The sequence below is a fragment of the Rhinolophus hipposideros genome, assembly GCF_964194185.1.
Source record: "Rhinolophus hipposideros genome assembly, chromosome: 11".
Lineage (NCBI taxonomy): Eukaryota > Metazoa > Chordata > Mammalia > Chiroptera > Rhinolophidae > Rhinolophus > Rhinolophus hipposideros.
Genome location: NC_138057.1, coordinates 34,516,027 through 34,583,192, shown reverse-complemented (window position 1 = coordinate 34,583,192; position 67,166 = coordinate 34,516,027). Strand labels below are relative to the sequence as shown.

Sequence of the window (67,166 nt, the reverse complement as noted above, 5' to 3'; positions counted from 1 at the left end):
TCTTCGGCTCGGCTCAAGATGCATTTTTGAGTAAAATTCTCTGAGTACAGAGGAGTCCAATGGGTTTATAGTTCCAGACCCAGGGCTGAGGTAAGCTCTCTGCTAAAGGAACTAATTCCAGGCCCTGCAGTGCAACAACAATCCCAATCCCAACCTTTTAAGGGAGTTATTAACTACTGTGTATTTTGGAGGAAGTCCCTCAAGTTGCTTAGAAAAGCAGGCTACAGGAAATTTAGTTTCTAGATTCTAGAACCTAGAGCACTTCTGCCACCTGTGCCTCTGTCCCCAGTTCACTGGCATCAAGCCAGGTGCTCAAATGATGGGTATTTTACTGGAGTGATTTATTACAAGGCTGTGAATTCGAGAAAGTATAAGATCTGAGGCTCAAGAAATTCCATCCAATTGGTATAATTAAATCTTACCATCTCAGTCAGTGGAGCTGCAGCTTTAATTGACAGAAACTCAGTGGACTTCTGAAGCATTCTTTTGAGAAGGGAGGGCAAAAAGAATGGCCCATGACAACTGTTAAATCTGGCTAATGGACATACAGATATTATATATCCATGTGGACATATGGATAGCATGGATATTATACTAGTGAGTTAGAATGATGGATATTATACTATTTGGCCTATTTTTGTATATTGTTAAAAGTTTCCATTAATAAAAGTATAAGTAAAAGAAAAGGAAAGAAAACAGTGCAGCTAGAAAGCGGTCTTAGCTGAGATAATAGAGTTGAAGATGAACCTATTCTTTCCTGCACAATAACACAAAGTTTCTTTCGAAGAGAAATTAGTTTGAGTCAACCTGTTTATTTAGCAAAGTTTTCTTTCTTTCTTTGTTTTCTTTCTTTCTTTGTTTTCTTTCTTTCTTTGTTTTCTTTCTTTCTTTCTTTCTTTCTTTCTTTCTTTCTTTCTTTCTTTCTTTCTTTCTTTCTTTCTTTCTTTCTTTCTTTCTTTTTTCCTTCCTTCCTTCCTTCCTTCCTTCCTTCCTTCCTTCCTTCCTTCCTTCCTTCCTTCCTTCCTTCCTTCCTTCTTCTTTCTTTTACCTTTCTGTATACCTCCTGCTTTTCAAAGTGAGAATAATATTTCCTTTCCAACTTTCACAGGGATAAAGAAATCTATGTAATAATTTCCATAGTTTTTGTTCCTTGGTGGCCACAAGGGAGGTAAGGCATGGGTTTTTTTATTTGGCTGATGAAGGAATATACTGACAGCTTCATTTGAGAGACAGGCATTGCTTGAGCCATCATTAATAAAATAGAACCTGTATTTCCCTCTGTGGCCTTTCACAGACATCATCTTTTTTGATCTTATCAACATGCTACACAGGGCATGAAAGTGAACAAGACAAGGGGAACCTCATTAATAATTTATCGTCAAAATGCTTCATGATTTTCAAAGAATTCCATTTTTTTTCATTGAACATAGGAAACTATTGATACAGGCAAGGGAAATATTTACTATCCCTTTTTATAAATGAGAGGTTAAGTGACTTGTCCAAAACTTCTCAAGCAACCCAGAAATGACTTCAGTTCTCCTATGCTTTCAGAGCCCAGTCTGGTCTCCACAGCTTCCTGTAATCTTTGCATTGTATGGATTTGTCTTGGATCATTTCCTACCACCAAATTTTAGACTTCTTATAAAATGAAATTCTGAAAATCTGTTCCTCACTGAAAACGTCCTCTGCTCCGCAGGGCACTTTCTGCACGGAGAGATTTGCCAAGTTGAAGTATGGGTGAGGAAATGGGCTGAGTACAAGAATACGATGTGGAATAGGGGCAGCTCTGAGATAAGAGCCTGCCCAAGTTGTGTTCAGGGAGATCAAGCTGGCTTCTTCTGGAAGAAAGACCTGGAGGCTTGGGAGGGCCTCGGATTGGTTTCCTGCAGCGCAGGTTGGGGAGCCCGCAGTTCGGTTCCTTCCTGTTCATTACTGCTGCTCTAGCTAACTCCTGGTGGGAAGTGTGCTGGAATGGTGTGGCTTCAAATTCAGATCTGGGTTCTGTCCTTTCCTAGGCCAATGACCCTCCAAATCAATCAGTGTTCCCTACCAATCCCTCATGCCTCCTGGAGATGGGGGCAGGAGGTGGCAAGGATTAAACGCTGCGGGTGCGCGGGTGCTGCTTGGTTCCGGAGACTGCACGACCCTGGGTGGGCTGCTGGGTCTCAGACGCTACTGCTCTACTGAGCACAGGTTGGGGAGCCCGCCCCACAGCGCCCCCACGTGGCCTCTTGCTGCAGGGAGGACGCACCAGCCACTGGTTTCAGGGAAGCTGGGTCCTCCAGCAGCGACCCCACCAGGTTTGGCAATGCCATCGGCTGGGGACCACTAGACGCTGGGGGAGGATCAAAGCATTCTTGAGGGGCCAAAGCGCCCAGGGTTGCAGTTTTGTTAGCCTGGCCTCACCTCATCAATAAATTTTCTGCCAAAGAAGGGGCATGAATGGAGGGCTAAGCGGTGCTTGGTGGCCAGGAGGAGGGGACGGGAGTTTCGTGCACCTGCGCTCCCTCGGGAGTTAAATCAGTATGAAGCAAGTGACATCTCCCCTTGTCTGCCACCTTCGACTTGCTCATCTCCCTCCTTTAGAACACCCACCTGCTCTCAGGGGCCAACGTTTTCAAAGAGAATATATTTCCTCTGGGCTCTTCAAGTTTATGTAGCACTGTTATAATCCGCGGCCCCTGAAGCTGGGCTTTCTTTCTCCCTGTCTCCTCTCTCCTCCCCACACATCCCCTTGGAGAAACCTTCACAGGAGCCTTTTCCATTGTCTCACCCCACATAGACATATTTTTTAAAATAGGGGGAAGAACATTAGAGGTGATTTGGTTTGACTTCAAGTCTTTCATTTTGCAGAGTAGCCAATGGAAGCCTAAAGGAGTGATGGTGAGCAAAGTGGCCTAAGATCAAGGGTTACTTTAGCTGGCAACACCGGGAATACAACAGGAGAATCCCTAGAGTCTTACTACTTTTTTTTCATCACTTATTTCATAGACGGAAAGAATCCCAGAACTCAGTCTTAGGAAGGTCAAGTACTTTTAGAGGTGTCTGTTTTTTTGCCAGTTGGCTGCTAGACATGGGATCACACTTCAGTTACTTGGATATATGGACAATTGCTTGCTATCCATATGAAAGCAAAGACTGAGCCAAGTACAGTTTGATCCTCTCTTATCTACTCCTTCCCGACCCCCATCCATCAGGATTGGAGCATGTGTGCTGTGCAAGTTGCTCTGTTGGAGTCTCCCCGAGGCTAGGGTAAAGCTTGAGCATATAGAGATGCTTCTGCTAGAATTTGGGAGGAATCCCTCCTGTCAGCAAGGACGCTTTTCAGAGAGACAGCAAAGGAAATGTTTTGGCTCTTCCCAGAGCTCAAACTCAGATCTCAGAGGGAACATATCACACAGGACAGGGGTAGGGAGGCCTGTTGAAGAAGGCTGGTAATTTTTTTTGCTTAAAATCCAGCCAGAATGGACCTAATCAGAAGCCACAGGATCAATGGACCTTTGTGACTTGTGGGAACCCTCTTTGTCACCGGAGTGAATCATCACTGGGCCTGGGCTCTAGGTCACTGCATCTTTTGTGCAATTTCCATTGATAGATGGAAACGTGATAGATTTTTTGATAGAATTTGATAGATTTCTTTTTTGGTTTTGTTTTCATATTATTGATTAGGATTTTGACTAGACTGGATCGATCACAGAAGTATAGAGAAGCAGATGTCACCCTTTCTTCATGCCGTTGATCTTGTTACTTAAGCCATGAGTCCATCAAATAAGAGTTAAAATTTGTTCTAGTTTTTAATGTGTGTGAGAGAACTTAGAGATCACTGAATTTTACTCCTCACTTTATCATCAGGGAATCTGAGGCCCTGGAAGGTGAAAAGATTTGCCCAATGGCTTCTACATATGGGTGAAATGAGTAATTTTTACCATAGTGCCTGCCCCATCAACACTTGGTTTCCCCCTCCTTCTCTTGATTCCTCTCTACTCGATAGTTGGACTGTTGGGAAAATATGAAGCGTGATTTAAGTGTGGATAAAATGTTAAACCCTGACATGGGATGGGAGTATGGGTGGACAGTTCTCAGGGTTAAGGTTTACTGTTGCAGTTAGTGCGGTTCCCTAGGGGTTGCAGGGAGGCCTAGAGCAGGAGCCCTATGTGTGTGTGTGCCTGGCCTGATGTGGCAACAAGCCACATGCCCATTGATGGCTGCCTTCCATAGCAAGGACACCACCCCTGGTGTGGAACCCAGGCCCCGTTACAACCCTGAGTCTCTCTCTCCCCTGACAACCATTTGGAATGGGTACTGAGAAGTCAAGGAGGCCTGCAGTTGCCTCATCTCCTAGCTGCTACATGACCCCCAAGTGAATTGAGCCATGTTTCCCGGCGTGGAGGATGGAAGCTGCCTTGGGGTTGGGGTGGGTGGGCCGATAGATCCTTCCATATGTGCGGCATGATTGCTTCACACAGCCCCGGCATCTGACTCCAGATCCCACTGCAAAGGGCACTTTATTATTTTTTTTTAATTCTGTGAAGGCATCGATCTGGAGGGGGAGTTACCGTGGCCCCTTTGGTCCTGCGCAGGGACTATTTAACTGTGCCTCTTCCTAGCAAGTCCCATGAACTTCTCTAAGCCTCAATTTCCCTCTCCATTTGTGAACTGAGGGGCGTGTGCTAAGTGCATCCCTTTTGGTGTTAAAAGCCTGTTATTTAAACCCTGCTTCCCACGGAGGAGGGATGAGAGCTCAGATCGCATTGTCTTTTTCTGCTGCTTTTTTTGGACACGCAGAGCAGTGAAAGAGAGAATTCTAATAGCTTCGCAGAGAACAGTTATCTCTAGCAAGCCCCCGCCCCCCAAACCCCCATTGCTTGTGACAGGTCGTATATTTGATTACGCAAAGCAAATTGGGAAATCATATCTCTGCAATTCCATCTGGGATTATTTATTTCGCCGCGTCCAGAATCCGTCAAAATTGTGAGGCGATACAATGTTAAGAGCAGCTTTCTGTGAGCGGAGGTGGATTCGAGGTCATCTCTGGAGAAACCAGAGACTTAATCGGACAGAGCAAAGCCCTTTTACAGAATTGCCTAGATGTTCCCAAAAGTCATTCAACACCCCAGGCGACTCCGTCTGGTGGTGGAGGGCAGTGTTCCAACCGGCTCAGCCTCATCTCGAAGCCTAGGAAACTGGTAATCGCGCCTCGCATTTCTCCCAGCCTCGGGATCTCTGCAGGCTAGTTCTCGGAGTGAAAATGATGACAGCAAAACGTATACAGTAACAGCTCCCAAGTATACCGAATGTTCATGTACAGGCAGTCACCCTTCCAGGGTTTTAGGGCGTCATCTCTTTTAAGGTTGACTCCACTTTGCAGTTGAGGGAAGTAAGTCTCAGAGAGAGGGTAAGGGTCCTCCTCTCTAAACTTCAACCAACGAGTAGCAGATCCCGCATTTTAGCTCTGTCTGTCAGTTCCGAAACCCAGGCGCTCAACCTCCAATTCGGATTGCCTGCATAGAGCCAGGGTCTGGAGAACCGCCAGGGCCGCTCAACTCAGGGGCCAAGGGCTCAGTGAACCTGGTGAGAGGTGGTGGGGCCAAACTGTAGAGGTCACCCTGGAGTGGGACCCCAGACCGAAGTGGTGCTACGGAAGGGAGGCAGCGCCTGCAGGGGTGATGAGGTGGGGGGACGGGCCAGGTGGGATTCACAGTAAGGAACTGGATGGGCCAGCAGGGGCCAAGGCCTGAGACCTTGAGATTTGAAACACAGGACCGCTTTTCTTTCTTTCTTTCTTTCTTTCTTTCTTTCTTTCTTTCTTTCTTTCTTTCTTTCTTTCTTTCTTTCTTTCTTTCTTTCTTCCTTCCTTCCTTCCTTCCTTCCTTCCTTCCTTCCTTCCTTCCTTCCTTCCTTCCTTCCTTCCTTCCTTCTTCTCTCTCTCTCTCTCTCTCTCTCTCTCTCTCTCAGGAATATTTGTAAGAAACAAAGTCACCCTCATTAACAAGGAGAAGAAAAAAAAACTCCCTTCCCTTTCCTCCTTTATTGTTTAGGTTCCCTAGCTTGACTCGCTAAAGGCAGGCTTTGCAAAGGCTGGGTCTGAGCTGCAAGGACGGGAAGAGGTATTGGTAAGAATGATTTTGGGGAAAGGGAGAGGGAAGTAGAGGGAGAGGAGGGGAGTCAGCGCTGGGCCCGCTCTGCCCCTACAGGCCTAACCATCATAGTCAACAGCTGCCTGGCTGCTTGGTCATTTACAAGAGGGACTCCGAATTGCACTTTGTAATTTGGTGTCAGTTTACAAGCCAAAAGCACTTCTGTTTCCTCACGGAGCAGATCCTCAGCCACATCCTGACCCCTTTTAATAGAGGAACTTGGAGAAAAGAGCTGGATTCCCTGCGCTCTCGCTTATGTCTAGCTTGTGAGACACCCAGAAACTGAACCCTCCCGGAACTGCGCACGCTGCCACCTGTGGGATAAACAAATGTTTATTAAGCTTCTACTATGTGATGACTCTCTAACCTTATTACTGAGTCTTCACAATGACCCACCGAGAAGGCCTCTCATACTGTTTTGCACCTGTGGCGACTAAGTCGCAGAAAAGATCATTGACCAAGGTCACGTCAGTGGAACAACCAGCCTGGAGCTCAGGCTCTCTGACTCCTATTGCTTTTGAATATTTCATTTAGTAACCAGTTTGTGCAACTTTCGCTTCCTTTTTAATTTTCCAGGAAAATGCAGGTAATCTCTCATTTAGTATCGGCGTTCCTCAGACTTATAAGCTCCTCCCATGATAAAAACCTCCCTCTCTCCAGCCCCCTTCCACACCACCTCACCTCTCCACAATTGGGGTCGCAATTCTCTGGGGGCATTCAGGTCCAGGAAGAGAGTGTAATTCATCTGGATCACGATTATAGCGACATGTCCCCAAGTACAGCTGATGGGGTCCTGGGAGGGTGGGGAGAGGGGGCACGTGGAAACGGGCAGGTTAGTCTAAAGGAAGTAGTGGGGCTGTTGTGCAGATTTTTGCTAGGGGTGGGGGGAGCGTGCCCGGGAGTGAACAGTCCTGGGCCCACCCATCCAGAAACCAGCGGGCGGGCCGAGTCTTTCTGTGAAGCGCTCTCGGAAGCCGCTTTCTCCAGGTCTGGCTGGATGTTGGGGGAGGAGGGAGCCGTCCAGCTCTGACCCACGTTCTGAGGGCCTTGCGCTCTCGGTGTGTTCCCAGGAGCCGGCTCCGAGGTCCTCGGGTGCACCCCCCCATCTCCCTTTTTGGCATCAGCCCGTGTGGTTTACTATACACAAATTCCAATTGTTTCCTTCTTACATAGCAGCTTTTACAACTCAAACCAGTTCAAGAACTGCCTGTCTTGTTTATTTTCTGTTTAGTAAACAGCCGCTCATGCCCCCTTCCCCTCCTGTTCCCTTCCGGTCCCCCTTCTCCCCAATCTAGTTACTGCAAATTAACAAACCTACTTTCTTGATTTTGTTAATGTTCATAATAACTGGCGAAGAGCTAAAGATTTCAGGTCCTTCCCCACCCGCCAAGCAATAAATAAAGTAAAAGCTCAGCCTGCCAGCACGCATACACAGCAGGCGTGGGGGTACCGGTGGGGGTACCGGTGGAAGTGGTGTAGGTTTCGTGCATGTTGTGGAGCCTGTTTGCAAATGCAGAAATGTAGCTAGCGGAGGGAGACAGAAAACACCAGAATGAGTTGATAAAAACGTACTGTATCCTATTACAGGAGGTCTGCTCATAGCGCTAGGCACTAAAATTAGAAGAGGTAGAGAGGAACAAAATAAAAACCGGGAACCCATGGTGAGCTTTTACTGGCTGGGAGCTAAGGGCTCCTGGAAGCTTTTGAGACTTCAGAGCAGAGGTCAACATAGACCAAGGTGCTCACCAGTCTGTCGCCTTCTCTGAGACCACTGTGTGACCCGGCGCTCTTTGAACCTGTTTCGTCATTGGAAAACGGGGAAAATAGTTCGGCTGCAGTCAACCCAAACTCTCTCTAACGTTCACCTCTCTAACGTAGGTGAACAAATGCACTATAATGAGGATAAGCGCTACGCAAAAGGTAAAACTCACTGGTGATATTACGTACGTGGTGCCAAGCGAGAAGCACGAACGGTATGATTCTGTCCCCTGTGTGAGCGCGCACAGCTCCGAAGTCACCCTCGGTGACGCTCAGAGTGACTGAGCTGCCCACAGGAATAAGTAGGACTGTTTCTCTATGTTCTTCACTGGTCATCGCCAGCGGCTCTGGGGAGAAGGACCCGCACTAAGGAAAACCTCAGTGCTTGGTCACCAGGGAAGAACTTCACAACTTCACCAAAAGTCCAGGAATATCTGTGTGTCTTGTGGATCGGGTTAGTTTCATAGCAATTCCTAAGCAGCCTTGTTCCAACCTCTACGAGCTTGGTTAACTCAGCTTTCTGACGGGTAACATAGATTCAGTCCAGCGATTTCCTTTCTTTAACAAATATTTATTGCGGGCCTACTATGTGCGCAGTGCAGTTACACTCAGTTTCCTAATCTGTCTCTTAAACCGATCCCGAGAGGTATTAATTATTTAATGGCATAACTGGAAAAGCATCTAAGTGATTTTAAATTTAGTTGAGGAAATAGAATGCAGCATTGTATTAGGGGACTATTTCCTTTCAACGTGGAAATGTTAACTGTTACTAAACATTTATGTGAGGGTTTTTGAGGGAGTCAATACAAAATATTTTTTTCTTTAGAAATACATTCATTCACCTTAAAAACTAATCTTTTTATAAAAGAGCTTCGTTTATAAACATGCTTAGAGTGACTATATTGTACCTAAATCTCTTAATGGCATGTATGTCCGTTCTCCCCCAAATCAAACAAAATAGTAATTGCCATAGGAGAAAAATGTGACACAGGTGATTTGGCGATTTGCCTGCCTCACGGCCAGGATGAAGGTTAACGAGAAACTACTTTGTGTTTCGAAGATGAGAGGCTCTAGATACAAAAGTATCTACAGGTTATTTGTCCGTTGACCCGGCGCTGTGGTGCAAGATTACTATTGATTTAGTCTTGCAGGAGAAAGTAGGATGCCGCCACCGTTCACCCGATTAGAGAGGCCTCATTTCTGCGCCCAACTCAGGGTTAATGATTGAGTCACAGAAATACTGGTGATGCTGATAACGTAGAGACCGACAGTAGCCTTTCTGTTTCTGCCTTGTCGTCTATTACCTTTTCTTGTGGACAACGCGATTCCTAAGAGCGTGTGTCTGCTTGTTTCCTAGTCCATGAGATAAATGGCGACTTCACCTTGGTAGGCGCCGTCATGCTTCGGGTTTAATGTCGGGACAGGCTACCCGGCTGCACCGAAGGCGGCGCGGGAGTATTCTGCCCGAGCGCAGAGAGGAGGAGCGTGGTGGCTGCCTGGAGGGGGAGAGCGCCGGGTCGGCACGCCTCGGCCAATCAGCGTGCACACCGTCTGACAACTGGCCAATCAGCGGGCGCAAAGCTCGGGGGCCCGAGCGGATATTACTGCGAAAGGGAGCGGCGGCTGGAGACTGCTGTGAGGGGCGCTGCGCCGCGCGCAGCTGCGTGCGCCCGCCCTCCCCGAGAGCCTGCAGTCTGAGCTAGGCCAGGGTGGCCCAACCTTTCTCTCCCAGTTTGGGGCAGAGGAAGCCGAACGTAGCTTCAGCGAGGTGAAGCGCCCGGGGCTGGCAGAGGGCTGATCAGAACTTTGCAGAGATCGGGATGTGTGGGGCGAGGCCGTAAGGGCTTGACTCACCTTCTCCATCCCCTTTTCTCCCCCACTTCCCATCCAGTGGGCTCCGTGCCTCCAGCTGTCAGCCCCCGATTTCCTGGCAGGGTGTGGCGACCCCGATTTCTGTTTGCAAGCACAGCCAGGAGTCCAAGAGCCAGGTCCCAAGGCTGGATATCTTTTGCCTCGGCTGCTAGCCCGGGCCTCAGAGTCTTGGTGAGTGCTGTGATGTTGCTGGGGTGTCAGGGAGGGCAAAGGGTGCGAACCACCTTTCCTTATCTTTTCAATTTACTTGGAAGTTTTGCAGTTAAGGTGCAAACCATGCCCGATGTACATAGAGCCCGTGAGGCTCTCAGTCCGGCTCAGCCCTGCGCGGCCCAAGCCCTGGTGATGCTGGAAGAGCATCTGCAGAGCTCTGTGCCCAGCATCCTTGTGGGGCCGTAATGACAGCAGAACACTTCCGTTAGTAGTTATTTCTCGGGGAGGTGTCGGTGGATGAGAGACCTTTGGGAGGCGTTTGGGTGGGACCGCTCTGTGTTCCATGCGCCCCTTTTGATCCAAAGAAAAATAATTTTTCCAGCGACATTTTTATATTCATCTCGGTCATACTGGTTGGGTATGGGGAAGCCTGACAAGTGGCCTAGGCTGGCCTAGTTGGACACAGTCATTACCAGGGACTGTCCCCAAAGTGGGTGTACAGCCAGAGGGGGCTGCGGTTAAAGGTCAGGTGCTCACAGAGCATTTAGAATTAATAGATAAAAACTTTGTTGGGATGGGGATTCCCGGGGGGATTCTTTAGACACAAGACAGGTCCGTGTGGCCTGGATGCGAGGGACAGGTGGAGAGCAGGGCTCCTTAAGGGGCCAGAGGCAGGCAGACCAGGGGGTCTGGTCCCAGGGCCTGGTGACGGTGCCTCATGTAGGCCGGTGGGTTTGGGGATCTTCTCGTGTCTCCCAGAGTGCAGGCGACTGAGCGTGGGCCCGAGGGAGGTGCCGCACACCATGGCTGAGCGGCAGGCGGGCCCGGCGGCCGGGGACTGGGAGATCGACGTGGAGAGCCTGGAGATGGAGGAGGACGGCCGCGCGCCGCCGCGAACGCCGCCAGGGCCCACCCAGCCGCCGGCAGACGGGGACGGCGAGGACGAGGACGACGAGGACGAGGAGGACGACGACGGGGAGTTCGAGGGCGAAGGCGAGGAGGCGGGCGCGTCCCCAGGGGCGCCCGGCAGGCCGGAGAATCCGGGGAGCCTGCCGCCCAGGCCGCCTCCCACGTCGCAGGCCTCGCAGGCCCTCGCGGGGCACGCAGAGCGCGGCGCGAACGCGGGAGGCTGCGCGGAGCCACGGAAGCTGAGCCGCACGCCCAAGTGCGCGCGCTGCCGCAACCACGGCGTGGTGTCCTGCCTCAAGGGCCACAAGCGCTTCTGCCGCTGGCGCGACTGCCAGTGCGCCAACTGCCTGCTGGTGGTGGAGCGGCAGCGCGTCATGGCCGCCCAGGTGGCGCTCCGGAGGCAGCAGGCCACCGAGGTGCGTACCCGCCGGGCCCGGGGCACGCCTCGCGGGGGCGTCAGGGGCCTCTGGGGGGGACGGGGAGTGGGAGGGGACACATGGCTGCTCCCCACGCAGGACTTCGGGGCGCCCGGCACTTCCTCGGAAGTGTGGCGACAACACCTCTCCCCACGCTGGCCTGCAGGGTCGGGAGGGAGGATGCCTGGAGCGTCGCTGGGGAACTTGGTAGAAAAGATGTTGTGTTCAACAGTCGCAAAGGGCTCGGAAATGGTTAGGCCAGCTCGAGACGACACGGGAAGGGCGTTTAAAAAATCGTTTAAAATTTATTTTGGTGGTGTTGGCAAGAGGAGGATTAGAACGGTTGACGCAGTGCATGGTGTCCATAGTGGTGATGCGCGCCGGACTCGCGCTGAGCACAAAAAAGAACGCAGCACGCGAGGCCCCGGGTGCTTCTGCTGTCACGGGTCATATGGGATAGGCCGAACGTGCTAACGCTTTTACGCGAGATCAAAAGTAGCAAAAGTAGGGAAGTTAGGTGCCTGCAGCCCAAGGTCATGCAGCCAGAAGCTTCTGAACCCGATTGCTACCTGCCAGCGGGTGGAGGGCTGTCTGCGGTCTCCCACCGTAGGGCTCCGGCTGTGAGGAGCGCCTGGGTTCTCTTTCAGAGGAACGTACTTCTTGAACCTTGGACTTGATGTTTCTGTGTTCCTGTACCTGGAGAGCTCAGAGCAACTCAGGGCAGGGAGAGGATTTTTGATTTTACTTTTTACCGAGGAGGGCCTGGGGAGTGGATCAACGTATTCACCAAAGGCAGTGACTCTAATAGAAAGCCTCCCAAGGGCCCTGGAGAGTGCACTGGAAACCCAAGGTGGCCCTGGCCCGGACTCTGCCTCCTCCCGCATCCAGCGTGTTTCACTGCGGACCCTGAGTTCCCACCGCCTGCTGGGCTGGATGGTCCAGGATCCCACCACCAGGAGGGGACAGCGGGTGCAAGGGCATGTGTCCCCTTGTCCTACGTCTCTGGCGGCCTCCGTGGGTTTTGTGTTCGCCTTCTTGCGTCCCAGTCACCCAGTGAACAATCTGGGGTTTTCGGCCAGACCAGGGGACTATCAGAGATAGGGACCATCCTATCTCTCCGTCAACACCCTGCACCCGTCCCACCAGTCCTAAAGTGAGGGGAAACCAGCTCCAATTCACTGTCCAGTGGCAGGCCCTGGGCATGTTCAGCCCTACCACTGGGTACCACGCGGCCCGTGTAGTAGCTGTCTTTTAGGGCCGGGCTCCCACCATCTCCTCCGCTGTAGATTTCACCTTCCTCAGAGATGTCCCACCATTTTTGGCTGTGGGGAGACTTTGCATGACTCTAACAAAGCAGCCACAGGGAAAACTGGAGCCCTGCTTGCCAGTAGACAGCTTCGGACAGAGCTAAGTTGTTGCCCAGGAATTAAGGAGTGCTAATAATATTAATTTATTTGGAATCATTTAAACATGGGATAGGAAAAGAAACACATTTAGACAGGGGAGAGTTGCTGACACCGTTCCTTCTTGCTTTCCCAAGTTTCCTTTCAGAGCATTATTGATTATGGTTTTTGTGTATGTGTGTTTACAGGACAAGAAGGGGCTTTCCGGGAAACAGAATAACTTCGATCGCAAAGCTGTGTATCAGAGGCAAGTCAGGGCACCCAGTTTGCTGGCCAAAAGTATTTTAGAAGGTAAAGCAATGCAAAATTATTCCTTTAGCCTTTTAAACCAAATTCTGAGTGAAATTCTCATCATTCTGGCACCATGTCATTTTTATTAACCGGTGAAGGAGCAATCTGAGGGGAAGATACTTTTTATTAGAAAGTTTTCCCTAAGAAGGAAATCAGGACAAGGAAAAATGAGTCTCACATACCTCCTGAGGTTTTTGTTACTGATAATTTTGTTGTCTAATAGATACTAGATTAACATGGAGTGCATATGGAATCTGTCCTAGTGTGAAGGCTGTACAAAGATACAGTGCCAAGTGATCCCGGAACAGATGTCCTGGAAGGAAATAAATTTAAAAACATTCTTTAGTTGTAGTTGGAGCAAAATAGAGTAAGTCAGGTGAGGAGTTTAACAGCGACCCACGCCACCAAAGACCCCGAGTCTGGACAATTCAACCTCTAATCCCATTCTTTTCCATTTTACCATTTTCCTTCCTGGATTCTCTATAATTGTGGTTATTCCACATATCACTTTATCATTTTGACAGTCGAGACTGTGGACTCAAATAAGAGACATGGAGGTTGAATTTGAACAGATTAAGTGTATAACTCTTTCCACGTTCTCACTTTCTGTAAAGCCTGGGGATACACTGGTTTATCTGAGAATGTTGCTGAGTTTTCAAAGCATCTCTTCAGATATGGAATATATTTATTGACCTCATAAATAATATGCTGATTGCCTTTCGCCATTTCAGGACAAGAAAGGCTTGCATTAATTTGCACTAATTACTACTTCATAAGGTTCAGGTTGCAAAGAGGATTACAAAATAGATATTTGAGTTCTGTTTTTTCTTATGTGGCTTCTGAATTGGGTTGTTCTGGACAAGTTTTAAAGTTTGTTCGTGTCTTACCCTGTGCTGTATCCTTCTGGCCTCAGAATGGTTTCTCGTGTTTAAGAAGTCAATTTGATTACAAACTAGGTAAACAGATTTATAACCATAGGGACCACACTGATAAATTGAAATTGTGCCAAAGCACTTTGAGAAGTGGGAGGACTACATGGAATAGTAAATGCAAGTAAATAACTTCCTGGCAAAAACTTACTATGGAAAAGGAAACATTAATTTTCAAATTTTATTTTATTTGCAAATGAGTCTGATGGGTTTGTTACACAAATGTTACAGTGGATCCTTTGTACAAATTTGATAGTGGTGAGTGTTGGGGATGATGAAAGTATTTTATGCCACCAGCAATTCTATTCATGCTGTTATACTGATCTTTGTTTTTGACTTCATAAAGTATGGAATGACTTAAGCTATGTTCAACCATTTGGGTATTTGGCTAACATGATTAGTGCTTGGGAAAAATGTTTTAGAGCAAGTTATTTTCAATATAGCCTGGATCTCCACGCTTTGCTCCCACTTTTTGTTTGTTTGCGCTGGCCGTCAGGGGTAGGGGCCTAGTTTGGTGTTCACTACAGAATCTGTTTGACTAGTCAACAGCTCTTTTCAATTTTCTATGTTTCGCTGTTTCCTTAAGTCTTTTCTGTTTTTCTTCTCACTAATCTGCTTTAACTTTCTCTTTTTTCCTAGTTCTCCTTGGATTATTCTCCAACTGTAACAATGTGTACATAATGAGCCATCTTTAGAAAATAAAAGTGACATCAGCTCTAGGTATAGCTATCTTTCTTTATAATGGAAAAAGATAACATGGATAGTAATAAATCGTTGATTGAAGTGAGATCAACAGCCTTGTATAGGAGCCTGGGAAGAATGTTAAAATTTCAGCCAGGGAAGTATTTTTGTGAAAGTAAACAAACCTATAACTACAAAAACAAAAATAACAAAACATTATTGTATCCTTTCCTCCAAAGGGAACAATGTAAAATTGAACTAATACTTTTGCTTTCTGTATAAATATATTAGTGATATAAAACTGTAAACACTTGTTCTGCCAATTTGTAGTATTTCGGTTGCCTCTGGATGTCCAGATTTTTCTTCCCTAGATGTTAATCTCTTTTGTGTGCAATGCTTGCTTATTTTAGGCTACCGCCCCATTCCAGCAGAGACTTATGTGGGAGGGAGCTTACCTCTACCTCCCCCCGTAAGTGACCGGATGAGAAAAAGGCGGGCCTTTGCTGATAAAGAGTTGGAGAACATTATGCTGGAGAGAGAATATAAAGAGAGGGAGATGTTGGAAGCTTCCCAAGCTGCTGCCTTGTTTCTGCCCAACCGCATGGTGCATGGACCTGAATACAATTCCTACAAAGGTGCCTACAACCCCACCCCAGTGGAACCGCCAAGCAAAGACTTCTGTAATTTTTTGCCCACTTGCCTTGATCTAACCATGCAGTATTCAGGGTCTGGGAATATGGAACTAATTTCTTCCAATGTCAGTGTGGCTACAACTTACAGACAGTATCCCTTGTCCTCAAGATTTTTAGTTTGGCCCAAGTGTGGCCCAATTAGTGACACTCTCCTCTACCAGCAATGCCTGCTAAATGCTACCACCTCAGTTCAAGCCCTGAAACCTGGGGCCAGCTGGGACTTGAAGGGAATACAAGTCCAGGATGGGCTCGGTACAGAACATGATACGTTGCCACCCAAATTGGAAAGCTCTCTGGTGCTGCCTCACACTTCTGAGGTCCAGACCTCAAGAACTGACCTTCAGGGTCACCAGGCTGTTCCTGAGAGGTCTGCATTCTCCCCACCCCGACGGAATTTCTCTCCGATTGTTGACACGGACTCCCTGGCAGCTCAAGGGCACGTCTTAACCAAGATCAGCAAAGAAAGCACCAGGCACCCTCTACCACTTAAACATAATCCATTCCACTCACTATTCCAGCAAACTCTTAATGACAAATCAGGTCCTGAGTTGAAAACACCATTTGTCAAAGAGGCCTTTGAAGAGGCCCCTAAGAAACACAGAGAGTGTTTAGTCAAGGAGAACCAGAAATACACTTTTACAATAGATAGATGCGCAAAAGACCTTTTTGTAGCCAAACAAGTTGGAACAAAACTCTCGGTGAATGAACCGCTGTCATTTTCTGTTGAGTCTATTCTCAAGAGGCCTTCATCTGCCATCACTCATGTCTCTCAGTGAAAGGCTGCTTAAATGGAAAGCTGGATTTTCTGCAGTCTCGGAGGGTTCTTACCAGTCGCTAATTTTTTTTTCAGAAAAACAGTTTAAGATGTCTGTATAAAGAAATTTGTAATGTAAATGATGGCGATTTAAAAATTCTATATATTCATATGCATGTACTTTTTCTCACCACGTAAATGTATTTAAAGATGGAATTGCTCATGTGCAAGTTGTAAAGTTCTATGCTTTACACATTATTTCTAAAAGCAATAAAATTGACATTGTCTTCTAAAAGACTCAGTATTTGCTGAAGGAAATAGTTGCTTCTGTCTAGGTGGAAAAGCTAGTGTCCATGAAATGTGATCTTTATTTTTCTATGATTCTGTGTATTTTCAAGTGCTCTTAAGGGTTGCTGGGGGCCAAACTAATGCTTTAGTTTTTGCATTTTGGGGGGCATGTAAATGTAGCTATTCAAGACTGAGACAAAAATAACTTTATGGAGAACATAGAGAAGATTTGCATGTTTATAGAATTATAATTTCATGTGATTGGACAAAGTTATATTAAATTAAAGAGAAATCAAGTTTAGCATCTTGTTTATATGATGACATGGGTTCTTGGAAGGGATCTCTTAATTCTCTGGGTCCTGGCATCCTTCTCTGGTGAGGATGTGGATATGGGGCCTCAAGCTTCCTTTCTCAACTGAACCTTCATTCTGTGATTTTTGGGTTGCTAGAGGCCACAGAGCAGGCTCTCTTGTAAGGTGCAGACCATGTTCACACCGTGGTGCATTGTTGAACTTTCTCTTAGCTCTTGTGTTACTTCTGTTTCCTAAGGACTGGTAACGGCCTGTCCAGGACTCTCAGTGGGTTCCCGAGTGTCAGCTTTGTATGTCCCACATTTTCACCAGTGTCAGAGGTTTTCAATGTAGCTCTTTTCTGAGATAAAAGCATTTACTATTCAAATTGCTTCAGCTGCTAGTTGCTGAAGCCAGCAGATGTTTATCACAGCATGAGGGTAGATTTTTGAGTCTTAAACTTTTCCCCTCTGTTTTTAAAGTTCATTATTATCCTCTTGTTTTGCTCAGCAAAATGTTAACTATTTTTCTATGTGATTGATAAAGTAAGTGTTGGGCATTTATGAGAGTATTAAATTTATATCTGAAGGTCTCATCTGTGGACCCCAAGTCAAGATCTAAGATGTTATAGTCATTTCAACACAGAAAATCAAGAGCCAAATATCTCACCTTTAATTTTACCATGCAGTGAAATTTCAACTCTGCTTGCGTTTGGGTAGCAGGAACATTAGGTGGGTGTGTGGAATGTGCCAAGAAATTCGGCAGTTTAAAGAGCTTCTTTCTTGCTCTGGAAAACATCTAAAATTATTTAAAAATGATTTTGCTACTGATGAGCTCATGTAAACCTCCAGGGGTTCTCTGAATTGTTGCTTAAAATTAGCATCAGTTTCAAAAACAACAAGCCAAACCTTAGATGGATTTTCAGTTTGTACTTGTAAAATAATACTGGGTTTTGTTGAGTCAAATTTACTTATTTTTTATTATTGCAAAAGCCAGAGCAAATGGAAGTTTGCCAGAGGAAAAGAAAATGAAAGCAGGCAGAGATCCCAATAACTATTGAAGATTATCATTAAGTGGAAAAATGTTTTCCAGCCATGAATATCCTGGTCTCAGTGACAGACTCTCACTGCTGTTGCCCCTTGCCCCCTTTCTCCCGCCCCCCCCCCCAGTCATCTTTGCTTTATCTATACAGTTATTAATTTTTATTTTCCTATCAGGAATTTATTTTTTATGGCAAGTGTTAAGTGTAACCTTAGCTTTGAAATTTAATAGCTGCGAGGTAATGAGGGAAAACAGAGTAAATCCACATTTAAAAAAAATCTCAAGGAGAAGGCCTTCTTAATTCACACATGGATTTTCTCTTTTCTACCCAATTTGGTAATTTGAATACGTATATCTGTCAATTTTGTCCTTTTGGTGTTCAAGGAACATTTTAGGATGTCTTTTCTGTTCTTTCTATATATCATTTTAATCTCATTAAGTGAATCCAGTGGCTCTGGGTATTAGTGGTTTTCCTCACATTACCAGTGACCAGAATTTCATTGTTCTTGAACATTTATGAGGGTCAGTACTTTCCTTGGTGAATTTATTATTATACCGTGCATTAATTCTGCTGTAATGGTGAATTCTTCTTGGAATTTCAAATCTACCAGATCTACCATTAGCTCCTCAATGAGAGCTTTGTGCTTGGCTCTTTGCTTTTAATCATTTTGCTTCCATAAAAGCTATGATTTGACTGTATAGAGTCTTCAAAGAACTTTATCATCAACATATTAAATCAAAGTTGTGGTTCAATGTAAGCATTTTCTGTATTTAAGGCAATAAATGGATGTGGCTTTAATCATTTTTAAGAATGTAAAGAATAGTAAAACGGGATTTTCCCTCAATTTAACTCATACTACAATAATACAGCTTTAATGACATGTATTCTATCCATCTCAACTGATTAAGCATTATTAAGCTCTATTTGCAGTTCTGAATTTGCAGTTCTAGCTACTAATAGTAGTTAATTGTGAATAATAGTTAATTTAAAAAGTTCCCTTTCTCTTACCTGTTTGGTAGCAGAAATAGGAAAAAAACGAGGCAAAGTAATAAAGTAGATAAATGATTTTCCTTCTCTTTTTTTAAACTTAGAAGTTCTTTTAATTTGGTTAAAAATATAGTATATATTTTTAATTGTGGGAAACTACAAATCACATAAAGTTTAACAATTAACCATTAATTGTTAACAATTAACCATCTTAACAATTGTTAAGTATACAGTTCGGTGGCATTAAGTACATTTACACTATTGTACTTCTCTCACCACCATTCATCTACAGAAGCTTTTCATCTTCCAAAACTGAAATGCTGTACCCATTAAACAATAACTACCTTCTTCCCCCTGCCCCTGGCAACCGTCATTCTACTTTCTGTCTCCACTAATTTGACTACTCTAGGTACCTCATATAAGTGGCCTCATACTGTATTTGTCATTTTGAGAGTCTTATTTCACTTAGAATAACGTTTTTAAGGTTCATTCATGTTATAGCATAAGTCAGAATTTCCTTCTTTTTTAGGACTGAATAACCTTCCATTGTATGCATATACCACATTTTGTTTATCCATTCATCTGTTGTTGGATACTTGAGTTACTTCCACCTTTTGGTTCTTGTGAATAATGCTGCTTTGAACAGGGATGTGCAAATATCTCTTCACTTAGTCCTCACTTCCTGATTTCACTTTCTTTTCATCTTTAGGAACTCAGTTTTCTCAAGTATATATCCCTTGCACAAAATCCACCTACCACAGTGTGTGGATCATGTCCACTCCTCACCAAGGTAATACTGCTCTGCCCAGAGAGGTTCCAATATTACTATGTTTCCCCAAAAATAAGACCTAGCTGGACAATCAGCTCTAATGCGTCTTTTGGAGCAAAAATTAATATAAGACCCGGTCTCTAATATAATATAGCATAGTATAGTATAGTATAATATAATATACTGGAGATTGGATCGTATATTAATTTTTGCTCCAAAAGACTCATTAGAGCTGATTGTCTGGCTAGGTCTTATTTTCGATGAAACATGGTAGTTGCATACCTTTTAATGTGAGTTTAAGTAATTTTGTTATCACATCATCTGCTTTTTAAATATGTAATATATTCTATTTTTAAAATTTTATTTTTTTTAATTACAGTTGACATTCAATATTATATTAGTTTCAGGTGTACAGCATAATTATTAGACATTTATATAACTTACGAAGTGATTCCCCCCAATAAGTCTAGTACCCACCTGACACCATACATAGTTATTATATCATTAGTGGCTATTTTCCCTATGCTGTACTTTACATCCCGTGACTGTCTTGTAATTGCCAGTTTGTACTTCTTAATACCTTTTTCACCCAGACTCCCAATACCCCTGCTACCTGGCAACCATCAGTTTGTTCTTTGTATCGATCAATGAGTTTGTTTTTGTGTTATTTTTTCATTTATTTTGTTTTTTAGATTCCACATATAAGTGAAATTATGTGGTATTTGTCTTTCTTTGTCTGACTTCACTTAGCATAATATTCTCTAGGTCTATCCACATTGTCAAAAACAGTAAAATTTCATTTTTTTTTATGGCCAAGTAGTCTAGTGTATATACATACCATATCTTCTTTATCTAATCCTCTATTGATGGACAAATAGGTTGCTTCCATACCTTGGCTATTGTAAATAATGCTGCAATGAATTTAAAGATGCATGTATCTTTTCAAATTAATATTTTGGATTTCTTTGTATAAATACTCAGAAATGGGATTGCTGGGTCATAAGGTAGTTCTATTTTTAATTTTTTGAGGAACCTCTATACTGTTTTCCATATTGGCTATACCAATTTGCAATCTCACTAACAGTGTATGAGAGTTCCCATTTTTCCACATCCTCGCCAACACTTGTTTGTTGATTTTTTTCAAATTTTATTATTAGTTTCAGGTGTACAAAAACGTTGTTGATTTTTTTGATGATAGCCATTCTGACTCAAGTCAGGTGATATTTCATTGTGGTTTTAATTTGCTTATTTCTGATAGTTAGTGATGGTGGGCGTCTTTGCATATGTCTGTTGGCCATCTGTATTACATTGTCTGCTTTTAAAAGCTTAATTCTAGTTGAGGAATGAAAGACTTCTATTAAGAAACTTTCTGGAATACCTTCTGCAAAGTCACAGTCATGCGAAAGAGCAAAGAAATGCCTGAAGGTCAAGATGAAGAAAGAAGGAGAATCCACTATTCCCTGTAGAATAATAAAGACGCTTAGTCTTAAGGTTGGGTTTTCAATCAGGACTGGAATTTTTACTGACCCACCTGATTTTATCTATTTTTGGATTAACTTTCTTTGTTCCTATTTTAGGTCTGTAAGTTCAGGCTTATTTCATTTTAGGGTCCAGTTTGTAGTTCTTGAGTTAGATGGATCCTGCCAGCAAGTTTGTGGGTGCCATAAACTTGGGTTTAGGGTACCCACTTATATTTATTTTAATGATTGTACCAAGCTTTTATCATACTCTAGTATCCTTAATTATTTTTGTTTTTAACTTATATTTAACACATTTAGGGCATGCTGGACAGAGGCATTTGGAAATATGTTGGCATCTGGTGTAATGTTAAATGTATCATAATAATTAACCAGTGTTTAGTACCTGCTAATTTACACATTCACATTTATCTCTTTTGTTCATTATATAAATTCTATATAAAATATGCAAATGGCCATATCAAGAGTTGAATCTACATCTCTCTCTCTCTGTGTGTACACTCATTTGGGGATTTTTTCCAATATAAGTTGACCTGGCCAATCTATCTCTAAGATTTTGTATGTAAATGTTAAGTGCATAAAATGCTTCTATAGAATGTATATAACCTATCTGTCATCTATCTATCTATCTATCTATCTATCTATCTATCTATCTATCTATCATCTATCTATCTATCTATCTATCTATCTATCTATCTATCTATCTACCTATCTATCTATCATCCATCCATCCATCCATCATCTATCTATCTAATGTTACCTGTATGACCTACATCTATCTCTATGTAGAAACTATGTATATCCATTTTCACTTCATAAAGTAACACACATACAAACACACAATCTCATGGAGTTTGGAGAACAATTGAGATAAAGAATGAGAAAGAGAATGTACTAGGAAGGGACAACTAAATGACAATTCCAGTATCTTTGGATTCACTGTGGTGTTTATACCAAGGCCACACTTTCTCCAGGCTGCTTCCAGCCAATGACAGAGCAGGGATGCTAGAAGGGAACAATTTCTGCCCTGATATGGGACCCCTCTAACAAGTATTCTTGGTTGGGGAACTCCCCATCCAAGTATTTTGTTATGGATGTTAGAGGAGCCTAAAAACTAGCTCCTCTGTTATGTGCCTGGGGTTCAATCAAGAAGTAAGAAAAAGGAGTTGGCATTTGGAGAGCAGATTATAATTTACCAGCCTTTATTACTGATTATGATTATATTGGAGAATGATATATCCAGGAGCAAGGGAACTTCTTGAATTAATCTCTAAAACTAACCCCTAGAATTGATCTCTCATATTGAACCACAGTATTAAATAGCCATCTAGAAAGAGTCAGCCCTGGCCTACCACACCTCACCTGCATACAGAGAGTGATGGAGTATCTCCATTCTGTGCAGGCAAGTTGGTTCTTGAAGGAAAGGGGAGAGAAATAGGCAGAGCTATTCATGCCCCCTTCCCTATTTCAAACTCCCCAATCAGGTAAGTTACTCTTCCTTCATGCTTTGATTTAACATATGTTATTATTTCTTTGTTTTGAATTGAGATCAATCCAATGTCCACATACCCATGGATGTAATGACTGCAAAAGAGTTTAGGTCATTGCTGAAGATACAAGCTAGGGGACAAAGAATGGTGTGATTACTTCGTATGTGCTAACTAGACTGAAGACAACGTGCACCATATTTTAGAACAAAACAAGAAAACTGGAGAAATGACTTCCTTTACCCCACAGAACCAGGACATTAAGTATAACATGCTGGCAGGTACTGAAGTATTATTTTAACGATGAGTACTTTATTATTAAGTAGTATGGCCCAAGCGGGTTATGCTTCTATTAGTCATCACCAAATTGTTTTCATGGAATATCATCATAAAAAGTTCATAGGAAGGTACCTGACATGTTGTGAAACTATCGAGCCAAACTAATACCATTTCCTCTTTTGATGGGATTTACTAGAAAGGTATCCGGGGAATACCATAGACAAGATATGTCTCAATTCAGCAAGGCATTTAACAAAGTCTTTCAGGATAGGCAATTTTAGGATGGAAAACATTGAAGTCAGGTGGATTTTTAGCTGTTTGAACAGCTACCTTCAAAATATTTTGAATAATAATTAAGTGCCAATTTTGAGGACAATCTTTAGTGTTAAGGCTCATGGTTGTCTTGTTTTGGACCATATCCTGGCTAGCAAATGAAGACATAAACTGTGTGTTATCAATCTGTGGATGATATTAAGTTGGGAGGTCTGACCACTATTGTTGATGGAAGATTAAGCTTTACTGGACTATACATCAAAGAGAAAATCTTATATTTGGATTTCGAAAGCAACTGTCATGCAATTATGAAAGTATGTGTTAAGGGAGATTTGACTTGATGTTAGTTTATGTGAAAATGATCTGGTAGTCATAGCGGGTCACAAAGCTTAAAAAGAACCAAGAATGAGTCATGGCAATAAGAAATTGCTAATGAAAACTTTGGTTCCATTAATAGAATCTCTAAATCAAGGGGAATGCTAACTACAGTGTATTTAGCCCCTGTCAGGTCACATCTGGGATTTTATATCCAGTTCTGTGCATTGCATTTTTAATGGGGACATTGATTGACTTGGTTCCATAGGAGGAATGGAGCCAAGGAGAAGGATGGAAACGGTCTTCAGGTCTTGTCTAACTATAGATGATTAAGGACATTGAGGACGATGACCTGGAGAAGAGATATTTTAACAGAAAAGGGCTTGATTTATGTTTTCATATATCTGATATGTTTTCATATATTTGATATGATCTTTGCCATTTTGAAGAAGGAATTAAGGTCTTTTAGGAGTCTCTAGAAGAAACAATCAGGGCTAATAAGAGGATGTTATAGGGGTGAGCTACAGCCCTCCAAAAGGAGACCATCTTTCACTTTGGGTTGTCTATGAATGGGCATTTTTTTCACAAAGCAGGCTAACTAGTTCATTTATGGACAATCCATAAATCTAAGATATTACTTTCAAAAATTTATAATCTGGGAGGTTGATGTAAATTGCATTCATTATTTTAGTCTCCATTACACTTTTTTTTAGCCCCTTGCTTCCCAACTTCCTCTCTCCCGCTTGGAGAGAGTCCACAGTTATTTCCTGTCATTTCAGGCTGGGAGTTTTTAGATGTGACTCAGCTCTTCTTCACTCTCCCTCTCTCTAATTTTTATTTCAATCAGAGCTTTTTAAAATGAAACTTGTAGATTTAGGAGTTCCCTGCAGGAAAGTAGAGGGGTTAGCCTCAGTTGCCCCAATTGGTTGTGAAACTCAAGCTTGGTGGCAATTGCCATGAAATCAAGACAGGATCATCATTCTTCAACCCACAGGTTAAAGCAATGAAGGTCTCAGTGTGATCTAGAACTCAGAAAGTACTGAAACACTTGCTATTAATGATGACTTTGCATGCAACACTTGCAAAAGCCCTGTGAAAAAGAAATACAAAAACCCCATTATTGTCTTCCGACATAACAGATTTGCAGACTCAGGGCAGGCAGAAAGCAGGTCGGTAAATGATAGAGTTATGTGATTGTTCATGGAATTTAGTGTAGTTTTATTAACATTTACAGAGAACTTTCCTTGTGCCAGATACATGCCAGTAACTGGGCCTATGTCTTATTTAGGTTCTGTTAAGTAGAAAACACTCCAGGGGCCTATTTAAGTTATTTTAAAAAGTAAACAGTTTATTTTAAGGGGAGATAAGGAAATAAGGAAGATGGAAATCTTGACCCTTATCAGGTCTCACAAAGGCTGGAACGTGCTCTGGGCTCTAGAAAGTGGGTCAACCCAGGTCTAGCAACCTTTTTTCCTTGTTGTTCTCTTGGCAGCTAAACACATGACCTAGGGAAAGTACCAGGAATTGCTAGTTGCCTCTTCACTACCCACTCTCCTTTTCTTTAGTAACAGAGCCCTCATTTTATTTGGACTGGCGACATGCCCAGCGAAAAGGCTGCGTTACCCAGCATAGTTTGCATCTAGGTGTGGCCATCAAGATGCAGGTGGACAGCCATGGGTGGAACCTCAGGAAATCTCTCTCAAGGGAACTGAAACAACAGGGAGGAGTATCTTTTTTGCCTCCTTTTTTTCTGGAATTTGGAACTCTTATAGCCTCTTATGACCTTGAGCTGGCAGCCATGTTCAAAGGAGGTTGGAGAAATCAAAGGACACTGGACGCCTGTTCACTTTGAGGATCTTCTGTATCAGCTCTGGATTGCTTTCCTTTGTTCGTTCGTCTGTTATGGAAGATAATAACTCTTTATGTGCATGAGACATTGTCTTTAGGTCTTAGGTACAAACAGCTGAACGTAATTCCTTCTGATAACGAAGGGCTCTTCCATTGGGATGAAGTGTCTACTGGCTGTGTCTGCTTTTCCTATAATTCCCACTCTATGTTCTCTATTTTCCTTCCCAACATGGCTTCTCTTTACTGTTACCTCTGTGTGCATCTTTTGGCGTCTTTCTCTGCCACCTCCTGTGCCTTCCTCATAGTGTAAGTCCTTTATTCAAACCTAAAAGTTTGATGAATTCAGTTAACTCCTGTTGTCTTCTTTCGGCCAAGCCTTACAGGTAAGGTACCTTTACTTGGTTTCTGTGGAGAGTCACGTGGTATAAGCTATGACAGCCTCCCACATGAAACACCTCATTGGAAGCCTGGATGTAGTGGATCTTGGAATAGAATAAATCCCTCTGCCAAATTAGTTTCAAAGGTGAATAAGATATGATCCCTGCATTCTAAGAGCTCAGGGCCTACTGAAGGAGAAGTATCCATATGCTTAATGGTTGTGGTTTTTTTTTTTTTTTTTGGCAAAATCCGTTTCCAACTATAATTAGATGGTAATAATAGCTGACATTTATTGTGTTCTTTGTTTTTCGTTTAACACTTTGTGTGTCTTATTTAATTTAATCCACACAAATTTAATTTGTGAATTAGGTAAAATTGTTATCCTCATTTTACATGTAAAGGACACAGGCTTAGAGAAGGGAAGCAACTTGTCCAGTGTCATATATCTGGGATGTGGCTGCATACGAATCCCAGGTCATTGGAATTTCAGAGTTTGTACTCCTAACCAGCCCAACCACTGTCTTACGCCATCTCCCAGAAATTGAAAAGGGCTCATTTTGGGTGGGTTTCTCCTGAGGAGTTACTTCAGGGTCTCCCCTCCAGAACTTTAATGTTCAGAAAACATGTCTTGAAGATATGACTTCTGTTCCACTATATTTTCCCCAGAAGGTCGTTTACACCAAGTTGAATATGCTATGGAGGCGACTGGACATGCAGGCACCTGTTTGGGAATTTTAATAAACGGTGGTGTTTTGCTTGAAGCAGAGAGACTCAACACCCACAAGCTTCTTGATGAAGTCTGTTTTTTCTGAAAAAATGTTAAGCTCAATGGGGACACGATTTGCAGTGTGATGGGCGTAACTTCTGATGCTAACATTCTGACTAATGAATTGCGGCTCATTGCCCAGAGGTGTGCTCTTCAATAGCACTGTTGATAATGTTTCTAAGGAAAACTCATTTTTGTAAAGACTAAAGTCATTAAAAATCTAAAAAAAAAAAAAAAAAAGGAAAAAGAAAAAGGGCTCATTTTCATGGCAGCGTTTTGGTGTAGGAGGAAGGACACAAGCTACAGAGGTGGTAGATCAGAGTTCTGACCCCAATGTAGCCTCTCTTACTCCTTTTGTTTCTCTGGATATCACATTTTCTCCATCAGTGAAATGAGAAGCAGAGATGGAATGGGCCTTAAAGACTTGGCTGTTGAAAGTCCTGAGTTTGAATCCCAGCTGGTCCCATGTTTGTTACATGGCAGGAAGACCCAACAGAACCAATGAGTTGTGGTGGCTGTGGCCCAATCTATTCTGCCTGAGGTCCATCTGCAGCATTAATCTTCTGGAAAGAAACTCTTTAAAAATGCACTTTGTATATAATAGAGCTAAATTGTCCAGTGGGACACCGGAAGCATGAGCCAAAGGATGTGTTTTAAGAAGCTTACCCTGATGCTGAAAAGCCTACAAGAGGAAACAGGCATGGCTCATAGTAACTAAGTCAGCTCTAGTCCATCAATTTTTATATGGCATTTCCTCTCCTTTCCCCACTCACATAAATGACTAATAGTCTTAATGTGGACCTGTTTTCTTAGATTACTTCCAGGAGGCAGAATGGCAACCTGTAATGCATATGGGCTTGGAGTCAAGTTAAACCTAGGTTTAAACCTCACCTCTTCCTTGGGACGTCATCTCACCTGTCTGAGCTTCCTTTTCTTTTTTCCTTGTGATGGAGAAATGAACAATACAGAGAATTGTTATAAGGGTTAAATGAGATAATGTATATAAAGAGTCTGATCCATAATTAAGTCACTCTCCCCACCTTTGATCCATGGTGTTTCCTAGAAGGTATTTCCTTCTCACCAAGAGCTTGTAACTTCCAACAGCCTACAAGAAGAATTGAGTGGCTTTAAGAACTAATTATTAAGGTGGAAAAATTCAGCCTTAAGATTCAGCAGAACTGCAGCCTGTATCATTTAATTTTTTAGTATTGTTATAAATATAAAATTGTAAAAAAAAAAGCAAACTACATGTAGATGGAAATACACTATAATAAAAGTAGCCATTTTGTACCCACTTTTAATGTGGGCCTCTTTTCTAGGTTTTAAATTACTAAAAAAATAGGTGAAGAATGCTCATGGTATAAGACTACACAGGGCATACAGTAGCTCCCAGTTATCCACAGGGGATACATTCTAAGACCCCCAATGGATGCCTGAAACCATGGATAGTACTGAACCCCACATATGCTATGTTTTTTCCTATACATACATACTTATGATCAAGTTTAATTTATGAATTAGGCAAAGGAAGAGATGAACAATAACAACATAAAATTATAACAATATACTGTAATAAAAGTTATGTGAAATGGTCTCTCTCAAAATATCTTATTGTACTGTACTCATCCTTCTTGTGATGTGAATGAGATGAGACAATATTTACATGACGCGATGAAGTGAGGTGAATATGAGACAGTGGTAGCACACTATTGACCTTCCGATCGTACCTCAGGAGGAGGTTCGTCTACTGCGGATCATCTAATGTCATGAAGCTGTTGATGGTTGGGGATGCCGACAGTTGGAAGGTATTTTTTGCTAAATCTTTTGGAAGAACATTGTAATTGGAAGCTACAAAGGTCTGATAGTTAAGTTTGCGAACTTGTTGCAATGATGTTGTTAGCCTTTTTTTTTGATGTCAGAAGGATTATTTATTATGAATATATACCAATTGGACAAACAATTAACTGAGTTTACTATTTGGAAGTGCTGAAAAGGCTGCATGAAAAAGTTAGACGACCTGAACTTTTCGCCAACAATTCATGGCTCTTGCATCACGACCATGCACCAGCTCACACGGCACTGTCTGTGAAGGAGTTTTTAGCCAGTAAACAAATAACTGTATTGGAACACCCTCCCTACTCACCTGATCTGGCCCCCAATGGCTTCTTTCTTTACGTGAAGATGAAGGAAATATTGAAAGGAAGACATTTTGATGAGATCCAGGACATCAAGGGTAATACAACAACAGCTCTGATGGCCATTCCAGAAAAAAAGTTCCAAAATTGCTTTGAAGGGTGAACTAGGCACTGGCGTCAGTGCATAGCTTCCCAAGGGGAGTACTTCAACGGTGACCATAGTGATATTCAGCAATGAGGCATGTAGCACTTTTTCTAGGATGAGTTTGTGAACTTACTTGTCCACCTCGTATTGTCTCTTTCTTAAAGGAAGCACTGTATGGTTGTGTTTTTTTTTTTTTTTTTTTTATGGCATATCCTCATTGCCAGCATCACTATTCTTTCATTTTGGGGCTATTACTAAGTGAAATAAGGGATGCTTGAACACAAGTACTGCAATACTGTGACAGTCAATCTGATAACCTAAATGGCTACTAAGTGGCTAATGGGCGGAGAGGGTACACAGCATGGATTAGCTGACAAAGGGATGATTCACGTCCCCGTGGGATTGAGTGGGACAACATGAGATTTCATCATGCTACTCAGATGGCACTCAGTTGAAACCTTATGAATTGTTTATTTCTGTAATTTTCCATATAATATTTCCAAACTTTGGTGGACGGCAGGGTAACTGAAACCTGGAAAGCAAAACCAGGTAAGTGGGGAGACTGCCGTACAGTGCACAGGAAGTTTCCCTCTTCCCGTCTTCTTCCAAATACTCTCTCCAGAGGCAATTACTGTCGCCAATTCCTTATATATCTTTCCAGAGATAGTTTATGAGCACATATGCATGATTGGGAACATATATATGCACAGTTCTGCCCTTTGCCCTTCCCACTTGGTACCATATCTTGGAGATCGTTCCATGCCAGTTCATGTAGAGCTGCTTTAATGTGGATTCAGACTGCTGGACTCTATGTCTTGGTGGCGTTCTGAGGGACGACCTAGCACAACCCTGCACAGATGTAGACACTACGGCCCACAGAGTGGGTGAGAATTGTTCAAGGTTGTAGATCCCTTTGCTCTCATTTCCAGGTGATCGTGCTGTGTGTGAATGTAGGTGTGCACACATGCACACATGTCTGAGCATACTTTCTCAGTTAGCTAATATTTACTTACTGCTGATGATATGCAAAGTTCCATTTAAAAGAGCCATAGGTACAAATGAGGATAGTAAAGCTTAAGTAGTTAAATAACTTGCCTAAGGTTTCTGGTTCTGTCCAATTCTAAAACCCATCCCCTTATGCTCTGTACTCTACTTTCTCCCTCTTGGAGGGGACAAGATTGGGAAAATGGGCACAAAGGATGACAATGATGTAAAGTGAGCAGGTTTTGATGAAACAAAGTACTTGTGCTACAACAAATGACTTTATTGAATCTTGATGGAAAGACCCATTGTGTGTGTTGGGAGAGGTGAGGGTAGCTGGGAAGATTGGTCATTAGGAGATATGGTTCAAAGCTGCCTGCAGGTGTGGTGAGAGCACTACAGCTTCACGATGGAGGCCCAGTCATGTAGGTGTGTTCTCAATGTGACACTACTAACTGACTTCACATCCATAAGGACCAAATTGCCAGCTAACCTGCCCACTTCCTTCTTTTAAACTCTGGAACATACCATCCAGTTTCATTGTGGCTTATTACCTTGTTGTGAAACCTTCCCACTTTCCTCAGGAAAGCGATCCATTCATCAGACCTTTGAAGACAAAATCATCTGGGCCATTCTCACTCTGTGGTAGCACTGATCAGAGGAAAACATTGTGTTTCTCATCTGTGTTTAAGAGTCACGTTGGTTGTTTTTAACTTCCTGGCACTAATATCTTGCCTCTTGAATAGAAGACATTGTCAAACTTTACAAATCAGCTGATGACTGGTGGCTTTTCTCCAGGAGGATTTTAGAAATTAGAACAAGCATGAAATTAGGCCATCAGGTGCTGTCATGGCTGGAGACAGAGATCCTGCTTCAGAGGGGCGGAAGGGAAGCCTTTGAGTAGTTGAGGTTGTGTCTCTTCTCTTTTGTCTCTCATGATTGTACGATCTTGCTGTTTTCCTCCAGCATCTCTATTTAGGAAAGAGTATGCCTTGGCAGGGTCCTCCACCTCTTACGATTTGTGAATTACAGAGATGTGCATCCCGGAGGCAGCGAAGGACCTCTACTGGGTTGCCTCAATGCTTCTTTTCATTTCTTATAATGAACACCGAGAAGAGCTGAGGCAGACCTCCAAGAATGGGCATAATTACCTAGGGTGTGTCTTGGAACAGGCAGATGATTACCCTGCCCAAACGTCAGGATTTGGGGGAACATTGAGAAGGTCAAACTCATCCTCAAGCTTTCCTTTTTTCCTGGCTAATTCCTGTACTTCTACCTCTAGCTTTTATACAAAGTAAGTATCCCCAGGAAGGATAATACTTGAAAGTCTACTGCCACATTTTGTGTTTTTTCAAGATAGCATTGGTGCTGGTCACAACACTTTAATAGGACACTGGTCAACTGGCATATCCAGAGGAGAAGTACAGCTCTGGCCAAGAGCAAGCACAATTTTCTTATATATGAAATCTTTCTCTGGAAGCAGAATTAGCTTTCCTCTCTATAGCTTCACAGAATGAAATTCATAGGAGCAAGTAGAGGTTCCAGAAAATCTAAGTTTTAGAAAGATATTTTTGACCTTGACATTGTCCAAAAGTGGAATGGACTGGCCAAATGAGTTGTCATTGGTAGATAGTTAGGCTGGGATTCCTGCTCTGGGAAGGATGTTAGTCCTCAAACCTTACCAACCATCAGAAGAGCTTAAGAAGCTCTCCAAAATTCATATTCCTGGGGCTTATCCTTGGAGATTCTGATGTACTAGATCAGGGACCCGAGACACAGTGTTTCTGAAAAGACTCCTAGATTATTCTGTCAAATCTCTGATTCACTTGTGCCTTAGACTATAGTGAATGAAAGTGCTGAAGCAGAGTACTGGTAGAAGGTATAGGAAGGAGGCTGGGAGCCAGAACACCTGGGAGGTGGAGATGATGCTACTGTGTTTCCCTGAAAATAAGACCTAATCGGAAAATAAGCCCTAGCATGATTTTTCAGGAGGACATCTCCTGAACATAAGCCTAATGCATCTTTTGGAGCAAAACTTAATATAAGACCCGGTCTTATTTTTGGGGAAACACGGTACCAAGATTAGGTGCTGTCCCAAGTATTGGTCCTGATTCTTCTTCTGAGCTGAGGGAACAATTACCTTAGCACTGCAGCTCAGGAAACACTTTTGTCGAGGTGGAGGGGAGAACCGGGCTCCTTATGAAAGAATTAAAGAACTAAGATAAACTGGTTGCAGATTACAGTGTCCCTGTTTTGTACTCATACTATAACCAGGTTACTTTTCATGTTGCAATGATGATGCCATTTTCTATTCCAATGGGAAATTCTTCCCTGTGATGTCAGCTGCATTACGTAATGCATACAATTTCAGAACTGGAAGGGACCTTAGATGTGTCAGTGATTCAACCCATACCCTCAAGTTCACAAAGCTGGTTAGTAGCAGAGTTAAAATTAGACTCCAACTTCTCTGTTTTCTAGATTTCTTTTCTACTTGATGATTTTAGGATATATTTGAATATGTATGATAACATCTTATTGTCCAAAGCAAGTCATATGGCCAAGTCTAAAGTCACAGGTAAGGATAACAGAGGTGGTCAAGGGGAGAGGGGAGAAAGTAAATATCTGGTAAACAATGATCTACTCTACCACTGGTGGATATAGCCAATCAGTGTAAGATACCTGGTGTTGCTTCTTCCATAAACTGTGCTCCATCTCCCCACTCCATTTTCATTATTCCAGGTATTTAAAATAGTGCTTGGGCTGGAATGAAGAAGAGAGGGTTTTTCATCCTACGTTTATATGGACTTAAATAAATGAGTTAAGAACACTGATTAACAACCAAAAATCAGCGGGAACCCTGACAGAGTTGGAAAGTATAACCCTCTACCCAACCCTTGGAATTCTTAGCCCTCCTGGAATTCTTAGAGTAGAGGTGTTCAGACTTTTAGGTACATAAAAATTATCTGGTATTTGTGTTCATAATGCAATTTCTATAGTGCTGCTTCCAAGATTCTGATTCAGCAGGTCTGGGACAGGGTCCAGGAACCTACATTTTGGACAAATAATTCTCTCTCATTGCAGACCAGGTATCATATTTTCATAGCTTTAACCCCTGAACATACTGAATTCCTGCTCTTGTTCCAGTTAAAAGTCTTGAGAAAGAACTCTGATTAGTCAGACTTCGGTAAAGTACCATCCCTGGACCAACCAACCTTGGCCAGGAAGATGAAGACATAGGCATAGGTAAGGCTACTGGAGACCAGAAAAATGACTCCCGAATCAGGTAGACCTCAGCTGGTGCCCACCACAGTGCTCTGGTCCTACATCTCTGCAGGTGCCCAGGCATCTCTGCATTTCCTGCCCAAACCTTGTACATCTGATATGCTTCTAGATTGATCTCCAGGTGCAGAAACCTGGAGGAACTCTGGGTGATACACCTGGAGACCACACATAAATCTCTGGGCCAGGGGAAAAGATTCTCTTGGTCAAAGGAGAAAGTGTGAGAAAGGTGTAGAGGTTTCTTGTGCTTGCATCCTAAATGAATCCACGTTTCTTAGAGCCAGGGTGAACATGAGCCCTTTGACATTTTCTTTTCCTCATGAAAAGACATATCAAACCACTAACTCATTCATTTACCTCCCTATCTTTGAAAAGAGGCAGGCCACCTCTCCATCTATGAGATACTCAACAGATATACTCCCTAGGTTTCATATCACAAATAATTTGTTCTTTTGGATGAAAGTGTTTGCTGAGGCAGCAGATTCCCCTGATCGATTCTTTATTTGTGTATTAAAATATAATAGGTCTGCTGTTTTAATCCTGGAGTAGAAAGATCATAAAAGGCGTTTGATCTCTGGTTCATGATGGAGCCCCTCAGGGCTTGGACAGATTATTTCTGAATAGGTGCCCTTCGCCCAGAATTCCAGCGAGTATTCCAGGGTCAAAGATAAACTGTGTATCCAGAGATGAAAGGATAGTTGTTTCCCTACAAAGCCTCATAAATCAGTTTCTATACCGTTCCTGTTTTATTTTATTCTTTCTGGCACCACAACATGGGGGCTGTTTGATGCATTTAACTGAAAATATTTGTATAGAGCCCTTCGGTTTTCTTTTGTGATGAAAAGTGTTACCTAAAAAAAACGAGCTGATAAACTGAGAGGCAAAGTGAAGTGAACATCCACCCAGCATCCGGCTCTCTGAGTCCAACATCTGATTGTACTTAGTGGGGAGGAAACTTAAAAAAAAAACTCAATCCAACTTTCATTTCTTGCTTCTTTTATCCTTAAGCTCAGCAATAAACTAGCACTCTTTGGTTAAAAAGTCAAGGGAACAGATGTATAATTCTGGTGCTTCAGCATCTATATTTCAAGTGGAGCATGTAAATTATGAGAACGCTGCTCAGCGCTCTGTGGGGAGAGGCTGGCGGAGCGTGCGCGGCGCTGCTATTGGTCATCCCGGCATTCGGCCCATGCTGGGAAAGAGCTGCTCCTCTCGGCTGGCTGGTCAGTTGGCTGGAGCATGCTGCAAACGGATCCTCTTAAGGAGGCCATTCGTTTCACAGAGAAGAAACAAATAGTTGAACTGCACAGAACTGAAAACACCAAGAGTTGACAGCCTGTGGGTCCCAGGCAGGGCCTGGCAAAGATACTGCTGACAACCAGGGACAAGCAGCAGAGGCAGTTTAAAAAGGCAAAGACAGTGCCAGGTCTCCAGTTCTGTCCCAGACGACCTGGGTTGTGTTCCATGCGGCCCTTGCTAGTTCTGTGACCTTAGAGAAGGTACTTAACTTTTTGCTTTGTAAACTGGGCATATACATGTCTGCTTCAGAGGACCACTGGGAGGATGAGTAAGAAAATAGTGTGTGTAAAATGCTTAGCTCATGCTCCAATGTAGGTGTCTTTTTAAAAATTAGAACTCATTTCATATAAAAAAGGTGGTAAAGAATTGCATTTTATTCAAAATTTCAAGTTCAAACGCTGGAAAGGACCCTTAAAGCCATCTGTACTAACTTTCTCATTTTGAGATGGGCTTTCTCGAGAGATGACGGGCAGAGTAGGCTGGAAAAGGCACATGTCCAGTCCTTCGGTGAAATCACACTACCAGACTCCAAATGCCACCAGGGCACGTCCCCCAACAGTGTATTCAGCACTTGCAGTGGTACCTGGCACTCAATGAAGAATTGTTCAATTGGCAAATGAAACTCAGGGATGCTAGACATGTCACCAGAACAGATCCCTTTTTGCTTTGTGTGCTGGGTCTTTCTGAAGTGTCAATGAACATAATATTGTGAATTGTTTTATGTATGACATAAGTTCATTAAACTGCTTACTATGCAAACTGAGCAAAAAAATTGAGTTATTTTAAGGATGTATGAAAATACAATTCCAACACTAATTTATTCGTTGGCAGTCAGAAAATACTTTTTTAGATGCCTACTTTACACTTTAGATTAAGCTATACTAAATGAGTTGAGAACGGAGGTTAAAAAATTATGGTTTCCAAGCATCACACAGTGCTATGCTCAAACAAACAAATGAACAAACAATTCTCTTGATATTCCCAATATGCCCTTAGGAATTAGTAGTGGTCCATCCCCTATTCCTTAAGAATTAGGGCCAAATAAAGACACTTGTCTCTCTTCTCAAAAATGCCCTTTAGGGTCAGGCCAAGATTCTTGGTAGCTTTGCCCCATTAGCAAATAGAGTCCACAGAGGACCTCTTGACCGCCAGCTGCCATCTGCCGTCTATTGTTCCTTTCTCTTCCTGCCACTTAAGGAAGGATGGCAAGATGAAGGGCACAGTTTGATTCTGAAGGCCTGGTATGGTGGTTGGTGGGAGTGGTGGTTGGACTTCAACGTTCCAAATGGAGGACCTTTCGAAATTCTGTCCTGGAAACAGAGCCAGCAGGAGCAGGTCTAAGAATCTTGTGCCTTGTTATTACTCCGCTGGTCCTCTCTTTTCCTAAGCAGTTCAACTCCAGCCCCAAACATGCTTATCCAACGTCTGAAACAAAAGCTTTGCATTCGGATTGAGTGGGCTCTTTGTTCACCCAAACAGCTAAGGAAGGCGGCAGTTTAAACGAGGCCGCCCTGGACAGTCTTGTAGCTCATATGTAAATGACATATGCTGGAGTTGTGCACAACTCTACATGGGGGCTTCATGGCCCTGAGTGTAAATAGCTCCTATTTTTTTTGTGTATTTCCCTGGGAGAGGGGCCACACACAGCCCCACCCCACATAATTTATCACTGTGTTCTTTCTAACCTTGCAAAGTGTTCTCTGTAACAGGAGTGCTAGGAAAAATAATTTTTTCCATCTTGCTATTATTCTAGTGATATTTTTAGCACCTCTTAAATACTAGCACCCCAGGCAACTCCTGTCTGACCCACCCCTTAATCTGGCTCAGTGTGGAATACAATATAAAAAAGAGGAAGAAGAAATTTGTGGTAATGAGAGATCACTGGAGACATTTAAAAGCTCATAAAATACAGATGAACTTCCATTGTGGGATCCTTAGGCAATGTGTAAATCACCATTTTTCAGAATTCACTGAAGATTCAGAAAATTAGGAGTCAAATCTATTTTGGTTCATTTCAGTCCTCTTCAAATGTGAAGGAAATAATAAATTATAAACTGTAAAACTTTATATCTTTTCAAAGGGTTTTCACATGTATGATGTCAATTCTTTTTAACTGAAAGTACAAATTTCTCAGTTCATAATGTCTTTTTGTCATTCATCCTTGGTCTATGTAACACCCCTCTTATTTTATTATTTTTTCCCTTAATCCCCAACCTCTAGTTCTAGTCCCCTGTCCTTAATAAGATTCCAAACTAATATGTTGATAATGAATCTTTAAAGACACATGTGTCCTAGTGAAATATGGAGTGTTGTTTGGAACGTGTTTGTGTTTTTAATTTGTCATTCAATCCTGTTTTTAAGATCATGTGGTTATAACTACAGTTAGCTCAATATTTTTAACTCCTACAGGGTATTTCATAATGCGCATCCACTGTATTTTTAAAAATATTTTCAAAATTGTGGTAAAATGTACACAAAATTTACCATTTAAACCAATTTTAAGTGTACAGGTCTTTGGCATTAGGTACATTCACATTGTTCTACAACCATCACCACCATACTTCTTCAGAACTTTTTCATTTTCCCAAACCGAAACTTTGTAACAATAAAATACTAACTCTGCATTCCTACTTCCCCTCAGCCCCTGACAACCACCATTGTACCCACTGTATGTTAGTCCCCTAATGCTGGACACTTAGGTTGTCTTCAGGTCCCAGTACCACAGACCACACCGCAACCAATGACCTTATACCAGTCCCCTGTGAAGCTGTGTATGAATTTCTCTGACATATAGAACCAGAAAGGGATTTTGGAGTTATAGAGGATACATTGTTTTCTAGAATGACTGTACCAGGTTACAGTTCTCCCCAAAGTATACCAGACTTTCCATGTTACATTATGCCATCTCTGAAATTATTTACCTTTTAATTTTTTTCCTTCTAATAGCCTTATTTTCATTTGAATTTATTTGTTTACTGAAGAGTATGAGCATTTCTTAATATTCTTATTAGTTGCTTGAGCTTCCCTTTTGAGAATTGTCTATTCAATACTTTGCTCATTTTAAAATTGAGTTTCTCACTTTTTTCCTTATTGATTTTTAGGAGTTGTTTGCATATTATAGGTGTTAAGTTCTTGCTGGTTTTGTATGTTACTAATATTTTCACCCAAAATCTCATCTATTTGTTACTTTGTCTATTGTGTTCTTTATTTTGGCAGAATCAAATTAATCAACTTATTAATTTTTACATCTGTGTTTCTAGGGTCTTGTTTCAGAAGTCTTTTCCCCACCCCTACATAAAAAAATACTGTTGTACATTTTCTTTAAAATTGCCATTTTATTACTTTTAAATTATATTCTATATTTTCCTTTTTAAATTAAATATGTTTGAATATAACTGAAAATTTAAGATGTATAATGTGTTACTTTAATACATTTATGTATTATGATTGCCTTTGTAGCTATATTTATCACATTACATAATTATAGTACGATGTTGTTGTCAATATTCATTTCACTGTGCATTAGATCACTGTAACTTATTTATTACTCATTGCAAGTTTGCATCCTTAAATAACATCAGTCTTATCTCTCCAACCCCCACCATTATACTGCTAATCACCGTATACTCTTTGTTTTTTACTACCATGTTTCCCTGAAAATAAGACCCAGTCGGACAATCTTTTTGAGCAAAAGTTAATGTAAGGCCCAGTCTTATTTTACTATAATATAAGCCTGGGTCTTATATAATATAATTAACACAATATAATTAACATAATATAATTAACATAATGTAATTAACATAATGTAATTAACATAATATAATATAATATATACCTGGTCTTATATTAATTTTTGGTCCAAAAGGAGCATTAGAGCTGATTGTCCAGCCAGGTCTTATTTTTGGGGAAACATGGTAGTTTGACTTTCTTTTTTTACGTATAAGTGATTTCACATATAAGTGATGTCATACAGTAGTTGTCTTTCTCTTTCTGACTTATCTCTAGCATAATGTCCTCAAGGACTATCCATATCATCACAAATGGCAGGATTTCCTCCTTTTTCATGGCTGAATAATATTCAATTGTGTATACATACCACATCTTCTTTTATCCATTTGTCTGTTGATGGGCATTTAGGTTGTTTCCATGTCTTGGCTATTGTGAATAATGCTGCAATAAATATGGGAGTGTACCTGTTTCTTCTAAATACTGTTTTTATTTCCTTTGGATATATACCCAGTAGTGGAATTTCTGGATCATTTAGTAGATCTATTTTTAATGTTTTAAGAAATCTCCATATTGTTTTCCACAGTGGTTGGACCGATTTACATTCCTACTAACAACACGTGAGGGTTCCCTCTTCACCTTCCTCACCAGTACCTGTTGCGTCCTGTATTCTGGATGATAGCCACACATGTCTCTCCCACACACCATTTTATATTCCTTAAAAGATGTCTAATGACAATATGAAAGACATCTGAAAGTGAAACCTAGTCATCAAAAACAAAACAAAATGCCATCTCAAAATGTTACAAATGTGGGGAAAGAGAAAATGAATTAGAGCTTCTTTGAGAAATGAGGGACTCCAGGGCTGGAACAGGGAAGGTACAAGGTGAACTTGGAACATGTTTTTATGCCAGAAAGTAGAGAAGTCTTCATAAAAAATGACGGGAACCTGTCAAAAGGATATAGAAACCAGCTTGAAGGGGTGCCTGCTGGCCAAATCTGGAAAACACTGAGCACCAAAAGAAATAAGAACAGTAATTAATTGTAACCCACAGAATAAAATAAGAATCCATGAGTCCATACTGATAATAAATAGATACATCAAAATAGAGAAGAAAAGAGGGTTTGTCCTTAAGGTAGAATGCCACCTGATAGACATGGGGGGAGTAGTATAGTTGCAAAAATTACTGTTTTACAATCATCATAGCAAAGATTGGTTTAGGCTTGAATCATCAATGGATGCTAAATCTAGGGTGTAAATTTTTTTTTTTTTAAAGATTTTATTGGGGAAGGGGAACAGGACTTTATTGGGGAACAGTGTGTACTTCCAGGACTTTTTTCCAAGTCAAGTTGTTCTTTCAGTGTTAGTTGTGGAGGGCGCAGCTCAGCTCCAGGTCCAGTTGCCGTTGCTAGTTGCAGGGGGTGCAGCCCACCATTTCATGCGGAGTCGAACCAGCAACCTTGTGGTTGATGGGACGCGCTCCAACCGAGCCATCTGGGAGCTCAGTGGCAGCTCAGCTCAAGGTGCCATGTTCAATCTTTAGTTGCAGGGGGTGCTGCCCACCATCCCTTGAGGGACTCGAGGAATTGAACTGGCAACCTTGTGGTTGAGAGCCTACACTCCAACCAACTGAGCCATCGGGGAGGCAGCTCAGCTCAAGGTGCCGTGTTCAATCTTAGTTGCAGGGGGCGCTGCCCACCATCCTTTGGGGGACTCGAGAAATTGAACTGGCAACCTTGTGGTTGAGAGCCCACTGGCCCATGTGGGAATAGAACCGGCAGCCTTCGGAGTTAGGAGCATGGAGCTCCAACCGCCTGAGCCACCAGGCCGGCTCTAGGGTGTAAATTTTAATGCATAGCCAAATGTACTATGGTCTCAAAATATCTCTCCACAGGTTACTTATTAGGTGCATGGAAAGAAAGCAGTAAATATATAGTAAGAAACTGGACAATACCTTGACCTAGTAATAAAAATTATCATAAACGATGGGCTTGTGTGCCTCTAGATATGAGACTTAGAAAATAGAACATCACATTAGTATTCTGGTTGAGCGTATGTAACTAAATTTAATCACAGGGAAACATCAGCCAAACCAAAACTGAGGAATATTCTATATAACAGCTGACATCTACTGAAAGACTGAGGAACTGTTTCAGATTTAGAGAGATTAAAATGATATATAAAATTCAGTATGTGATCCTCGACTATATTTTGTCCTGGAAAAGGGAATGTTATAAAAGGCATTAATTGGTACAATTGACACAACTGAGTTATGGACTACAGATAAAACTATTGTATCTGTGACAAATTTCCTGAATTGGGTAACTATTGTAGAATTATAAAAGAATATCCTTGTTCTTAAGAAATATATACTGAAGTATTAAGGGGAAAAGGGGCATTCTCAAATGGTTCAGAGAGAAATAAATAATATGAAGTATATAGGTAGGAGAATGAGATAGCAAATGTGGCAATATGGTAAAAGCTAGTGAATCTGAGTAAACGGAATATGGAAATTCTTTGTACTGTTTTTCACATCTTTTCAGTAAGTATGAAATGATTTCAGAATTGAAAATAATCGGGGAACAATTAGTAAGTATGGCCCTTTGTTAAAAATACTGACCAATTCTGGCAATCAACATTTGCCCCATGCCATCTGTTTTTCTACAAAACTGGATTACTAGTACTCCTGAAGGGTATATTTGTCCCCAAGAGGGACTCATTAGAGGCAGAGACCTCCTTGTTGGTTTAACTGCCTTCTCTTGCTTGTAAGTTTAGTAACATTATTATAAATAAAGGAGGCATTTGTTGTGAATAGAGGTTTTAATCTTTACCTTTACTCAAAATGGTGTATGCTAAGTCTGACAGTTTCAACCTGGCCAAATCTCTCACATCTCTATTTCCCAACTTGATACATTTATAACAATCTTTAAGAAATCACCCCTCCATGACACCCCACACCTGAGAGGACTTAAAAAACACTTGATCTTTGGTGTAATCTCCAACTGTGCTCCAAAATTCTGTATGGCATTCAGTGTCACTTTTGGGGCGTGGTTTGAGTAGTTCCAAGGAAGTCAGCCTGATTGTGTTATCGCTAATACTTGGCTTATCAGAAGTGAGCAGGAATTTTATGAGTTGAATTGTATTTTTTCCCTTTAAAATGCATTTTAAAATGGTGGTAAATTACGCATAACATGAAATTTACCGTCTTAACCATTTTTAAGTGTACAGCGCAGTGACGTGAAGTACATTGACATCGTGCGTGCTTCTATCCCCACCATCCATCCACTGAACTCTTGTCACCTTGGAAAACTGAAGCTCTGTACTCATTAAACAATACCTCCCTACCTTCCTCTCCCCCAGACCCTAGCAACTACTATTCTATCTTCTATGTCTGAATTTGATTACTCTAAGCACCACATGTAAGTGGAATCGTACTGTATTTGTCCCTTTGGGTCTGGCTTATTTCACGAAGCATGATGTCCTCAAGGTTCCTCCATGTTGTAGCTTCTGTCACAATCTCTTTCCTTTTCAAGGCTGAACAATATTCCAGTGCATTTGTATGCCACATTTTGTTTATTCATTCTTCTATCAATGGACGCTTGGGCTGCATCCACCTTTTGGCTACTCTGGATAATGCTGCTAGGGACTTGGGTGTTCGCACATCTGTTCAAGTCCCGGCTTGTAATTCATTTGGGTGTATATCCAGAAGTGGGACCGTTGAATCATAGAGCAATTCTATTTTTCAATTTTTGGAGGAACTGTTGTGCTGTTGTCTGTAGTGTCTATTTTACTTTCCCACCCACAGTACACAGGACTGTAGTTTCTCCACATCCGCTGTAACACTTGTTACTTTCTTTTTTTTCTCTTTCTTTTTTTTTTTGCTAGCAGTCATCTTAATGGGTGTGAGGTGGTATCTCATGGTGATCTGCGCTGTATTTCTTTTAAATGTAAACTCCCTTGAGAAGGCCAAGCAGAAATATTATCAGATATTAATACTCTAGTGAATCAGTTTGTAAGATTTTCTTTTCTTTTTCCTCAAAATGACAGCTCCCTCTAGAATGAGGCAGTTAACAGGTGTGTCTGGATGGAGAACACTTGTATGTAGTAAAAAGAGCCCTGAGTTTAGAGCCAGAACATTACTGTCTCCAGTGTCCCCGTTATGTTATTGTGATGCCTTTGATAAGTCCATAGCATCCACAAAAGCCACAATGTTTTTTTATCTGAAAAGGGCATAACACTCTATGGCGGGGGTTCTCAGACTTCAGCACACCCCTGGATCACTTGGAGGGCTCGTTAAAGGGCCGATTGCTGCACCCACCATCAAAGTTTCTGATTCAGTGGGTCTTAGGTGTTCCCAGAATTTGCATTTTTACAGGTGGTGCTGATGTTGCTGGACCAGGGATGACACTTTGGAAAGTCACTGCTCTAAAGAATTCTTTTAGGAGTGAGATAATATAAGTAAAGTGATGTCCTACAATTGTTAGGCATTGGGAAATGCCAGATATGAATTTAATCATGTGAAGATAGAAAGGTCTCCTAAGATAGGCAGTAGAATCTCACGGAGCGGCACTTTTCGGGACTGCACTAAAATCTCTGCGACTGGAACTTTCTGACAAGTGGGCCAATGAGGAGAGGATATCACGAAGAAGGAGAAGGACTTCGGGAGTGAAGTTAGGAAGGTGTCAAAAACTCATTTTACCTAAGGTGCGTGTTTGCCCAGGACCAATTCTAGGTTCTCTTTGAGGCTTCCGTATCGGTAAAGAATTCTGTTTGGATACCAGGAAGAGAAAACTCAAAAACTGGGCATGATATTACTTAAGCAATTAAGGGTTTACTTTTTTTTCTCATATAACAAGAAACCTAGAGATAGAAAGTTATTGGCTTTCATTCAGTGGCTCAAGGATTTCAGTATTGAGATATGCTGTTTTCTTGCTCCTTCTGTCATATGCATAACATAGCTGCTGCAGGTCCAGCCATTCCATCTGCTTTCCACACAAGTGTAAGTGGGAAAAGACAAGGAAGAAAGGTCATTGTCTATGTCGGAAAGCAAGACTTTCCCAGAAATTCTCAGCGGGTTTTGGTTTATGTCTCAATGTTTAGAGCTGTCCTTTGGCCATTCATAGCTTCAAAGTGTGGCTGAGAAATGTTGCAGTCGGTACATTGATACCACAAACTAAGTTAGGATTCTGTCAGGAACACGGGATGTATCTGCCTTAGCTTCATGTTGTTTTTTTTTTTCCTGCTGCTAGTGATCTGAATAATGTAGTGAGGCCGCTCTGGGCAAAACTGGTAGTCTGAGTTTTCTTCTTTTTCTTCTATAACTTAATGTTCTTATTTTGGTGGTTAGTGCCATCATTAGTATTAGGTTGGCGCACAGGTAGTTGCAGGTTTTGCAATTATTTTTAACCTTTTACATCGCAATTACTTTTGCACCAACCAATACTTTAATGTGTATGACAGATTGAAGCCTGAGAGCATTTTCACTCATACTAGCTCAGTTGTTTCCCATAGTTTCAGCTTGATTTTAATAGATTTGGGAATAGTGGCTTCTTTTCCGTTTGCATCTCTTCCAAATCCTACCACTTTATCTCTAGGTTTCTGTAGTCTGTCATGCTTTAGTCTCTCCCAAAACATGGCACATTTCCCAAATTTCCCAGTTAAAATCCTTGCCTTTTCTATGTCCCATTGCCCCTGAGAACTATGTGGCCATGAAGCTCATCAGATGGGCTGATTCATGGGAAAAACACATTAAGAGGTTAAACCTGCAAGGGAACTTTGGCTGTCACTGTATGGAAAATTCTTTTCAGTCTATGTTCTCAAGCAGAGGTTAATGATTTTCTTAGTCTCCTAATCCACTTACCATGATGTAGAGTCATTAACAAAGTCCAGCTTATACGTTCTTGAGACTCTCCTTGCTAATGTGCTTTGTAAACATGAGATGTATTTATTTGTGGTTTCTCTCTTCCATTTTTTTTTTCTTGTGCGTTTGAATGGAAAGTAGAGAAAGAAACAATGTCTTACCAGGAAGGTAACATGAAAAGCCTTTTTGAAGAAGTGACTACAAGGGAGATTTGTAAAAAGGAAGGGTTGGTAACTGGGCCAACAGGCTGGTGGCAGGCAGGTGGCAGGCGGGTGGCCTGAGGCATAGGCCTCATAGGGAAGACTGGCAAGAAGGCACAGAAAAGAAGGAAATACAGGCAGTGGCTAGTGAACAAGCCTGGGCAGGTGAGATGGGAGTGGAAGGAAATGAACGCTGACACTTACAGTTGCTAAAGAAGGAGTTGAAAGGTGTGAGTGGCAGGCAGGAGAAGCGGGCCAGGCTGTGGTGCAGAGAAGAAAGTGGGAACGAAGTCAGGTAGGTAGACTGACTCGCAGGAAGCACCGAGTGCCTGGAAGGGAGATGAAGTTCCCGAGAAAGTAGGCATCTGGGAAGAAGTGAGCCACCATATATCAGTTCAGCCCATTTGAATCCAATTCAGCAAACATTTATTGAGTGGCATAGGTAGGATAATCCACTACCCCCCCAAATTGTCCATGTCCTAATCCCTAGAACCTATGAGTATGCTACTTTATACTTTGCTGATGTCATTAAATTAACGATGTTGAGATGAGAGTATTTTGGATTATCCAGGTGGGCCCAATCTAATCACAGGCGCTTATGAGTAAAAGGGGGAGGGGAGAGGAGAAAGGGGAGAGTGGTATTTGAAGACACTGCTAGCTTTGAGACTGGAAACAGGCCTCTAGAAGCTAAATGGCAAAGGGAACGGATTCTCCCCTACAGCCTTCAGAAAGGATGCAGTCCCGATGACACCTTGATGTTGCCCAATGAAATCCACTTTGGATGACCTCCAGAACTGTCAAAAAATAACCTTTTGTTTTCTTAAAGGCACTAAGCCAGTGGTAATTCCTTACAGTAGCGATGAACCGATACATTGAGAAAGTACCAAATGCTGCTGTGGATTGGGGAATATAAAGATAAATAAAATATTGATTGTAGACTTTAGATCAGTGCTAACCCAGTGGCCTATGTCAGGGGTCATCAAACTGTAATGTGCATAGACATCACCTGGGAGGATTTGCAAAAATGCAGATTCTGGTTGACTAGGTCTGAAGTGGCCCTGAGATTTTACATTGCTCACCACATCTGTGGGGACAGAACCAGGAGTGCAGTTTCCAGGCTCTCGGCCTCAAACGGAAAGGTGCTGGCTCAGGTAGTAGATGGTCATCAGCTGTGGCTATTTGGCCACAGTTGTAACCAGTGAGCCATTGGACACTAATATAACTGCCATGGCTACGCTAGCAGTGGATGGTGGCTGGCAAGCATGGATCGCAGTTAACACGGCGGATTGCAGTTAGCAAGTGAGGTTGGTTGGCAGAGAAGCGGATGGCAGGTTATGTATCGTGTGGCTCCTGCCTCCTGTGTCTCCAACCCAGCCTCCAGTGAGACCATAGTGGTATGACTCCCCTACCTATGGCTCCGTGGGTGTTCCTTGTTGGCCTCACCATATCCTCCGTCCTTATGCGGGGAGCGGGAGCTGAGACCCTGCATGACACCCTGCATGACAACACCTGAGGAGATGCCAATGCTATTCCTGTAGGGGCCACATTTTGTTTAGCAAGGGTCTAGGCTGTACGTCTGTTCTCGGGTCTGGGCATCCAAGAACAGCAAAGCTTTTCGGTTGTTATGATGGAGAAAATGGTTCTGGTTTGAAGCATAGAAAAGGATTGATATGATCATTTGACTTTAAAGATCTGAAACAATAGTAGAGGGAACCTGGGGCTCCAAGCTCTTTTTAAAGGATTGTTGTGATAATCAAACAAGATGATATATGTGAAAGAAGGAGGTAATTTATAAAGCACAACGTACAAATGTTAGTCATCTCTTTAGATGTGAGATGAAAGCTGATTTGGCAAGAAAGCACAAGTGTCATTCTGGACCCAATCCTTGCTAAATTGAAGTAAAGGAAGAACTATTTGGATGGAAAAAAATGCCAATGTTTATCCCAGTCATTTTTCTTTTCTTTATTGTAAGTCTTCTGTTCTGCTCTGATTATAATGCACATATTGGAATAGAACACTTGGAAAACAAAACAAACAAAAAGCTTATGGAGAATAAAATAATAGTCACCTATAACCCCATAAATCAAAGCTAATCAGGAACTACAGATTTTCTAGGAACTGGGGTTGATTTGATGTCCTGTAAGAGTCTTTGCAGATTTTTGTCTCTCAAATATCATAGAAAAGCATAATTGTATGCTTTTGTGTTGTTCACTATGGTTGATACTCTATAACTACATTACCACAGTAATTCCAGTCACACCAGGGGACACTGTACCATAAAGCAGTGGTTCTGAACTGGGACAATTTTGCCCTCCAGGGACATTTCAGTGTCTGAAGACATGACTGGGGGGGGGGTGCTCCTGGCATCTAGTGGGTAGAGGCCAGGGATGTTGCCAAACATCCCACAATGCACAGGGCACAACAATAATTATCTGGCCCCAAATGTCAATAGTGCTGAGTTCTAGAAACCCTGCTATAGAGCACTGGGGGCCACATTTTAGTGGTCATGAGAATCATCTGGAAGTCTCGTTAAACCAAAGATTGCCCTCTCCACCGCCAGATTCCTAATTTAGTAGATCTGGGAGAAAGTTGAGAATGCGTATTTCTAACATGTTTTCAGGTGATTCTGGTGCTGTTAGCCTGGGAGCCACACTTTGAGAGTAATGACCATGGGGCTTAATAGCTACACAACTATAACTTATCTGACAAAGTATGAGCTCTGTTAGCTCTCACTCATATTTAATTAGGCTCATCATCTATTTCTAGTATGCTGCAAACATCTCTTTGGCACACGCCAGGTCTCCTCTTTCCTTTGGCATGTCCTGGGGTGCTAAGAACAGGCTTCTCTCATAACTATGGACCAGATGGTTTCATTTGGCTGTGTGGACATGGCACCATATAAGACCTGGCACCGAGACATATGAGTGAGTTTTTGGCTTGGGGGGGATTGATGGAGAGAGGGGAGAGATGTGCAAGTGAATGTGGAAAGAAAAGAAAGCCATTTTTCTTGTACTTAAGACATGCCCGTCCACAGTGTCCTGAAAAGTCAACATGCCTGTGTGTAGCTCTGCAGTTTCTTATAAAACACAATCGTTTAGTCTGAAATGTTAGACTCCCAACCTAACATGCTGTCCTCTTGGTGTTGGAGTCAGGTGAACTTTCCACTGTCATTACACTACTAGCAGGCCCTGCAGAGGGGAGATTGGTCATCTGTGTCCCTGGGTTCATCATCTTTTCCCCAGGGATTCTTTCTCCCACCTTGTCCCCTGTCCATTCAGCACGAGGGCAGAGCTCACCCACCTCTTACAGACATGATATTGAGACCTTGGACGGGGGTGGCTGGGAGGGGCTACTGGATTCAGCAGGGGGAAACCAAGGCAAGGCTGGCAATGGAAGGCAGGGCCAGATCCACGCCTGGGTTGGACCAGGAAGTGCCTAGAGCCCCCAGGAAGAAACCGAGTAACACAGTGACCCTGATGCTCAAAATGAGGTGGCAGGTGAGAAACCAGGTGAACGGCTGGGAAAACGCTGGGGCTGAGGAGTCCAGGAATGGCAGAGCTCACAACTGAAGTGAGGCCCATCTTTGAAGCCTCTGATTTCAGTTGGGCCAAGAAAGAAAACAGGTGCTGATCTTAAAGTGCTAAACTGGCTAATCTGGCTGATGGGGCAGACTTCAGGGCAGAAGCAGAACAGCTTCTGGTTTTTCAGATGGAGGACGGAGAAGGGTGCACAGGGAGTTTCAAAGGTAATACGTCCTTATGCTAATACGTCCTTATGCTGTGAACACAAGCATTTCTTTTATTTTAAATACTTATTGATGTTCTATAATAGTCAATATTTAACAATTAAAGAAGGATAACAGATGACATTAAAAAAGCATCTACCATTCCTCTCCCTAGTGCTGCAATGTCATTTTCTCCCCCTTTCAGAAATAAGAAAATGGAAGCTAAAGTCATTTGCCGAAGTAAGTGTAGAGCTGGAATTTGTCTCAGGTTCCTCTGTCAAGGTCTGCACTCCTTTCCCTAAAGTGTGGGTTACAGGTCATATTTTTTGGGTCACATTCTGGAGTTCTCTTTCCATGCACAGGGTCACCCTATCTCCCAATAATAGGTTCTTAACAGCTGTAATATTCTAGCCTGCTGAAATTTAGCCACCTCTTTAGGAAAGTTTTTTTTTTAATTGGTTTCCCTTCAACTATGAAAAAGTTCTCAAACCATAAAGATCTCAATTCATTTCCATCAGAACCTGCACATTTGGGGAAGGGAGAGGACTTTTGCAACACTGAAAATTAAATTTGACAGTATGAGATGTCACCCTTATCTTCCACACGACCTGATGAAAACAAGCTGCAGTGCACACAGAAAACCTCTCGATTTATCGGCTCGCATCTGGCCCCCTGTGTGAGAGTCACAGCAGAGCTTCCTATAAAACAGTGTTGTATCACTCACGAATGTTCCACCATCGTTCACATGACTTGAGTAGAGTCTGAGTGGTGCTGTAAAACCAAGTTTATAACACTGAGTCACGGAGAAGGAGAGGTCTGGGGGCAGCTAGAGCTAGGAACAGCACCAAAGAAAGGCAGAAGGTGGAGACCATGCCTTAGGGGTCACAGGGGCCCAGGAGTCAGGGGTTAATACTCACATCAGGGTACCCTGGGGATCAGAGCATCCTAAAAAGTCAAGAACAAAGCGGACAGCTCAATCTGGCAGTTTATCTTAGCAGGACAAACCCTGTTAGAAAACCAGAGCTGTCTCTAGCCAAACAAGAGATGTGTCTCTCTTTTTTGATAGTTCTTTCTTTTGAAACCCCAAAATTGAGATGTGACAAACTTCTCAGATCTTGCTTTTAAACATGGTATTTAAAATAGTATGTTCTTTAAAAATACTTTCATTTTTTCCCAGCTTAGATCAGAGCCATTTAGCACCATTTGATTAGGACCCCAGCCCCCCTTTGTAGCCAGCCGGGTCTATCTTTCTTGCTTGGAGTCATTTTGCTGCAAAGTGAGGTATCAGCAGTTCCAGGTAGGTCGCAAGAAGTCAGGTGTGAGGTGTGTGGTGAGCGCCTCCAAGGCCACTTCCCTCTCAGCAGTGCCCACTAGGTGACGCCTGTGAATGGTACAGGCTTCTCAGAGTACAAACTTCCTTGCCTCCTTCCTTCTCAGGCCCACATCTTGTCTAGAAGATGCTGTAGTGGCAAGATCCCACAGAAGTGATTCTGTGCCCAGTGCTCAGAGAGAGAGCGTGTGAGAATCTCAGTCAGCTCCCTTTCTCTCGACTGGGATACTGCTATCTCTACTTAGTCTCTGTGATGGTCTAATTAGGAAAACAGGAAAGAACCAAAAACCTTGCATAAAACCCCAATGGCTTAGATTTTTGGGTAGGTTCATAACTGCTTTAAAAATTGTGGGGACAGAGCCAGGAGTGCAGTTTCCTGGCTCTCGGCCTCACGTGGAAAGTTGCTGGCTCAGGTAGTAAATGTCCATCAACTGTGACTGGATGGCCATCAGCTGTGGCTAGTTGGCCGTCAGCTGTAACCAGTGAGCCATTGGCCACTAATATAACTGCTGTGGCTACGCTAGCAGCAAATGGGGGCTAGCAAGAAGATGGTGGCTGGGCTAGCAAGAGCGCATTGCAGAGAGGCGGATGCCGCCAGCCAGAATACAGTGGTATGACTCCCCCATCTATGGCTTCGTGGGTGTTCCTGTTTGGCCTCACCATGTCCTGCGTTCTTATGTGGGGAGTGTGGGGAGCAGGAGTAGAGACCCCAGAAGAGACCCCGTGTGACTCCCTGCATGACAAAATGCAAACGAAAGTCCCCAAACGAAGGTGACTTCTGATGGTCCTGGAACAAAACTTAATTGTGTGAGTTTTCTGGAAAGCAGATGGAAGTCAGGTGTGATTATCTTTCACCGTAGTAGTGGTTCCCACACTGGTGTGTAGCTCAGAATCACTCAGAGAGATTGTTCAACCACAGACCTCTGCATCCCACTCAGGTTTCCTGATTGAGAAAGTCTCAGGCGAGGCCTGAGAATCTGCATTTCCAACTAGTTCCCAGGTGAGGCCGATGCCACCGGTCTGGGGACCTGGCTTAGAGAACCCCTGCATGAGGGCATTCTATTCTAAGTACGTGGGGGTGGGAGGGGTGAAGGCTAGGAGCCGGGACATGGTGGGGGGGCAGGGGGATAATGAACTGTGAAGTGGTGTTAACGGAGATTCCCTCTTACTTATAGCAAAGTCGCTCCCCCCTTTCCTTTTACAGTTTTTCAGATGTTCTCCTTATTCCAATGAATGTCAACAACACATTGTGCTTTTGCTAGATAAATCCACTGGGCAGGGATAAGTTAAATCTAATGGCAAGTCAGGGACAAATAACCAGGCAGCTGGGCCATTACTGGAGATCCATTGAGGTGATTTATTTAAATTTGCTTGATGGTTTTTCTAGCAGAGAAATGAAATGTTCTCTCCGTACTGCAGGTGTTCAAGTGCTTTTTTAAAATGGCTAAATATTTAAAGTGAGAGTCAAGTCAAGGTTAAGAAGGTTATATGAGAGTACATTCATAGCGAGTGGGTTTCTGAACATCCTAATTGAAACTCTTTTGGTTCTTCATAAAGGGTGAGAATGGGTGTGTAAGTGTATATGAAAATAGTTATTCCCATCACACCCCATAAGTACTCTTGAAGTGTGTTAGCACTGCCCAGAGGATCCTCATGTGACATAGCCTCTTTCCTACATATTTTTGGATGCTTTTTTCCTTTTTTTTTTTTTTCCTAAACCGAAGTTTCTATACAGCCCAAGATAGGTTAGTTTGTTGATGTCCATTCCACACATGAATACTGTGGTCTCATGCAGCTAAATGATAAGCCAACCTGGAAATGTGAAGGCCTAGAGTTTAGTTTCCAGGCCCCACCTTCATTTCTCAGCCCTGTTTTCCCACCTGAACTCCCTCTCTTACAGCAACTCTTGGGAAATTTTCCACTAAGTTTGCTGTAATTGTGTCTTATCCCCAGGTACCATTGGGGTCCCCTTAAGATTGGGTGTTTCCCTCCCATCCTGACATATTCAGCCCTCAGGTTGATAGCAAGGCAACAGGCATTTTCCTCTCTATCTTTCACATAATGACCGTAAAAATCCCTTCCTGGAGAACACAGAGGTTTTGTTCTGTTCTGTTTCTAATTTCAGAACAATAAGTTTCCAATGCACCACCACCCACCGGAAAAGGAGCACACGGTGACTGACAAGGTGAGGTCTTTGTTTGGTTGTATTTCAAATCTTGCACTTTCTGAAATCCCTAACACTTTGGTTATAAATCACTGAAAGGTGGATGTTCTCTAAAATGAATTTTGCATGAAATGTCAGCCAGAGTCTAGGGGACAGCTACAATATTTACGACTGGTGGTATTTCTTAGGGGAGGTAAAAGAAAATGAAGCCAATATAGTTTAGCTTAGTACTGGGGACAGGAAAGGAAGCGAAGATAGCACATTTCTTTCACTCACCCAGATAAATTGTTTCTGCCATTTTCAGTGAAAATAAAACCCACGGTGCTCAGTGCAAAGGGTTCAGGAGTGTTGACCTACGTGGGTAAAGTATGGGCTAGAAGAATGTGGGCGGCTGTGTAAGGAGAAAATAAACTTGAAGCTGCTATGGGAATGTACTTGTTAGTAGGGAGATGGTTTTACTAAGTTCCCTATTTCTGTAAGACAATTCGATCCTAATCACAGCTCTTGGGTTGTTTGCCTTTGAAAGCAAACTGTCCTGTTTATTGGGGGAGGAAATATTTCAGAGATAATGTAACACCCACATGTTCCCCTTCATTGACAGGAAAACACAAAACATCTCTGTCTGCCATTTAAGGGCCTCCAAGTCTGACACTAAGTTATATTTTCAAAGTTTTCTCCCACTAGTCTTCTTTGCTAACTGCACAGTAGTCACCTAGGCCCCTTGGGCATTTCTGTCCTTGCGTCTTTGCTTGAAAACGCTCTCTATATAGTAAGTACATGCTTTTCCTTTCTCTCTGCCCACGTGGTTCCTGTCCACTACAAATATCTTCATGGAGACACCTCACTGTTTTAGCTCGGACTGCTGTAACAAAATACCGCAGACTGGGTAGCTAAACAACAGATGTTTATTTCTCACAGTTTTGGAGGCTATAAAGTCCAAGATCAGGGAACCGGCAGATTCGGTTCCTGGTGAGAGCTCTCTTCCTTGCTGGCAAATGGCTGCTTTCTTGCTATGTCCTCACATAGGAGAGAGAGCACATGCGTGTATGCACTCTAGTATCTCTTCTGATGAGGACACTAACCCCATTGTGGAGGCCTCATCCTCATGACCTCATCTAAACCTAATTCCTTCCTAAAGGCTCCACTTGCAAATATCATCATTTGTGGTTTAGGGCTTCAACATATACATTCTGAGGGGATTCATCTATAACACTATACCATACAATTCACCAATTTTAAGTATAATTCAATGTTTTTTTTACTATATTTGGGGTGTAACCATAACTATAATTTACATTTAGAATATATTCATTGCCTCAAAAAGAAACCCTGTACCCATTAACAGGTTATATCTAGATACATCTATATCTACATAAATTCTGTACAGATTGGCCTATTTATGATATTTCACATAAATGGAACCATACAATTTGAGGTCTGATGTGGCTGGCTTCTTTCATTGAGCATACTCTTTTCAAGGTTCATCCAAGTTGTAGCCTGTATCAGCATTTTGTTTCTTTTTATTGATATAACACATTTACACATTTTATTCATCAGGAGATGGATGCTTGAGTTGTTTCTACCTTTTGGCTATTATGAAAAATACTGCTGTAAATATTTGTGTACAAGTTTTTGTGTGGACATAGGTTTTCATTTCTCTTGGGTATATACTGAGGAGTGATATTGCTGGGTCATAGAGTATCTCTTTAACCATTTAAAGATCTACCAGAACATCTTTCAAAATGACTGTCACTTTACCTTCTCACCAGTAATGCATGGGAGCTCCAATTTAACCACATCCTTGCCAACAAATACTATTGCTGTGTCTTTTTCAAATTTTAGCTATTCGAATGGGTCTGAAGTGGTTTTGATTTACTTTTAAGCACTGATAAAATAACTAATGAAAGCAGTTCCTAGTTAGGTATATGTTTATATGGTCTGAAGTAAGGGACCAATCTCATTCTTTTCCATGTTACCACCATTTGCGGAAGATTATCCTTTCCCTGTTTAATTGACTTGGCACCCTTGTCTAAGATCAGTTGACCGTAAATGTGAGCACTTATTTCTGGCCTCCCAATTCTGTTACATTGAACTATATGTCTATCCTAATGCCAGAACCACACTGTCTTGATTATTGTAGTTTGGTAGTAAGTTTGAAATTGGGAAGTATGTCTCCCATTTTTGTTCTTCTTCAAGATGTTTTTGGCTATTCTGAGTTCTTTGCATTTCCATATGAATTATAAAATCCCTTGTCAATTTTTGCAAAGAGACAGTTGGGACTTTGATAGAGATTGTGTTGAGTCTGTACATGAATTTTGGGAGTATTGCCATCTTAAAAATATTACGTCTTCTGGTGTATGAACATGAAATGACTTTTTTTTTATTAGTTTCAGGTGCACACGACAAAGTAATACTTAGACGTTTATCATTTGTATCCCTCACACTGTGTGAACCCCCCTCCCCCCATCCACTATCCCTCTGACATTACACACAGCCATTACATTTCCACTGTCTCTATTCCTAATGCTGTACTCCGCTTCTTGTAAGTGTGTGTGTGTACATATATATATAAAGTTATAGTTGGCATTCATTATTGTTCAGCTTCAGGTGTACAATGCAATGATCAGGCATCTACATCATCCCTGAGGTGGTCTCCCAAATGGGACAAGTGTCCATTGGATACCCTACAAAATCTTTACAACATTATTGATTACATTCCCCAAATTGATTTTCAAAACCCCATGGCCATCTTGTGGTTACCGACTGTTTTCTAATCCCCATACCTTCCCCCTTATCCCCACCCTCCTCCCCTCTAACAACCCTCAATTTCTCCTCTATGTCTCCAAAACTGTTTCTGATTAGTTTGTTCACATATTCTTGTCTTTAGATTCCACACATAAGTGAGATCATATGGTATTTGTCTCTGTCAGACTTATTTCACTTAACATAATGTTCTCTAGGTCCATCCATGTTGTTGCAAATGGTAAGATTTTTTCTTCTTTATGGCTGTGTAATACTCCATTGTATAAATGTACCACGGTTTCTTAATCCAGTTATCTACTGATGGGCATTTCGGTTGTTTCCATATCTTGGCTGTTGTGTATAGTGCTGCAATAAACATAGGAGTGCATAAAGTTTTTTGAATTAGAGTTTTGGATTTCTCCGGATAGATATCTAGGGGTGGAATTGCTGGATCATAAGGTAGTTCCATTTTCAGATGAAATGTCTTTTTATTTATGTCTTCTTAAATTTCCTTCAACAATGCTGAAGTTTGCAGAATGTAAATTTTGTACTTCTTAGGTTAAATTTATTCTCATATATTTTATTCTTTTTGACACTATTGTAAATGGAATTATTTTCTTAATTTCATGTTTAGGTTGCCAATTGCTACTGTGTAGAAATACGGTTGAATTTTATATATTGATTTTGTATCTTGCAATCTTGCTGAACTCATTTATTCTAATAGCTTTTTAGTGGATTACATAAGATTTCTTTTCTGTAGACGAGATCATGTCTTCTGAATAGTTTCACTTTTTTCTTTCTAATATGGATTCTTTTTATTTTACTTTATTGCATAATTTCCCTGGCTAGAGTCTTCAGTACAGTATTGAGTTGTTTCCATTTTTGGCTCGTTCCAGTCTTTCACCATTAAGTATATGTTTAACTTGATGTTTTTTGTAGATGCCCTTTATCAGGTTGAGGAAGTTCCTCTACCCTATGTTTCTAATTTGTTGAGTGTTTTTATCATGAAAGCATGTTGAATTCTGTTAATGCTTTTACTACATCTATTGAGATCTTACAGTTTTTACTCTTTATTGATTATGGTGTATTACATTAGTTGATTTTGGATGTTAACCTTATATTCATAGGATAAATCCCATTTTTTTTGTGTATAATTCTCTATACTGGATTTATTGCTGGATTCATTTTGATAGTATTTTGTTGAAGATTTTTGCATCTTTATTCATAAGGGATCTTGGCCTGGATTTTTTTTGTGTGATCTCTTTGTCTGGTATTGGTTTTGGTATCTGGGCAATATTGGCCTCATAGAATGAGTTGGTAAGTATTTCCTCCTATTTGTTTTTTTTTTTTTTTTTTATTTTTATAAGAAGGGTGTGTGAAGGATTGGTATGAATAACTTCTTTAAATATTTGGTGGAATTTATCAGTGAAGGCATCAGGACCTGGGCTTTTTTTGTGGGTTGTTTTAAAATTGATAAGTTACTCTCCTATTTGTTATGGATTTATTCATATTTTGTAATTTTTGATAAGGGTTTAGTAGTTTGTATCTTTGTAGGAATTTGTCCATTTTAAGTTGTCTGATGTGTTGGGATCCAGTTGTTCATCGTGTTCCTTATGTTCCTTTTTATTTTTCTTAGTAATAGTTTTGCCTCTTTCATTTCTAATTTTAGTAATTTAAATCTTTATTCTTTATTTCTCCATTAGTCTAGCTAAACATTTGAAAATTTGTTCTTTTCAAACAATCAACTTCTAATGTCATTGATTTTTCTATATTTTAAAAATTCTTTATTCACTTCTATGCTAATATTTAATATTTTATTTTTCTGCTGGATTTGAGTTTAGTTTGCTCTATATCCAGTTTCTTGAGGTGGAAGTTTACGTTGTTGATTTGAGAATTGTTTTTCTTTTTTCAGTGTAGTCTAGTACAACTATGTATTTCCCTCTAAAAACTGCTTTACTAGCATCTAGTAAATTCTGGTATGTTGTATTTTTATTTACATTCATCCCAAAATATTTTCTAATTTCCCTTGTGATTTCTTTTTTTGAAACATTTGTGATTTAAGAGTGTGTTGTTTAATTTCTACATTTATGAATTTCTCATACATCTTGTTGATTTCTAATTCCATTGTGATTGGAATAGATACTTTGAATCATCTTAATCCTTTTAAATTTATTGAGGATTGTCTTCTGAATTAGCACATGTTCCAGGTACACTTTAGAATGTGTATTCTTTGGTTGCGTGTAGAGCTGTAGATGTCTTTACATGTCTGTTGGTCTAGTTGCTTTATAATGATTTTGAAGTCTCCTATTTCCACATAAATTTTCTGAATATTCTATCTGTGACTGAAAGTGGAGTATTGATCGTCAACTTTTAACATTTAATTGTCTGTTTCTTCCTTCATTTCTATCTTTTCCCTTCCTGTGTTTTTGGGTCTCTGTTGTTAAGTGCACATATGTTTATAATTGTTGTATCTTTCTTAACTCTTATTATGAAACATGCTTTAGGTCTAGTAAAATTTTGCTTTAAAGTCTACTTCATCTGGTGTTGGTATATCTACTCCAATCCTCTTATGGTTTGTTTGCATGGTATATATTTTTTTCATCATTTTACTTTCATCCTACTTGTATCTTTGAAAGTAAAATGTATGTTCTGTAGACATCATATAGTTGGTCTTGATTTTAGAAAAATCAATCTGGTATTCTTTGCCTTCTGATTGATTATTTATTCCAATTCCATTTATGTTAATATGGTTACATTTACATCTGCTATTTTCCTTTTGTTTTCTATGTGCCTCATGTCATCTTTGTTCTTCTGTTCAAACTTTATATCCTTGTTTTGTACTAAGTGTATTTTTTCTAGTGTGACATTGTAATCCCTTTAATTTTTTAAATTATAGTTTTTTGAATTGTTTTCCTATTAGTGGTTCTCTGGCTTATCACATACCTATTAATTCATCTAAATCTACATTGTATTAACTTAATTCCAGTAAAATAGAGAAACTTCAATTCTATTTAGTTCCCTCCTCCCCTTTTAATTTAATTATTGTTATACATATTATATCTATGTATGTTATAAACTCAATGATATTCTGTTAAAATTATTTTATATAATCTTATGTCTTCTAAAAAAACTAAGAGAAGGACAAATACATATTGAGTTTGTTATATTAATTTTAATTTTTACCATTTCTGGTTTTCTTCATTTCTTTCTCTGAATTTGAATTACCATTTGGTGTCATTTCATTGCTATAATACAGCTTTGGTGACATTCACTTCCCCATTCTATTATTATCTTCATCAGGGATTCCTAGAATTTTTATTTTCATAGAATTAGATTTAAAATTTATTTTGGGATTTACTTTGGGCTTCCAGCTTTTACTTTGTAAGTATGGACATAAAAAAAAAAAATCCAACCAACTATCCTTTGCTATCATCATCATTTTTTAAAGGAAAATATATTTTTACCACTCCTCTTTTTACCACTTCTTTCAAATAGGAAGGCTGTGTAATCCCAGGGGCGGAACAATACTTCCTGAAGAAAAGAAAGTTGGAAAGTTAAACTAAGAATTTTACAGCAGTCTGATAAACTTCATCACAGATCAGCATTTGGGAACTTTGGGTTTATGTAAGCAGTAATGTCATCATCATGATCACTAATGACAATGACTAATTTTATTTCATGCATGTTCTGTATGAGTTGGATATTGTTGTTAAGCACTCTATGTATATTGACTCATTTACTAATATACTGTGTGAACTGGATAAGATTATCATTATCATTTTATAGTGGAGCAAACTGAGGCATAAAGAGGCTGGGTAACTTGCCCAAGGTCCTATGGTGGCAGAGCCAGGAGTCAAACCTCAGAGTTCTAGCTATATTATCTGCACCCTAAACTGCTAAGCAGGTTGGCTGAATGTGGCCCTAAACCATGATGGGTTAGAGAAGTAACTTTCATTCAGACATTAGTCTTGTTAGGGACAGTGAAAAATAAGGTTTGTGGGTTTTTCCCCGAGAGGGGAACTTAGACCTTGATTGTGTGAGTGTTAGGCTGAATCAGGCAATAGTGCTGATACCCTTCTGTGCTTTGAACCAAAAGCATACTGGTTATACAGAAATATTAATAGAACAAGGTGGGGTTGTTATCCAGCCATCTGCAAAACCCAAAAGGTTGGGTATCATTTTTGACTCTCTCTCATCCTCGTGACCTGTCAGTCACTGAGTTTTATTAATTCATCCTCCTAAATACATTTAATATTTATCTGTTTCTCATTTTTCTGTGGCTCCATCCAATCCAGGCCATCATCATGGCTTGCCTAGTTTATTTTAACAGTCTCTTAAGCTGGCTTTCCTTTCTCTACTCTTGTTTTTCTTGACTCCATTAATTCTACACACTGACGGAATGAATTTTCTAAAACACAAACCTAATGAGGTCTTACCTCTCCTTATATATACTACAAAGCTTTCTATTTTTTTTTCTCTGCCCATTCTCCCTTTCTTGTTCTAATCTCCAGCCATAATAAACATTCTGTTTTCTCACAATGCTTTCTTAATAGCTATTTGTTGAACAAGTACATAAAAACTCATCTTACTAAGATTCAAAAACTTGAATCAGGAAAGTTGTAAGGGTTCCCTAGGGCTGCTGTAACAAAGTACTACAAACTGGGTGGCTTGGGCCAACGGAAGTTTATTATTTCACAGTTCTGGAGGCTAGAGTTCTGGGTCAATATATGGGCAGAGTTAGTTCTTTCTGTAGTTTGTGAAGGAAAATCAGTCCCATGCCTCTCTCCTTGCTTCTAGTACTCTCAGGCATTCTTTAGCTTGTTAATGGTGTTCTCTCTGTCTCTTCACATCGTCTTCCCTATATGAGGTCTCTGTTCAAATTTCTCCTTTTTATAAAGACAGAGTCATATTGGATTAGACACCACCCTGATGACCTCATCCTATCTTGATCATCTACAAAGACCCTATTTTCAAATAAAGTCACATTTATAAATACTGGGTGTTAGGACTTCATTTTTTTAGAGGACCCAATTCAACCTATAATAAAGTATCTTTTCAGATACAATCTATTTCAGAAACTTTGAACATACATAAAGGCAATATCGTGAATAATTCTGCCATTTTAATTAACTGCTGTTGGCATTTTGGTGCGTTCCTTTTCATTCATTGGAAGAGATATCTTTTCTCTAGCTAGTCTGTCAAAGGCATTTGACTTGTCAGTCGTTGCCTCCAGGCCCCAGAACAGTGGTGGGAACCCAGAATGTGCTCATCAAGTAAATGCTCTCTGAATGAATGATTGTAGACCTATCACTAGGGGAGTGGAAGTGTAGCTCCCTCTGGCCAGGAGCATTCATTGCATGGGAGGTAGAATGGAAAAAGCGCCTGACTGACAGGAACACACAGCTTTTTCCCCCACAGTGCTTATAGATATTTTTATGAAAATTAAACTCGTATACTTGATGAGTGTGGTGACTTTTATAAAAGTTATAGAAAACAATATTAATGTTTTTATCATTTTATCAAAAGAGGCTGTTATTTTGGACTCCATTTGAAAATGAAAATTCAAGAAAATTAAAGGCTGGTGGGGACAGGTAAAGGGACAATTAGATTTTTTGAGGCCCATTTTCTTTCCTAGTTCAGCCCTTGAAAAAAAATTTTTTGCCTGTTTTCCCAGTTTTTCTTGTTCATTTTTCCTTCTTTGTTCTTTCTCTTCTTTCTCTTCCATGTATAGATGATACAGTGTACTAGTGTCATGCTTTCAAACTCCCAAGGATAAACAGATGAAAATGCAATAGGACTTTAGAGAGGGCTAGATTTGCTTGGGACCAATTGGGGCAGTTGTTCAGAGTCCTGACCTGTGTGTGGGGGGTCTTTGGTATTGGGGAATAGACTGCCCTCAGGGAGGCAGTGGGGGGGTATGTATGGGTGCACATGGCTTTTCCAATTCCTGCTCACAATGACCTAAAGTGCTTACCTGTGATGCTGCTGTAACTTCCTATGGCTGATTTTTTTAACAGGTACCTTGGAACCCCTATGACCATGAAAATTCTACACTTACTATAACATAAAATTGCTTTTAAATGTCTGGTTGTCTAGCGCTGAACATTCCCAAGAACCTCCCACCTCAAAAGCTATAAGGGCCAGACCTTGCTTTTTTCTAGTCTCAAAAGATGAACCCCCCAAATCATGCCTCCCAGCATGCGAATGCTTCCCTCTCTTGGAAAGCTTGCTTTTGGGATATTTCCCTTCGGAACCTAGCCACCATGTTGTGAGAAGCCCAAGCCACATGAAAAGGCCACGTGCCGTTGTTCTGGTCAACAGCTGGGATCACCTGCCACCTTGGGTCCCTCCCGTCCACCCTTCAGAAGACTGCAGCTGTAGCTGACATTTGTTTGCAGTACATGAGAGGCCGTGAGTGAGAAGTGCCCTTCTGCCCCCAGTCAACTCCTATAGCCAAGACAGATAATAATAAAGTTTTTTTTAAGCCACTAAGCTTGGGGGTGATTTGTAGGTAGCAACTAATAACGAATGCCTCTCCTTCTGGCTATGAAACCTGGGCACGTAACTTACCCAATGGACTCCAGCTTGTCCATTCAGACATTCTCCCAAGACTTTAAATCTAGAACCAATGATGTAAAGCTGGAGGGACATTGGAGAGCTTATGGAAGTGGTGGTGGCTGTAGCAACATCCAGTGTCCAGGGAAATAGCGACTATGATGTAAGCTGCACTGGGCTACAATGCCTTCCCCGATGGTTCTTGTGGTATGATTTTTGGCTCTATTCTGGCTTTCCACTCTCCCTTGTTCCCACCTATTTTCTGAGCTTGGTTTTCCAGGCTTCCTGGGAGCTCTCTGAGCTACTCCATATCCTCTCAATCAATTCTTCTGCTCAAATCAGCCAGGGTCGGTTTCTGTTGTGTACAGCTAGTTACCCTAATTGATAGACAACGATATTATCTTTGTCCTGGTTGGAAGTGACTATAGAATTGGAGGTATAATCTATTAAATCTAATGAGTATTTTCATCCTCTAAGGGCAAATTGGATGTTTAGAAGTGGATCAGAAATATTAGGAGGAGGCATCATGGTGGAGTGTGTGTGGGGGGAACAGTCACTGAACCTGGTAGGAGTGAGGAGATGCCCCCAAACTGCCACTGATTCACTGTGTTGGTCTTCAGCATGTTGCTTCCTCTCTCTCTGCTATTTCCCCGTCTTTACAGATGAGAACGGAATAATACTGGATAATTTGTAGTATTTCTTTCAGCTCTGAAATTTTCTAAGGTTGCCCCTATTGTTAATTTTAAGCAGATGTTCCCTTCCAACATTGTCAAGAAGAAGAAATCCATATGATGCTCTTTGAACCCCACGACTCTCAAGATGACCCTCGGGAACTGGGCAGGGCCTATTAGAGATGCTCAGTCTATTGTTTTGAATGAACAGCTGAGTGGTACTCTCCTAGGGGCTGGGGTTAAAGATAAGTAAGCTATGATTCCAGAGAGACACAGACAAATATAACACAGTCTGAGAAACATTTGTGGTAGAGACTTGAGCCAAGAACGGTGGCGACACAGAGAAGAGAAACACACAAGTAAACTGCCTGAGGTGTGCGTGTGTGTGCACATATGCTAGGGAGGGAAGTTAAAGGCAATCTCCACAGGGGAGGGAACCTTTATGTTAGAGAAGTAGATGAAGGGAACTCCCAACAGAGAGAACAGCAAGAGTAAGAAAGCACCAAAGACCACAAAGATGTTTGGAGAATAACCAGCAACTTTCCAAATACCTGGAATGCAGACTTCCTGGTGAGATGAAGTGGGAAGCAGTGGGAAGTAAGGCAGGGGTTGGATCACAAGGGGCCTTCTAGAACAAGTTAAGGAGGTTACGCTTTCTCCTATGGGCAAATAGGAGCTATAGACAGTTTTTAAACAGTAAATTTTATTTGATGAGATCAAAACCCCAGGGCTGATTTTTGGTTAAGATGCTGGCAGCCAAGGAAAGTGTCTTCTCTCCTGTAGCCAGAATAAGGAGATACTTTTTTGGGTTATTTCTGCACAGAGGTTTGTAAAATGATCCCAGACTGCCTCTTTATGAGCCAGAGCTCAACTTCTGGAGCTCCAAGGGATTAAGGAGCTTCAGAGAACAAAATACTCAATTTTTGTTGGTATAGGTACATATTTTACTGGCTCTTTGTGAAGGTGAGACTAGAAAGAACGTGAGTGAAAGTATCAAATATTCTAAAGCATATGTAGATTAAGTTGGTGAAAGGTGAAATTTCTCTTCTTCATGAGTTAATGTCTTTAAAAAAATTAGAAATTACAAGAAGAGTGAGAAAGCCCCACAGACCACGGAGATGTTTTCGAATACTTAAATGTCCACATATGTACCCTCAAAGTGATAAAAGACATGTTTTCTTATCTGAATGCCTTGACATCTTAAAAGGCTTCCTTTGTTATATTTAAACTTGCATGTCAAAAAATAGTTCTCTGCCTACCATTTATTCTCTATTCAATGTTACTGTACAGTGATGTTGATATAAAACGAGACAGCACACTTTTAAGTTCTAAGCTATGATTGTTGGACAAGAATCTTGACAATGCCAGACTAATCTCTTCTGATTGGTGCTATATTGATAACTGGATGACAACATAAACCCAAGCAGGAATATTCTAATCCATCACCTGGCATAAGAGACATTTGACCTTGGGCTTTATGGGAGGAGATTCCATTTGCATTTGTGTTTCAAAGTGGGTTTTTCTAGGGGCATGAGTGTCCCAACTTGCTACCATCTCTTCAGAAAGAGGGATCACAACAGGCCATCTTGAAATTAAAGAAACAGCACCATGTTTCTATAGCGGTGTCTGCACTTTTGTTCAGAACTACAGTTACCTTGGTTGTTTTTGAAATCTTTCCTTTGTGTTATGTTTCACAATCGGATCTACATCACATGAAAATATCTGGGCCAGGATAAAAATCTGAACAAAATGGCCCTTCCTATGATAATTTTCTTAAATAGTCCTTTGTTTCTTGGTGGAAATGGAGGGAACCAGACATCATGCGCTAGAGACAAGTAATTCCCCACGTTCCCTGTCAGAGTTCTCACCTGCAGAATCCGCGAGCATAATGAAGTGGTGGTCAGTTAATGTCACAAAGTATGGGGAGATGTGTTATGCAGCATTAGGTAAGTAGAGCAGGTACTGTGATTGGTATCTGGACAACCTTAAATAAGGTATTTAACATTACAGCTCAGTTTCTTCATCTTTAAATGGAGTTAGTGATAGTAATACTGATCATCTATTTATTGCCTTTCACTTGCTGGGCATTTGTATATATGTATACACAGCATATGTGGATAATTATACACTGTACATCTGGATATACTATCAGTTCTCATTATTCATGGTGGTTATGTTTTATGAAACCACTGCAACCACTGAATCTGCAAATACTGAAGCATGGTTTTTAAGGGAAATAAAGGGTTATGTTCCTCAGAGCCTTTGGTCACAAGATTTCCATCAGTAAATCAATATGTAACGTGGTTTTATGTGTCTTTCTGTTTAAAGACACCGTTAATGTACTCGTTAACATTGAGCTCACAGCTGGCCAACAGCACCAAAGCTCACGCCCGAGAGCAGCTTATCTAACACACGTATGTTCTCCATAAGGCACACCCCAACCTTCTTGTGCTCAGGAACACTAGACAGCACTGCAGCACTATGCTTGGGGGTCATGTTAAACAGTAAAATCACCAACAGAAATGAGGAAAACGTGGCACTAAATATACTATGAAAGGACACTTGTTTACAGCATGAGCGCCCGAACAACAAGGTGCAGTGTGGCCTTGTTTCACCTCAGCTGGGACTGTGCTTTGAGTGAGTCCCTTTTTTTTTTTTTAACCACATGTCCATGAATGACTATAGAGGAGCCCCAAGTATGAACAACAGGGTTACAAATACATTTTAGCGAGTAGGGGCATTAGCAAATATGGAATCAGAATAAAGAGAATCAACAGTATACATAATCTCCTTTCATTCTTATAATAGCTCTATTGTGTAGGATTAGAGGTTTGTCCTTGGCCATTCCACGAAGCTGCTCTGCTACTGCTTGCAAACGTTTGCACGTTAAAGGAGATGATGTGTGTAGCAAAGACCTTATTTGAAAGATCCGATTTTCTCTTTTACACTGTTTTGACATGACTCCCCTCTGTTCTGCCAGAGGCATCCATTTGCCTCGGAGAGAATGGAGAAGTGACAGTAGAGATGCTAAGAGAAAGGGGCCAGTAATTGTAGCCACCACTGTTACAGTGCATGCTAGTGACAGGTACTTTTCTCTGTGCTTCACGTTCTTCAGTTCAATCCTCATAACAGCCCTACGAGGTAGGTGCAATTATAATATGAACTCAGGATTTCTGGCCATGCTATCTACTGCTTTACCCTTCAGCTTTAGGGCAGGGGTGTCCAAACTGCGGCCCGCGGGCCAACTGCAGCCCGCAATCCATTTTTTATTGGAGCACAGTAAATTCCAAAAATATATTGATTTTACTTAAATAAACCAGGTGAGGCAATACGTACTTCACCTCGAGTGAGTGGCCCGGCTGTTTGTGTATTTTACCGCATATGGCCCTTAGTGAAAAACGTTGAAAAAAGTTTGGACACCCCTGCTTTAGGGTCCTTCTCAGCAGTCAGTGTATAAGATGCGGAGTATAAGATTTGATTAGTCCAGAAAAAAAAAAAAGGCTTAAACAAAGCAGTATTAGAGAGAAAAAAGGACCTCCTTAATTTCCTTGCTCACATATGAAGATCAAAGCCTGGTGACTAGAGATTTCCTTTGCTCCATTGAGAGACTACCCCTTTGCTTTTAAGGCATGGCGTCGCCATGAAGGAATAGGATGCAATGTAGGGGAGTGAGTCAGAAGAAGTCAAACAGTTTGTCTCTTTCCCCATGGCAGTCTGTGGAAGGAGAAAGGAGACAGAGGTAGGCAAAAGCAGAAGCGTTCAGTCACTTGGGTTATGGCTCTACAGTTAACCCCCCATTGCCAATCAAGGTCAAAATCCAGAAGAACGGACATATTATATATATTGAAAGAAAAGTAGAAAGGAGTTTTGTAGGAAACAGGCTTATAGAATGCCCTCTGTATCAAACAGAATTGTCACTGGAGTGAAAGACCTGAATCAGGGTCGGTGTGTACAGCTGTGCCTGCTAGCACTGCACAGCGCCACAGGTCACCACACGCTGAGGCTTTGATGGGAATGCTTTGTCCCCTGGAGGTGTGCTTTGTGGTGGTCTTGTCTGTATTGGCCTTTGGGAGTCTGTTTTGGCTTCTGTGTGTGGTAAGGAAATGTCCAGAACCACCCCTGTGTCTCATGGAGGATTATGGCTAGTGGCTGATGTGTCTCGGAGGCAGCACTCTCAGAACGGGTTTTGTAGGCTCGATGAAGCAGAAACTAAGGGAGGCAGGATAGCTCCCTGGAACCAAAATCACGTGGGAGTCATGCACAGACCTCAGAGGGATGTACTGTGCTAGCGGGAGCTGAAGGAGGATCAGCTCAGCAGAAAGGACCTGCCAAGATAGATGGAGCTGAGAGGAGGGATCCGAAACTCATTCGCCACAGACTTCATCACCTGATGCCCACGGGATGAGCAATGACCAAATCAACACAGGGTCCTGCAAGGTCCTGCAAGGACTCAGAGAGCTGGGTACCTATGGTGCTTTGGGATATAACAATGACTAAACTATAGGCTTTCAAAGTTCTTAGGTTCATGGGAAAGACAGACTGAAATAAAGAAATGCAAATACATTTGATAATATGGTACTAGAAGTATGCGTGGATGACATGGGGAGATACAAGGGAGGGCAGAGTAGGCAGGATGGGTTTTGAGGAAGATTGGGAGTTTGTCAGGCCAACTATGTGGGAAGGGATTTTATGGAAGATGGAGGGCTCAGTGTATACAAAGCCTTGGTGGTGTGAGAGAATCTGGGATCGCCAGGCAGGAACAAGTTCCATTTCCTGGACTTACAAGCAGTACAGAAGTGCTTAGGGTTTGTTGCTCTGTGGTTCTCTTCTGAATATTCTTAGTACTCTTGTCTCTGAATTGGTGTTTTGTAAGTGAACTTGATGGGACAGTAGAGCGTTTGCTGCGGGCTTGGAGTGGTGGCTCACCCTGGATCCCACCTCCCTATAAGGGAATCTTGGCCACCTGCTCCCCATATCCTTGCTCAGAGGGCCCTACCTGGCTTCCTTCTTCCCTGCTTTATGCTCCCAGCCAGTGAGTGCTGCCACCCTCTGCCCCAGTGAGGGCTGGGTGTGGGTGCCAGGAGGACTGGGGTAGGTGCACCTTACCACATCTTGGAGTGGGGTGTGTTGGTGGCTGTCTCTGCCCTCCGCTGGCAGCACCACAGTGCATTTTGCAGGTCAGTTGGTGGGGACCAGCCTCTTGCCCACAACTATTCCAGATACTTAGTGCCTCCTGGCCTGCGGGTTGCCCATCAACCATGGTTTGGGGTAGCATGTCATGGGAAGGACAAATGCATGGCTTGATCTCCAAGACCTGTGCTGCACTGTAACGGTCAGTCCCTTCTGGTGGAAGGAGAGACTGGCAGCCATGGCTGTGCATGCTCTAAGTCACCCTGCTACCTGTGAGAGTTTGAACTCTCCCTGGGCAATGATTCCCATGCCTAAGGGAGCATGACATTAAATAGCAAATAAAAAAAACACTATGGCAGGTCAAGAGAGAGACCATGGAACACAAAAAGTTTTTTTTTTGTTTTTAATTTCAGAACTTTTAATCATACCTTTTCTTCCTAAGCTTTTTTTTTTTTTTTGACAACGGACTTAGAATTTTCACTTTGTACTTGGTTCCAAAAGTTATGTAGCCAGTTCTGGGTTTGGGAGAAGGGATGGATGAATGAATGAATGGGAGAGGACAGGTCTGAGTGCAGACCCTAAGTCACCACCTCTTCTTGTCCCCTGTTTGGGTGTTAAGTGACATTCTGTCACAGGAGAACTAAGTCAGTTCTCTCTTTACAAACGAATAAGGTTCACAATAATGATTCCAATTCACCTGGGAAATGGAAGAGAGCCAATGTCCGAGGTCCCAGATGCAAGATGCATCCTGCTTTTAACCCTGGAGGCACTTGCTCCTTTGGAATCCTCCACGGCCAGAGTGATGTACAAAATGAAAAGTTAATGCAAAGGGAAAAGAGGACTATTGATTTATTGCATCAGAAATGTGTTAAATTGTACCCCAGTGGCCAACGGGGTTAATACATCTTCCAAAGTCGGCAATTTACTGTCCAGCAATTGAGAGAAAAGAGTATGGGATCAGGAGACATTAGCGATATTGCAGGTGGTGGTGGGGGCTGAGATTATGTGGCCCAACTCTTGACAATGAAA

At 41.8% G+C, this 67,166-nt stretch overlaps 1 protein-coding gene across 3 annotated transcripts; it reads left to right on the top strand.

Annotated features, from left to right (window-relative positions):
• Positions 1-9,479: 9,479 nt before the first annotated feature.
• Positions 9,480-16,593, top strand: DMRT2 (doublesex and mab-3 related transcription factor 2). 3 transcript variants are annotated; one of them, XM_081066455.1, is made up of 6 exons: positions 9,480-9,663; positions 9,787-9,938; positions 10,680-11,245; positions 12,837-12,939; positions 14,508-14,588; positions 14,960-16,593. In XM_081066455.1, the coding sequence occupies exons 3-5, from the start codon at positions 10,724-10,726 to the stop codon at positions 14,561-14,563; spliced, it is 681 nt and encodes a 226-aa protein (XP_080922581.1). In that variant the 5' UTR covers positions 9,480-9,663; positions 9,787-9,938; positions 10,680-10,723; the 3' UTR covers positions 14,564-14,588; positions 14,960-16,593. The 3 variants fall into 3 exon arrangements, with proteins under 3 accessions (XP_080922581.1, XP_080922579.1, XP_080922580.1); XM_081066453.1 differs by lacking the exon at positions 14,508-14,588 and having other exon boundaries at positions 14,960-16,583; XM_081066454.1 differs by lacking the exons at positions 9,480-9,663; positions 9,787-9,938; positions 10,680-11,245; positions 12,837-12,939 and having other exon boundaries at positions 14,516-14,588; positions 14,960-16,577.
• The last annotated feature ends 50,573 nt before the right edge of the window (positions 16,594-67,166 follow it).

Coding starts and splice junctions, on each gene's coding strand:
- DMRT2 (XM_081066453.1), top strand. CDS start 10,724: ATGGCTGAGCGGCAGGCGGGCCCGGCGGCCGGGGACTGGGAGATCGAC. Junction 11,246..12,836: donor GGAGGCAGCAGGCCACCGAG/GTGCGTACCCGC, acceptor GTGTGTTTACAG/GACAAGAAGGGGCTTTCCGG. Junction 12,940..14,959: donor GGCCAAAAGTATTTTAGAAG/GTAAAGCAATGC, acceptor TGCTTATTTTAG/GCTACCGCCCCATTCCAGCA.